This window comes from Trifolium pratense, linkage group LG4 (genome assembly GCF_020283565.1).
Source record: "Trifolium pratense cultivar HEN17-A07 linkage group LG4, ARS_RC_1.1, whole genome shotgun sequence".
Lineage (NCBI taxonomy): Eukaryota > Viridiplantae > Streptophyta > Magnoliopsida > Fabales > Fabaceae > Trifolium > Trifolium pratense.
Genome location: NC_060062.1, coordinates 44,893,549 through 44,954,496, shown reverse-complemented (window position 1 = coordinate 44,954,496; position 60,948 = coordinate 44,893,549). Strand labels below are relative to the sequence as shown.

At 32.6% G+C, this 60,948-nt stretch overlaps 7 protein-coding genes across 9 annotated transcripts; 1 reads left to right on the top strand and 6 right to left on the bottom strand.

Annotated features, from left to right (window-relative positions):
- Positions 1–4,622: 4,622 nt before the first annotated feature.
- LOC123923937 (2-oxoglutarate dehydrogenase, mitochondrial-like) lies at positions 4,623–10,959 on the top strand. 2 transcript variants are annotated; one of them, XM_045976680.1, is made up of 9 exons: positions 4,623–4,843; positions 5,032–6,686; positions 6,782–7,008; positions 7,095–7,427; positions 8,311–8,557; positions 9,116–9,244; positions 9,330–9,545; positions 9,731–9,854; positions 10,396–10,959. In XM_045976680.1, the coding sequence occupies exons 2-9, from the start codon at positions 5,121–5,123 to the stop codon at positions 10,632–10,634; spliced, it is 3,081 nt and encodes a 1,026-aa protein (XP_045832636.1). In that variant the 5' UTR covers positions 4,623–4,843; positions 5,032–5,120; the 3' UTR covers positions 10,635–10,959. The 2 variants fall into 2 exon arrangements, with proteins under 2 accessions (XP_045832636.1, XP_045832635.1); XM_045976679.1 differs by having other exon boundaries at positions 4,623–4,848.
- Positions 10,960–12,375: 1,416 nt separating this feature from the next.
- Positions 12,376–13,603, bottom strand: LOC123923936 (60S ribosomal protein L37a). The gene is made up of 5 exons (XM_045976678.1): positions 13,448–13,603; positions 13,312–13,351; positions 12,875–12,963; positions 12,678–12,760; positions 12,376–12,592 (listed from the first exon to the last, which is right to left on the bottom strand). Exons 1-5 carry the CDS (start codon positions 13,448–13,450, stop codon positions 12,529–12,531), a joined length of 279 nt encoding a protein of 92 aa, XP_045832634.1. The 5' UTR covers positions 13,451–13,603; the 3' UTR covers positions 12,376–12,528.
- Positions 13,604–15,658: 2,055 nt separating this feature from the next.
- Positions 15,659–22,286, bottom strand: LOC123923934 (ras-related protein RABH1b-like). The gene is made up of 6 exons (XM_045976676.1): positions 21,968–22,286; positions 19,715–19,785; positions 18,614–18,702; positions 17,823–17,934; positions 16,480–16,570; positions 15,659–16,129 (listed from the first exon to the last, which is right to left on the bottom strand). Exons 1-6 carry the CDS (start codon positions 22,082–22,084, stop codon positions 15,989–15,991), a joined length of 621 nt encoding a protein of 206 aa, XP_045832632.1. The 5' UTR covers positions 22,085–22,286; the 3' UTR covers positions 15,659–15,988.
- LOC123923935 (pectinesterase inhibitor 12-like) lies at positions 20,972–21,709 on the bottom strand. Its single transcript, XM_045976677.1, has one exon. It carries the CDS (start codon positions 21,633–21,635, stop codon positions 21,057–21,059), a length of 579 nt encoding a protein of 192 aa, XP_045832633.1. The 5' UTR covers positions 21,636–21,709; the 3' UTR covers positions 20,972–21,056.
- Positions 22,287–27,051: 4,765 nt separating the features above from the next.
- On the bottom strand, positions 27,052–28,206 carry LOC123923933 (putative invertase inhibitor). The gene has a single exon (XM_045976675.1). The coding sequence runs from the start codon at positions 28,127–28,129 to the stop codon at positions 27,551–27,553; it is 579 nt and encodes a 192-aa protein (XP_045832631.1). The 5' UTR covers positions 28,130–28,206; the 3' UTR covers positions 27,052–27,550.
- Positions 28,207–29,669: 1,463 nt separating this feature from the next.
- LOC123923932 (lon protease homolog 2, peroxisomal-like) lies at positions 29,670–42,698 on the bottom strand. Of its 2 annotated transcripts, none has more exons than XM_045976672.1 (17): positions 42,325–42,698; positions 41,320–41,432; positions 40,350–40,452; positions 39,790–39,959; positions 39,105–39,196; positions 38,589–38,768; positions 38,413–38,496; positions 37,675–37,802; positions 37,304–37,505; positions 37,009–37,215; positions 34,678–34,808; positions 33,986–34,199; positions 33,290–33,592; positions 32,791–32,985; positions 31,736–31,981; positions 30,486–30,587; positions 29,670–30,290 (listed from the first exon to the last, which is right to left on the bottom strand). In XM_045976672.1, the coding sequence occupies exons 1-17, from the start codon at positions 42,429–42,431 to the stop codon at positions 30,207–30,209; spliced, it is 2,661 nt and encodes an 886-aa protein (XP_045832628.1). In that variant the 5' UTR covers positions 42,432–42,698; the 3' UTR covers positions 29,670–30,206. The 2 variants fall into 2 exon arrangements, with proteins under 2 accessions (XP_045832628.1, XP_045832629.1); XM_045976673.1 differs by having other exon boundaries at positions 41,338–41,432.
- Positions 42,699–51,028: 8,330 nt separating this feature from the next.
- Positions 51,029–52,076, bottom strand: LOC123923931 (FCS-Like Zinc finger 3-like). The gene is made up of 2 exons (XM_045976671.1): positions 51,688–52,076; positions 51,029–51,565 (listed from the first exon to the last, which is right to left on the bottom strand). Exons 1-2 carry the CDS (start codon positions 51,981–51,983, stop codon positions 51,379–51,381), a joined length of 483 nt encoding a protein of 160 aa, XP_045832627.1. The 5' UTR covers positions 51,984–52,076; the 3' UTR covers positions 51,029–51,378.
- Between the last annotated feature and the right edge of the window lie 8,872 nt (positions 52,077–60,948).

Here is a 60,948-nt window from a genome sequence, read left to right as displayed (position 1 = left end):
GATCAAAGAATAATTGTAGATCTTGGATCTGTAACCTTTAAGTGATTCTAGTGGATAAACTCACAGGTTGTGGGGACTGGACATAACCCAAAGATTAGGGGTGAACCAGGATAACTCTTTGTGTTTATCTTCTTTCCCTTAACTTTTATTTTCTGCTACTTATTTACACTGCACAGATCATTCTTAGAACGATCTCGCTGTGCACAGATTTATTTTAATTACTAACATTTTATATTATGACTTAAGGTTAAATTTTAAAAGAGTCACAATTCAAACCCCCTTTCTTGTGAAAAACTTTGCTACTTCAATAACTTATGGCTTATACAGCAGCTTATAAACTCTTAGGCTTTAATGCACTTTGATCCCCCCTATTTTAAAAAACCTGAACTTTTGATCCCCTATTTTAAAAGCCAACTTTTTTATCCCCTATTTTGAAAAACCTGAACTTTTGATCCCCCTATTTTAAAAGCCAACTTTTTGATCCCCTATTTTAGATTTTTCTGAATTTTAGTCCTCAACTCAATTTCGTTCATTGACTTTGTTCTCAATCGTTAATTATTTTTGGCTAATTTATTGATTTTTAATTATATATATTTTTTGGTAAGGATTTTTAATTATATATATATATATATATATATATATATATATATAGAGAGAGAGAGAGAGAGAGAGAGAGAGAGAGAGAGAGAGGGGTTAATTTTACTTTTTTTTAATTATTATTAATTAATTATTAATTTTTTGTTTGTTTAATACTTTTAAAATATTTGATGTAAAAAAAATTAAAGACATGGGAAACGTTTTGTCAACATATATGAACACTGACACGTCATTAATAAGCTTGACACATCAGCAAAAATTTTGACATATTGAGTTTGGGAACTAAAATTCATAAAAATATAAAATAGGGGATCAAAAGTTCAGGTTTTTTAAAATAGGGGATCAAAAAGTTGGCTTTTAAAATAGGGGGATCAAAAGTTCAGGCTTTTCAAAATAGGGGATCAAAAAGTTGGCTTTTAAAATAAGGGATCAAAAGTGCAATTAAGCCAAACTCTTATAATAAAAAAAAAAAAAAAAAAAACTCATTTGCAAATATATTTTTTACGTGCCAATTCTAGGGGGATCAAAAGTTCAGACTTTTCAAAATAGGGGATCAAAAAGTTGGCTTTTAAAATAGAGGGATCAAAAGTTCAGGTTTTTTAAAATAGGGGGATCAAAAGTGCTTTTAAGCCAAACTTTTATAATAAAAAAACTCATTTGCAAATATATTTTTTACGTGCCAATTCTAACATGAACTAGTGACTAATGTTGTGCATGGTGCATAAGTTTCCAATAACAATATAACGAATACGAATTTTACAAAATTCACCGTTGGATTGAAAGATTATATGATATAGATCATCCATAATTTTTTTTTAGAGAAATTGAAAATCATTTGATATGTTATTGAGATCCATCAAAATTAACGGTATTCAATAAAAACTCATAAACAGTTAATTTTGATGGGTCTCGATATCATATCAAATTATTTTCAATTTCTCTAAAAAAATTATGGATGATCTATATAATATAACCTTTCAATCCAACGGTGAATTTTGTAAAATCCGTATTCGTTATAGTGTTATCGTAAACTTGTGCACCATGCACAACATTAGTCACTAGTTCATGTTAGCCAAAACCTTTTTTACGAGCTTATAGCTTAATTTGATTACCTTATAATTTATATTTATTTTTCTCCCATTTACCTCTTACCTTACTTGAAAATAATAAAATATTAATTAAATATATTTGTTTATGTCATTTCATATTTATAAGTTAGTTCAACCGTTAATTTTACTAAACACTATAAATTAAATTAGCTAACTTATTGACCATGAGCTACATTTTAATCTATTCATTATGAACTAATTTATCAACTATCCACTACTCCAAAAAATAGAGAAATCAAAATATAATCTAATTGGAACAAATAAATAAAAAATATTAAAAAGAGAGCTTAGTTGGAGCGATTAGTTTTTTTTTTTTTATAAAGTGGCATGTTTTTTTTTTCTTTGCTTATTTGTAGAGATTTGATTTTAATTACTATTTTATTAATTGCTTGTAATTGTTTCTTAAATTAATTATTTGTAATTATTTGATTGTGTAATTTGTGTCTAATTATTAATGGTTAGTAGGCATGACAAAAAAACTCATACCCGCGAGTACCGCCCAAACCCTACCCGCTTTGACGGGAAAAACCCTAGTTGACTGGGTTTGAGTTCAGATTTGGCCGATTTCAAAAGACGGGGTTGGGGCGGATAATAGGGACATTGATATCACCCCGAACCCGTCTCCGAACCCGCCCCGCTTATATTAAAATTATATTTTACCTCTTAAAATTAGAAACCCTTAATTAATCTCTTAAATTACATTCATATGTTTATTTTTTATTTTTAATTTGTGTAATAAACAAACATTTTTATCTATTTCTTTTCTTTATTTAAAAAAATATTGTTGAAACAAAATAATTTTGGGTTTTTAACTTTTTTTTTTAATAAAAAATACTAAAATATAATCAAAATTCAAGTGGAAAGAGGCGTAATGGGGATACCCGAACCCCATCGGGGATTCTCGATCCCCGTTGGATATGGATTTGGGGAAACCCGAACTTTATGAGTTTGAGTTTGGGGAGGGCAAAAACTGTCCCCACCCCGTTGCCATGTCTAATGGTTAGGTGTAGACTCACTCAACAATTTCTCTTCCTATATATAGTAACCTAATTATTTCTCCTCCTTCTCTTTGTCGTTGCAGCACCACTTGGTTGCCTTCTTTGTTAATTTTTTTTCTTTGTTTATCAATTAGAGACGGGTGGTTTATCATCAATCTTGATTCGGAATCACCTCTCTTGATTGTTTTTTATTTCTTTTTATTTAAACAAGCGATATCCACATATTTTGCAGGTTTTATTCGAGTTTTCTCTTTCGTGATTTTTTCATTTGGTGTTGTTTTAATGCCGTCTTAGTGCGGAGTTTTTGTTTTGATTTCCCGTCTTAGTACGCCCGTCTTCGTACGGTATTTGTTTTTGTTCAGATTTGCATGTTTGTTTTGATCTAAATTCAGCGCAGAATCAATGACTTTAACATCATCAACGTTGCAGATATCTGAATACATGATTATTCCGGACATTTGAATTTTGTCATATCATCTGTAGGCTTTGTCTTAGACATTAGGCCGTTTTATGCTATTAACTCGGATGCTGTGAGCCTGTTTGCAAATTCATCCTTATTAGTTTTTAGCGAAATTGAATATGTAATGATTTCGATTGATGTATTTTCTATGAATTTGAATGAATGAATATTGAGCATTAGTAGTAAAAGAGTGACTAGGAGCCGCATGAGTAATGTTTAGCCAACATCTGCAAACAAACTTTCAAGGTTGCAAAGTTTATGGTTGGCTTTAGATTCACCACAAGTTGGGAGGTCTTCTCAACTTGGTGGTGTATTGTAGAGTCAAATATGAGATTAGGAACCCATGATGTAGTCCATAGTGATTGTCGCTTTGATGAACTCAAAGCACACCGAAACAACAGCTGAAAGGAAAGGACACAAAGGCGCAAAATGGTGGTAGAGAAAACGAACCGGCGGAAAGGAAGGACACGAAGGTGAAACCCTATCTAGGGCGAGTAGTAGCCAAGAGGACTTGGAGAGATAGCCAGGATAAACCTGGAGTAAGCCAGGAGAACATGAGACCAAATCTCCATCAAACCCTAACCGTAATAAAGGTTGAGAGAGGGTATGAGAGAAGTCACAACTTCTCTCTCTAAAAAACATATTTTTTTTACTCGTACCTTAAACGTTTTCTTGAGTTCTTAGGATTTATAAGAGGGAGGAAGAAGAAAGAACACCATTTGAAGTGTTAATTTGAGATTTTTTTACAGTTGTCAAAGGATTTTGTTGAGTTTATTTACATATTTTTCAAGAGATACAAACAAAAATAATAATTGTAGTATTGATTTTGGTTGATTTTTTTTTTAAGAGAATGATGAATTTTCTTGGTTTGTTGTAAGGAAATCTGTTTTAAAGATATGATTTTTGTTTTGGTTGATTTTGTTATGGTGTTGAATTCATTTCTCTTTTTGTTTTAGTCCTCTAAAAAAAACAAAATAGGAGTTTAAAAAAAAACACAATCACATGTCTTATATACATGACAATTACCAGTTACCACGTCGGCAAATTATGAGTACAAATTATGAGTACATGAACGTTTTTGAATGACACGTTCAAACAAAAATATTAAAATAAAAGAAATTTAATATTACAAGGACTAAAATTTAATTCATTTTAGTCCTCGAATGTATAATTCAATGTCACATTAGTTTTTTGGTGTAGTACTTAAATTGCAAACCGTTTCACAAATACTTTTTTATTTGTCATTGTAGTCTTTAAATATATTTTTAAATAGTTAATTTAGTTTGTTTGTTAATTTAGTCCCAAAATTACTATCAAATTAGATATTAGAAATTTATTTTTTTAACTTTTTTATATTAGAAATGTATTTATAATTTCAATATAACAATAAATTATTTTTTTTTTTGACCAAAATAGTGGTTTACCAAAACAAAAAAAAATTAGGAGCTAAAATAATTCACACCCATCATATTACAGGGAGGAAAAATACATTTGTCCGGTAAGAAAGAGCACGTTTTTTTGTGCGAAACAGAATAACAGTGAAAATCAATTATCAGAATCATAAGTTGAATTTTCCATTGTTCACATCTCTCTCTCTCTCTCTCTCTCTCTCTCTGCTGCGTTCTCTTCCTCATCCAGTCACGCACGCGGCCTCCTCCGTCACGAATCTGTTGCCCAGTGTAATGTCAGTGCTTCATTCTTACGTTGCCTTGATTCTGTTTTTCTCTTCTTCACTTCCATATTGTTTTTATTTATTATAGCGTAGAAATAATCATCTTCTGATTTTGCTCCTGTTTTTATTCTAGGGTTTGTTTTTACTATCGTGCCTCTAAAATTATTGTGTTTGCTTTTATTTTGATTATTATAGATGCTAAACAACATTGTGGATCTTTGAAATTTTGGTTTGGATTGTTGAATTGAAACTGTCTGTGAGAGATATATTGATTGGTGGTAGTGATGGCATGGTTTAGAGCTGGTGCTAGTTTAGCAAAACATGCTATTAAGAGGACACTTTCTCAACGTGGTGTTGGTGGTTCCTCATATCTTGTTTCTAGGGCTAGATTGCTTCCTTCAACACATGGTAGAAGAAACTTTCATACCACTGTTTTTAAGAACCAGGCTGCACCTGTGCCTCGTGCCGTTCCGCTTTCCAAGTTGACTGATAGTTTCTTAGATGGAACAAGTAGTGTCTATTTGGAGGAGCTTCAGAGGGCTTGGGAGGCTGATCCCAATAGTGTTGATGAGTCATGGGATAATTTCTTTAGGAATTTTGTTGGTCAGGCTTCCACTTCTCCTGGGATTTCGGGTCAAACTATTCAGGAGAGTATGAGGTTGTTGTTGATGGTTAGGGCGTATCAGGTTAATGGTCATATGAAGTCTAATTTGGATCCGTTGAATTTGGAAGCAAGGCAGATACCGGATGATTTGGATCCTGCATTTTATGGCTTTTCTGAGGCTGATCTTGATAGGGAATTCTTTTTGGGTGTTTGGAGGATGGCTGGTTTTTTGTCTGAGAATCGTCCTGTTCAAACACTTAGATCCATATTGACGCGGCTTGAGCAGGCTTATTGTGGGAGTATTGGATATGAGTATATGCACATTTCGGATCGTGAGAAGTGTAATTGGCTTAGGGACAAAATTGAAACTCCTACGCCAGTGCAATTTACCAGGGAGCGTCGTGAGGCTATATTTGATAGGCTTGCTTGGAGTTCGCTGTTTGAGAACTTCTTGGCCACCAAGTGGACTTCGGCTAAGAGGTTTGGTCTTGAAGGGGGGGAGACTCTTATTCCTGGCATGAAAGAAATGTTTGATAGAGCATCTGATCTTGGGGTTGAGAGCATTGTTATTGGAATGGCACATAGGGGAAGATTGAATGTTTTGGGTAATGTAGTCCGGAAGCCGCTACGTCAGATCTTTTGTGAGTTCAGTGGTGGTCTCTCGCCTGAGGATGAAGTTGGGCTTTACACCGGAACTGGTGATGTTAAGTATCACTTGGGAACATCTTATGATCGTCCTACTAGGGGTGGCAAGAGGATACATTTGTCTTTGGTGGCAAACCCTAGTCACTTGGAAGCTGTCGACCCTGTTGTTGTTGGGAAAACTCGAGCTAAGCAGTATTACTCAAATGACACGGACAGGACGAAAAACATGGGTGTTTTGCTTCACGGAGATGGTAGTTTTGCTGGACAGGGTGTGGTCTATGAAACCCTTCATTTAAGTGCTCTTCCAAATTACACTACGGGTGGGACTATTCACATTGTGTTAAACAATCAAGTTGCATTTACAACTGATCCAACGTGTGGCAGGTCCTCACAGTATTGCACAGATGTTGCTAAAGCTTTAGATGCTCCCATCTTTCATGTTAATGGTGATGATGTGGAAGCAGTTGTTCATGCCTGTGAACTTGCTGCTGAGTGGCGCCAAACTTTCCATTCAGATGTGGTTGTGGACTTGGTGTGTTATCGTCGATTTGGCCACAATGAGATTGACGAACCATCTTTCACACAGCCCAAAATGTACAAGGTTAGCCCTTTTGTGTATTATGCTTTTCTTCTTTCTGTATGCATTTTGCTTTTGGGCAAGTCAATTAACTTTGCAACTTTGTTGGCTTAATATAGGTCATCAGAAGTCATCCTTCAACTCTTGAAATCTATCAGAAGAAACTTTTGGAAACAGGGGAGCTGACAAAGGACGACATTGATAAGATACACACGAAGGTCACATCAATTCTAAATGAAGAATTTCAAGCTAGCAAAGATTACATTCCAAAAAGAAGAGATTGGCTTTCGGCATACTGGCTTGGTTTCAAGTCACCTGAACAGCTTTCCCGTGTCCGAAACACTGGGTATGGTAAATTTAATATTCGTTTTTGCTCGACTCTTCATTATTATTTGTACCACATTTCTGAAATACTTGAACTTCCCCATTCAGTGTGAAACCAGAGATCTTGAAAACTGTTGGGAAAGCAATCACAACTATCCCTGAAAATTTCACACCTCATAAAGCAGTGAAGAGGATTTATGAACAGCGTGCGCAAATGATTGAAACTGGGGAAGATATTGATTGGGGATTTGGAGAGGCACTTGCTTTTGCTACCTTGCTTGTTGAAGGTAACCACGTCCGATTGAGTGGTCAGGATGTTGAAAGAGGAACTTTTAGTCACCGTCACTCTGTAGTTCATGATCAGACAACTGGGGAGAAATATTGCCCCCTTGACAATGTTATAATGAACCAAGATGAAGAGATGTTTACTGTTAGCAACAGGTAAACTTTCTTCTATGCATACATATCTATCTTGTCTATTTCAGCTTTCTTACCATTCTATTAACTGCTATCATACAAACTGTTTGTATCATGTTTTTGCTTGTCTTTGGGTCTGACTTCGTCAAGCTACAAACATACATCACAAATATGCAACTATATTGTTTGTTGCACCAAGCAGTTATTATGCATTCCCTTATCTTCTTTTTTTTTTTTAAAAAAAGAATCATGGTTATTTGGTTATAGTTGTTTCATAGTTGAAATCTCTGTTTTGCCATATTTTTATTTTTATTCGGGACATATTTTGTGAATTATATTTTGTTTGTAATTCTTTGCTAAAACTGTATTTGTGATTTAAAATATTTTAGTGAAATTTTAAGTGTAGAAAAATATTGGGTTACATTTAATAATATTAGTTGGAAAATTGGAAGAATATGGGAACAGTAACACACTTGGACTGTGTTTGCAGGAATTAGTATGTTTTCAACTTGGGATGGGTCATTTTGTTCATTGCACTTAATTGAAAATGTGAGGTCATTTTGTCTAAAGATTTAGTAATGGTAAAAATTAATAGGAATGCAACTGCAACTATATTTTGGCCTTTTCTTGCCTTTCTCTGTTGAGCCTTTTTGTATACTATCAACAATTGTTGTTGCGTATGCGTTTATTTATCAAGATAATTCATATTCTAAGCTTCCAGCGTGTTACAAGGTCTTGTTATGTCATGTACCTTCTACATAGCAAGATTAATCTTGAATATTATAAGATTTGAAGAGTAATCTACTTGATACTACACTTACGGCAAAAAAAAATCTTGATACTTGTATTAAACAAATGATGTTTCTATTTAGTCTCTTCTCTAATAAGTTTTTGAAATAATATGCAGCTCACTTTCCGAGTTTGCTGTTCTTGGATTTGAATTGGGTTACTCAATGGAAAACCCCAACTCCTTGATAATATGGGAAGCACAATTTGGAGATTTTGCTAATGGAGCTCATGTGATATTTGACAATTTCTTGGCTTCTGGTGAATCTAAGTGGCTCCGTCAGACTGGGCTAGTTGTGTTGCTTCCTCATGGTTATGATGGCCAGGGTCCTGAGCATTCAAGTGCAAGATTGGAACGTTTTCTTCAGGTTCTCTTGTGAATTTATGTTATAATTTCTTGAAATTACTTTTTAGCTTTTATTTACCTTCCGGTCGAATCAACTTTCCGAATTTAGCAATTGTTTGTCGACCTCATTTTTATTTGTGTTGAATTTGTTGATTGATGATATTGAGGACAACCATATTGGTGGTAACTGGTCCTAGTGAATTCTAAATGGCGCTATCATAGAAAAAAGGCCTTGGTGATCAAGTATTTCGTCTGTTTTGTCTTACGATAGATATATTCTTCGTTATATTACAAGTTGACGCAGTGAACACTGATTTATGCATAATCACAATAGTTAACAATAGTTTGGGTCCATTGAGATACTAAGTGTAATAATGTAGATGGAACAACACTGAAACTTAAACCAGACTAATTAGAGTTTGCTAACCTTAAATGTAGAATTGGGCAATAATACAAAGGGGAAAACAAAAAAGAGAGAAAAGAGACAACCTGTCTGAAATTTGTTTAAATAATAAATGTTAAATTTAATTTTTTGCATTTAGTTGGTGGTCAAATAACATTCTCTCTAACTTCATGGCAGATGGCTGATGACAATCCTTATATTATCCCTGAGATGGATCCAACTCTTCGGAAACAGATTCAGGAGTGTAATTTGCAGATTGTGAATGTCACAACTCCTGCCAACTTTTTCCATGTTCTAAGGAGGCAGGTGGGTACAATTAATGGGTTTGATGTTGGTTTTTAAATTAATGTTCCTCATTTTTTATCTTATCCTCTTGTTGTTGTTCTTGCAGATACATAGAGAATTCCGAAAACCTCTCATTGTAATGTCCCCTAAGAACCTGCTTCGCAGCAAGGCTTGCAGATCAAATCTATCAGAGTTTGATGATGTCAAAGGTCACCCAGGTTTTGACAAACAGGGAACCAGATTTAAGCGCCTCATAAAAGATCGAAATGCCCACTCCGATGTTGAGGAGGGGATTAGACGTTTAGTATTATGCTCTGGAAAGGTGTGTGGTGTCCATATTAGAACCAGCTGTCTTCATATTAATTAGTTTTTATGTTATTTCATCTTGTGGATTTTATAACAATGTTTTTGAACTATATATCTAGTCCCTCAGTTTAATATACCGCAAGAGTTTCAATATTTTCCAAGTATGCTGTTTTAACTATAAAAATTAACTTTCCCCTGCAGGTTTACTATGAACTTGATGATCACCGATCTAAGGTTGATGCATCAGATGTTGCAATATGTAGGGTGGAACAGCTTTGCCCTTTCCCATATGATCTTGTTCAACGAGAGCTTAAACGATATCCAAGTATGTATTTATAGTTTTTGAAGATAACTATGTGTAATTTTAGAGGTTGTCAAAGTATTTATATCCAAGATGTCCAATGATACCTTCTCTTTCTGTTTCTGTTAGGCAGTAAGATTTAAATTTTGTCCCTTTCCTGTTGCATCTTTTACTATGTGATAATAACAGCAAATATTTCTGCCAATAGGGAGATAGTTGTTCACTTTTTGCGGTTAAGTAGGACTGACTAGGAAGATTATTGTCTAAAGTTATTTGCTAAGAGTTTGTGTTATTCGAATAGAGACACCGCATATGACACCATTAGCTCTAACTCTCGATCTATATCTTCTACAACTTACATATTTCGAAAATACACAAAAACCAAAGATGTTAAGATTTTGATGTGGAAATATCATTTTTCTATTTGCAAATCTGTTTTTCGTTCCATTTCTTATTTTCAATTAATTGTTTTAACTTTCAAGCATTGAAGATATTAAGATTTTATTTTAATATTTTTAACTGTATTGCTATTTATCTTACATTTTGTTTTTGTTGTTTCTTATAGATGCAGAGGTTGTTTGGTGTCAGGAAGAGCCAATGAACATGGGTGGATACACTTACATTTTACCCCGACTTGTATCTTCCATGAAAGCTGTAGGTAGGGGTGGTTTTGATGATGTCAAATATGTCGGCCGTGCTCCATCTGCTGCAACAGCCACTGGTTTCCTCAAGGTTCACCAGAAAGAGCAAGCTGAGATTGCCGAGAAAGCCCTTCAACGTGAGCCAGTCAACTACCCATTCTGAAAGGCTTTACAAATACATCCTTTTTAAGGATTATATAGTTCACTTGATTTGTTTACATTTACATAAGGAAATAATAGCCGGAAGGTACTGTCAAAAAAAAAAATAGCCGGAAGGTGGCTTAAATATATTTGCTTTTGAGTTTTGACATTTCTCATGCAAATCTGAGATGTTCATACATACACTCTTGCTGAGATAGTTTTGTTTTGTTGCTAAGAAGTAACATGGAAAGGCATGTGAACCGGTGATGCTTTCACTTTTTTGTTTTCATTATACTATGTAATTTTGAAATGCTTAGTGTTTATTCAGTAAATCATTTTTATCTCAAGATTGAATTATTCTGTTACCACTTTCAATAAGATCTGTTTTTTTTTTTTCACAAGGAAATAGAATTATTCTGTTACCACTTTGAAAGAGTCTTCAACATTAACTTTAACAACCAATAGGAGACCAAGTTGCAGGAATACATTGACTACATACAAGATTGTGTTGGATTGAGCCAACCAAAAGATACATTTGGTAATTATGTTGAAGCGAAGATCATTTCTTAAGACAGGGTTATTGTTCCTGGCTTTTTAAATTTCATTAACAGAAACTCCAAAGAAGACTAACTACCAATTATCACGGTTGCTATCAATGTTGGTAGTAATATCACCTATAGCAGCAAGTCTTGTTTCAAGTGCAATATTAGTTATAGTAGCGAGTCTTGTTTCACAGACGGCTCCTATCATCATTTTGATCTTATAGGTGTTCATAATCGTAAACACTTGTTCTCAAGTGCAATATCAGTGGGTCTTGTTTCACGGATGGCTGCTATCATCATTTCGATCTTATTTCTTACATGTTGTAAAGTGTGGTATTAGTTATAGCATCAAATTCATGTAAAGTGTGGTATTATTATCTTGATCTTATTTCTTACATTTTGATCTTATATCATGATTTTGACTTACCTTGTATCAAAACACGTAAAAAGTGAAAAATGTATAGAAAGCATCAAATTCATGCAGAACAAATCGCTGATGCAAATAGAAACAGGTTCAACAACTCCAGTTTGTAGTAAGCCATTGATGGGGGATGCTGAAATGTAACATTGTTGTGAAGGTGTATTCGAGAAGATTTGAAGGCAAGCCAGATATTAGAGAAGCTGAAGCTACAACAGTACCAGAAGGCTTGAAATGGTTACAAAGAATGAATTCGAGCAGTATGCAATTAGAAACAGATTCTCTAATGTCTGGCTTGAAATGATTAACCATCTAGTGCATCATCATAGGCTTCAAATGATTAACAATCTAGTGCATCATCTTTGCAACACGCTGAAGGATAATACATAATTTGGTATTATTATAGATGTTTCGTACATTGTTAATGTTGCATGAAACTGTAAAGCCAGTTTACTAAGTTTGCTCTTGTTAATGATTGGAAAACAATACTGTTTTTTTTCTGGAAAGCAATACTGATAAATATAAACTTGTTTGAAAACAAAAAGGTTGACTTGTAAAACTAATTGGTTATTTGGTTACTTAAAAGTAAAAATGAATAATCGTTTATATTCTATTATAATGTACCCATCTCTTTAGACCTTAACTGGTTATGCAGAGTTTCATTTGTATAATCAAAAGATCACACAAATGCATCACACAAGAAAACCATTGGGGAAACTAGTCTGGAAGAAAAAAAATCAAGAAACTATAACCGCGTTGCAGATAATGAAAGGAAACAAAAAAACTATAGAGGCAATTGCAGATAATGAAAGGAAACAACATATGTATTTGCTCTAACAGATAGTTGCAAACAAAATTTAAGTTTTCTCGGATAAGAACTCGAAACAGAAGTTTAATTGGAGTACAATAAATGTAGATCTCAGAAATTCAACTAGACTCGAGCAAAAGCTAAAAGCTTAACTTTCAGTCTGTTCCCTCAACCTCCTGATGGTGCTACGAACAGTCACGGCACTTGCAGTGCTGTGAAAATAATGAGAACAAAGTCATGCGGCCGCCTTTCAAAACAGACAAATAAAACATTGAAAAAAGGAATAAGAAAAATTACTTCAAAGTGTAAGCTCCTCCTGCTTTCACTTTACCGCAATCCTTGCATCCCCATATTCCTACAGCTTTTCTCTTCACGGCATACTGCAACAACGAGTAATCGATCATCAGAACTCAATATTTCAAAAGCATTACATTATACCTACTAAAATAAATGGTATGGTTGGTAGTTGACAGATGATATATGCACTATACTACCTTTCCACAAAATTCACAGAAAAATTTGCTGTGCTGACTAACTTCCATCTTCTTAATCTGCTTACGCAAACTAGCACCATAACGGGTACCTAACATAATATAATAAATCAAACAAATTAGCTACTCAGAAATTAACAAAAATGTCTATAAATACATATAAATCCAAACATGCTTATGTAAATTTTTTAATAGTGATCTGCAAATACATTTGATGAATTCTCAAGGCCAGAAACATTAATTTCCCCCCAAATTGTTAAACAACTTTATGCAATTAATCATTCTAAATCTTAACTAGAGTGCATAGATCAGTAATTATTCTATAATTAAGTCAATTAACTTAGTAACATATACTACATCAGAAACAAAGCATGCAAAAACATAGAAGAACGTAATAACAGATTAAAGTAAGTAAAATTAAGGCGAGAAAAATAGAGTACCATATTTGCCAACAATGCCAGCCTTCTTGGTTCTCTTAGTCTGCAAAAACGGTAAAGAGAAGTTTAGAATTGGATGATGATGATGATTATTATTATTATTATCGGAAATGAGAGAGAGAAAGAAAAGAGTACCAACCATTTTTAGCGAGATAGAGATCGGAGGAGGAGGCGCTGTAAGCAAAAGTGTAGAAGAACAGCGATGGAATGGAAGAAGCGGCAGTAAAGAGAAAACCTAATTTTCAGTTTTATAGAGATCCGCTTTCGATGGGTTGTTGATGGGTCGGGTCCAGACTGCTGGGATATGGATCCTCAACAGCGTAAATGTCTACTGTTATCCCTACACCCGACATCTCATCCCTTAAATCAATCCAATGGTTGATATATATATATATATATATTTTTTATTTTACAAACAATCCAATGGTTGGTGTTTTATAAAGGAAAAAAAAAAAAAAAACAGATCCGTACTTTTTTTTTCTCCAAACATATCCATAAGTTCTACTCTATGATTACGCGAAGTTGCTTGTAGGGTTGGGTAGGGTTGGGGGTTGGGGATAGGTTAAAGAAAGAGTCTGGCTTAACTTGAGTCTGTGTAGGCTAGATTTTAGGTTCTTGTAGGCTGACCTGATCTATTCTCACCCCTAATTATGAGCAATAAGCATATGTAATTATTAAGAATTACTACTTATATGGAGAAAGTCTCGGGTGGTCACAAGGATTTAAACCCTCTGTTTGGACACACACATGAGTGTCTAGTGACCTTACCTTCTATTTTGAGCCTCGAGTTAAGGACACTCAATTTAAATCCTCTATTTGGACACACACATGAGTCTCGGGTGGTCACAAGGATTTAAACCCTCTATTTTGAGCCTCAGGTTATGTTCGTTCTAACTTGGCATGTGCATGAGAGATATTAAATCTAAGTATGACCCAATAGTTGATGATAACTCTTCGACGAGTTCTACTTTGACACATCTTGGCGATAATAGCTCAAATACCGCTAATAGCTGACTAAGCGGATAAACACTTGGAAAGATATGACATGAAGAATAGGAAGGAGTTTAGGGAACGTGGGGAGTGGAGCATCTCCATTATTTCTCCACTACTCCCATGACACTCTTATATATAAGTGATCATATTCTATCTTTTATTGGTTGTATTTGTGCTTCCAGGCTTGCAAGATAATATTTGTCACCAATTGTAGAACCTTAATTGGGATAGATAGTTGTTTTTAAAAGGAAGGTATGGAGGCCAATTATTACCTATTGTTGGCAAAGATGCTATTAAGGATGACAATGGATGCCCATGGGTGCGGGTTTGATACTACCCAAACCCGCACTTGAAATCACCACCTAAACCCAACCCAAATGTTGTTCGGATGGAAAAACAAAACACACGCCCACACCCGTTGGGTTCGGGTTTTTCCACCTAAACCCGAAACCCGCACGGATAATTTAACACATTAGCATATTCTTGGGCAACTCTAGAAGTTCCTATTCATATATATCACATGTAGAATAACAAAGAATAATTAGTTAACAATATGTAAAGATTATTTGACATACATTACGATATTTAATTAATATTTTATAATTTTACCATCATTCTCGGCAGCCCATAGCCAATTCCTAGCACACATCAAAGCCTCTAATTTTACACTTGTATGTAGGGGTAATTAGGTAATTTAATATATATTCGGATGGGTGATCGAGTTTTGGGTGTGTGTTTAATACTACCCAAATCCACACCCATATATTCGGGTGTCACCCGAAGCCAAACCCGGTCAATTCAGGTTTTGCCTGTTAAATTAGGTTTGGGTTCGAGTGGATCTATCGGGTTTGAGTTTTTCTGTCATGCTATAACACTAAAAATTGTGTCCAATTGATTTTGCTATTGTTGAAGCTGAGATAACAGATTCATGGCCGTTATTTGTACAATTACTAAGACCTCAACAACATTCAATATAGAAAGATGGCCGTTAATATAAATGATCTAGCACAATTCTTCGCCATTTTTTCAATTCAAAGTTGGAACTAGTAACAATGAAGAAGAGGAGAATTATGGTTCAAAAATCAATAGATAATATGAAATTAGATGAATAACTAATGGAGGAATTTTAATATGAAATGTGGAGGAAATCACAAGTTATAGGAGGATAATAGTATTGGTGCTTTCTCTGGGTTTTTTTTTTTTTTTAAGTTGTCACTTCAACTCTTTGGTCAATTGGTCAAAATTGGACTGGGGGTTTAGTAAATAAGAAAAAGAGTAAACGTGAAATGCTAAAATCACACAATTGAAACTATGAGGGTCAAAATCCAATAATTGAAAAACATGAGGGCCAAAAATGTATTTAAACCTATATATTATATAAAGCATGCTGTTATTTAGACTCCAAATATTCTTCTGTAAATTGCAACAAATTCCTCTCAAGCTTTTCACAGTTCTAATGAAGAAAGTAAATATGTCCAATCCCATGTTTACCTTTCAAAAAAACTAAACAATAAATCAGTTACTGCTACGTCTCCATTTGTTTTCTATAATTTATCTCACCCAATGCAATGCTGTTGAAGTCTAGAAAACTAAAGAACCTTTACACATCTGAAGCAACCCACAACCCAAAATAAATAGCATAAATCAGAAAAGATACAAAACTTTTCAAGATAACAACAAGGCTCATTCAGCAAGCACATCCACCAGACTGAGGTTGAGAGTCATGGCCGGCAGAAGACCTCAGGTTCACATCCACCATGTCTTCTTGTTTTGTGGATGATAGTGTTTCCATTCCAGGTAATGCAGCAGCAATTTTTCGAAAGAGGGCCTAAGTTAATAGGTTTGAAAAATCAGTACAAATAAAATGTCTCAAAAAAGTACATATGCAATAATGCTAGCAAATATATATTATGTCTTGGTCTTGCGTACAATACAAGAAACTAATTTTTGGAAAATTTTATTAAGTTGACTAGTATAAACAACCAACTTTTGTCTTCACTCTGCAAGACACGTCTCATTAGAAAATGAATACAATGCAGGCGATCTACTATCCCACATTAAGTTTTAACCATTTGAAATATCTCACCCAAGACAATGCAATAGGCAACTTAGCTTTTTGTCTTGAAATTTTCGAACTGATATTTGTTAAATGTGTGACAAAAGGAAGGGAAGGTTTACCTTTATATTAAAGCCGGCTTTGGCACTAGCTTCAATAAACATAACGTTGAGCTCCCTAGACTTCGCTTCTCCTTCCTCTGTGGAGACTTGCCTGCAGAATCATGTAAAGAATATAAGTATAAAGAAAATTTAGCGTTAGAAAGAAGTTATCTAGGTACCCAATTTTTTTCCAGGATTAGGTATCCAAATGAATTGTCTATAGCATATCATTGGCAACTTACAAATGTATATAGTAGGTTTATAAATTTTTTATTATAAAATCATTAGTCAATAAAACCTTGCAAAGTCACCTTGGGTACCAAACCCATAAATAACAAGGACATAAGCAACTGAGAGTAAACATAAAACAGTTTATAAAAGACAAATTTAACAAGGATGTGAAATACACACGAAGCATCTCAAGGGGCAATCCATTCACACTAATAAACCCTGGGAGAATTATAGGTCTCCCTCTCATATTACTATCATAGGATATGAGACCACAAATTCCTTGCACTTGTCTTAGGAAAATGTAGCATTGTCCAAATTCCTCAGGTCAGCATAATATTCCTTTTAAAAGAGGTCTACATCAAGGTGAAAACGTGTTTTACCATTATTTCCGGGCAATGTTGCAACAACACGGAAAGGGCAGAAAGCCATACTAGATAATATTTTTACTGACCTTGCTCCCTTTTCCCCAGAGCTAATCCCTCTAATACGAACACAAATCTGATTATATATATTGCAGAAAAGAAATGACTGAATAAAGCCCAAAAAGTGTCGGGGAAATGCCCTTCAGCAAAACCAGATTCTTTCATAGTTTTCTTTAATGCAGTGTAAACTAAAAGGGGTTACGCTTATGCAAGTGTCTGATGTATTGCTTGAGATGATTTTCATTTTACCTTAAAAGTAATACGTCAATAGATTCAACCATTCTAAAGAAATTCTAGATACAATTCAAGGCTTTGAACAGTGGCACAGTAACTATCACCTATTTAGTTCATAACAACAGATCTTAATCAATGGATAAGTATAACTCGTTTCACTATTAAACACTAATTATCATCCTTCATATGCTTGATTCTGTTTCAATTATCTATGATCTACTACACACGGTATTATTTTCCCATATCCCAGTCTTGCCTTTGAAAAATGAAATGATAATTTGTGTAGTACTGAAAAATCACAATTTGTTCATAACTAACCCATAAACTTCCTCTAATTATTGATTAGACAATAATTAGTAATTAGAAGGGTAAAACAAAACAAAATGAGGACACTAGATAATGGAGAACAAAACAGCTATGCCATGAAACAGGTATAAGCTATCTGTTGGAGTCAATCCACAATTGAATATTCATTACCTCTTATCCACAAGGTCAGTTTTGTTCCCAACAAGAACAACAATAACATCACTTCCTCTCTCACTGCGCACCTCTTCAATCCACCTTGATGTGTTTAGGAAAGTCTGACGACCTACATCATAGAAATACTGAATAATCAGAAAGCATCCATCAAAGTGCAAGCGAACAAAATATTCAAGTCATCCAGAGAAATTAAATAAGTTGGCTATGGATAATAGGAAGCAGCTGTGGGAGAAAGCAACTTCTTGAGAATTTCTGGTTTTTGATTTGTCACTATCACCTAGTTGGCAGAGAGGTGCCTCAAGCGCACTGAGGAAGGCCATATGTCCTTTCCATATTAACTCGCTCTTTTACATTAAAAATATTCACACTTTAATGTAGTCAACTATAGAAAAAAGGGAAAAAACTGAGAAAGAGAAAGAAGGGGGGGGGAAGGTTTTGCTCCTGAAAATGTGAAAAATGAACATTTTACCCGAATCCAAAAGAAAGAAAAGGGAATAACTCAAATACATTGAAATTTTGTTATTTATTTGATATGCCGCATACATATTTCTCATGAGAATAACTCTTCCTTAGTAGGTTTTTGAAGAAACAAATAATGAATTACAAACTCAAAACTCTTCCAATTCAATGTTTTAATCAACCATCCTGTGGCTAACTAATTGACGAGCATCCAGAAAATTAAAAACTCAAGGTGACTGTTGATATTTTATTATAATGCAGAATCTGCATGAAAATATAAATTGTCAATAAAGGAATAGGTGAAAAAAAAGCATATTTAAATGACATACTTGCAACATCATAAACAATGACCGCAACAGATGAGTCCCTAATGTAGCTTGGAATAAGACTTCTAAATCTCTCCTGTCCAGCCGTATCCCTATCACAGACATGGAACACAAATTTAAGATTTTGAGAGGAAAAAATAAAAAATAAAATCAATAACATAGCATTCAAGTAATGCTTATACATGTAATGCTTGTCAATATGCATCAATTTTTTAACATTTGAAGTAAGACATAAAACCATACAAAGTAGGAATAAAAATTTAAAACTATAAACACCAAATGTTGCAGATTCCGAGATGACTTGTAGCATCACATTCATAATTAAATAATCAAATTTAAAACCCGTTTTTATGCTATAAAGTAAAATAAATACCTTTAGGTAGGATACTTAAAAGCAACAGCAAATGGTTATTACAGTGAGATTCAAAGTTATGTCTGAGATAAAGACAAAAGACTTTAGAACATTGATGAATTTTCCAAAACATCAATGAAAGAACATTGATGTTAGAATTCAAAATATATCACATCTTCACAAATTCATAACTTTGTATACCAAATAGATCATTGAAAACAAAAATAAAACAGAACTTACAGAAGAAACAGGATAAGCATTAAATTATAATGCTTGTACAGTTCAATAATTTGCATAATTAAGGAGTGGATTAGAGTAAAAAGAAAGGAAGGATTGTTCATCCCTCACTTGAAAGCAAAATTATAATGTCCGTATATCTTTAATTTGCTCAGAACAAGCAAAATTAGAGAGAACAATCAAAACTCAAAAGTTCAAGATAAGACTAAAATAACTTCAGTAAGGGTTTTGTTATTTTTTCAATTGTTTTGTTAATGTATATTGAGTTTCTTATGGGCTGTGTCTAATAGGGATCTGCTCATGCTAGAATTGCTAAAAATTAAATTGTTAAAAATATGGTATTAGCCAACACTATACTATGTTGCTATACTGTAATAAACACTCGCATTCAGCTCTTCATTTTTAGACCAAACAATGTGACCTTTGCTCCCCCCCCCCCCCCCCCCCCCCATTTTCTTGCCTAATGCCATTCCTCACCTTTCTTCCTAAAAGAATTTTCAAAAGCCACATCTTACCATAACTGCAGCCGAACAGTTCGATCTTCGAGATACATAGTTTTTGATAGAAAATCAATGCCGATTGTAGCCTGTTAGGAAAAAGGAAAAATAAGTTGAGTAGAAGTTAGAGATATAAATGAATCTAGAGAAATGGAAATGCACAATTGCCCATAGTGAAATGTTTTTCTTAAAATTGGGAACCAATGTGGGACTTCTTTACAATTTTCATACGACAGCCCGGTAGCATGACAAACTTAATATGCATTTATAAACATTAGAAGGAAGACAAACAATGTACATATTTTAACACATTACACTGAAAACAATAAATATAAATAAGATAATTCTATGGTCAGAGTTGTAGGAGGCAATGGAATTGAAGACACATGAAAACATATATCAAAGTTAAAAAATTAGCTTGCATGAGTACAACAGTGAGTAAAAAGAAAACTAAAATTAGAGGATACATTTTCCATGTGGATCTGATACATGCTAGTTAAAATTCCAATTTAAATTGTAAAATCCAATGGTACGATTTTACGATTATGCTTGCCCTTAGCGATCATGAGTATATAGAGGGTGAGCTACTCATGGGCTTGGGAGGAAGGCCATGGCCCGCCCAAAGTCCCAAATTTTTCATTTTTTATAGGATACATATTTTAGTTAAATGTTATACAGTATTATATATGTTATCCTTTGAATTTATATTACAATTATGGGATGTGGTCTGTTGGTAAAGAAGCGTTGCTGCATTTTTAAAGATGCGAGTTTGATCCCTGTGTCTACCATTTTAGCCTTTAACTTCTATTTTTAACAAAAAAAAAAAACTATAATATTATTGCAATATGCCAGATTCAAACCCTAGTTTGTAAGCAAATTTAAAATGAACAAACCACTACACCGTCAATAATACATGTTACACATTACGGTGGGAAAATATATGTATATTAAAAACATGGGTCCCCCATAAAAATAGTTCTAGGTCCGCCACACATATTGGTTTTTACTACTTTGATTGATGCAAGTATCTTTATGACAAGAAGTAGTGAAGAATTCTCTTTATTACAATATAGATTGCAGAACTACAAGAGTCAGCACCTCCCAATACTCAAGGGCCCTTATTCCCTCAAATATCAATTTACCTCTCCTTCCCATCCTCCTTCTAATATATAGGCAAGTAGGCAACATGTCTTATTTCTCTAGTCATACTCCTAGTCCCCAGCAAGTCAGTTAATGAAAAAACATTCTTACAATCGTAGTTTACAAATAAAAACATAAAGTTAAAACGTGGATCTCTACATAATCAGCTCAAGTAAAACAGAAAGGTACTGCATTTGCAGTTGAACTTGGTGTGAATTGATTAAAAAGGTATTGCATTTGCAGTCACAGGGGTAGACAAGTGGATGATGCAAAGCGCAATACCACATAACTGGAAGAGATTATAATTCTCCTCGGTCAAAGGAGAAACTTCACCCTTCTCTTCAAAACCTTGTTGGCATGTCGACGCTGCTTCCATAACCGAACTCATCCAAATCCTACTTACTTCATAATTCCCCGATAAGAAAACATCTACGGAATCCACTATCCTCCATACCGCATCACTATATAGTTCCAAACAATCCGTTAAGCAACCCATCACATATTTATCCAAACTCTCATCACCCAATAACTTCTCTACAGTTGCAAGCGTATTAGTCACATTCTCCAAAGCTAACTCCATTGCAATTATAGCCAACCCTTCAAGATTTGTCGAATGACTCACCGGAACCACCGGAAGAGCTGTCGAGCATAAACTATAGCTCAAAATTACAGATTGGTTTGCACATTTTTCGCAGGTTTGGTCGATTAAGTCGTGACTAGAACATATTGTTCCATGAGAGATTGTAACAAGAAACAAGAAAAAAAGGTATAGAGAAACACACAAAGAATACCTATGCATAATTTATTTCTTATGATAATGAATTGAAATCGGTTTATGTGAATGATAATGCAGAACTATAGAAGAAAAAAAAGCAATGTATGGTTAATTTATACAGAAAGATTGTACTTTATAAAGGAAATTTCCTAAGCAATTTCATATTTGTTGGTTAATCAATAAAAAGACAATAAGTTAAACTCAATAAGAAGCATTTAAATATGATTGTACAATATAATAGCATAGAATTATGAAATTGAGTATGGTTTTGTGGAAATTTCGTATGAATTTCGAATGAAACTTGATCTGTGTAAAACGACGAAAATGATGAATGGATCTGAAAAGAAGAAAGAAACCTGATAGGTATTGTCGAATTTGTCGTACATGAAGCGAGTGATGATGCTGGTTTTACCGACGGATTGATCGCCCAAGAAAACAAGCTTGTACTTAGCGAGAGCTGAAACCGGCGCCATTAAGATTAACAACGGTTCGTTGTGATTCCGATTCCGATTCCGATCTCGATTCCGTCACCACCTCAGATTTGCTTCCTGCTTCACTGTATGTAATTTGATTTGATGGATCAATCGATTACAATTATTCAACTGTCTTTGTTTTGCTTTCTCTTTTTTATTATTCTATTAGTGTATGCTTAGGTGGATTTACTATGAATATTATGAATGAATAATCCAAAGTTTGCTTAGAGAAATACTATTTTACTAATTTTTTACCTTTTTGTTAAGTATCACGCAGGTTAGATTGTCACACATTTAAATGTGGAGAAATATGAAATTTGGGTTCAAATTTCGGTCTTTTTAATAATATTTCGGATAGTTGCCATTTGAGCTATACTTACGGGACATATTTTACTAATTTTTTATTATTTAATGAACTCACATCTTTAACTCCAATAAAATTAGTCATATTATATTATGTAATGTTCCTACCAACTGAACTATGCATCGTACCCGAAATGCTTTAATATCTCTTTTGTAAATGCATCTTTAATATCTCTTTTGTTACCAATATTATTATTATTATGGACTAAATTGATCAACAAAAAATATATTTAAGGACTAAAATGACAATTTAAAAACATATGTGTCCAGTCAACGTTAAAGGTCACAGTAGAACAAGGTAATTAGAATGGTGACAATGCAACAAGTTTTTCTAACGAATGATAGTTTCAAGGGTAACGGTCCAACAAGTCAGAAACTTTAAGAATATTTTTGTTACCTAAAAAACTTATAAGACTTAACTATTACAAATGCGAAATTTAAAGGACTCATGAATGCATTTGGCCTTATTTTTATACTGACAGTGATGGTGCGAACTAAGTTCGCAACTTGAGTAGCGTACTGTATTTTTCTAGAATTTAATTTTTTATAAGGTTTGCTAGTTAAATTACAACGAAGTGGCTGTGACATAGTATCGACCACTCACAGACATACGATGTTTCGGTCAAAATGTTTTTATAGGGTGAGGAAAGGGTTCACATTTAAGTTCACACTTTAAATAGTAAATCAGGTTTTTTGAAATTATGTTTTTTACAACCCTCGCTACTTAAGATGCGAGGGAGGAGGGGGTAAAAATAGTAACGCAAGATACACACGAGAAGGGTGGGGGAGCGAAAAAAAAAATCCTCTTTTACATATCTCTATGTGTAAACCCGAACCGATCCAATTCGGTGGTGAGGGGATTGGGTCAATGGGTCATTACATATAGTTTTTTTAATGAATTCTCAAAGATGATATTTTTCATGAAATTTTTAAAAATTTAGACAAATTTTACCATTAAAAATTTAAACACTTGAAATTACATGAAATAATTTAAATATAGTATCAAAATTTAAGATTTTAAAACATACAATTTCCTTTCTTAAAAAAAACATAAAATTTCTTCACAAAAAAAAAATATAGTTCGTCAAAAAAAATAAAATAATAAATGTAACAATTTTTTTAAAATGGATTGGGTTCACGAATTCCTGAGTTTAGAATCATGAACCCATTACCCGAACCAAACCACTTCGAATTTGAACGGATTGGTACAGATTGGACTCACACTTGAATGAATTTGGGTAAAACGTGAGTCGGGTTAATTAGATCACCGGGTTGAACGAGTTACCTGTACTCGTGAATATCCCTATGTGCAAGTGATAAAAAAACTATTCGAAATTTCATCGTCATTTGAAGGTTGTTACATCTTTGTGCTGATAACGTACACTCATTAATATATGTGGGAGTCGGGGTTTGAAATTTTTTTCTAAATTACCTCTTCATAATTTGGGGAAATTTATCCATCAACTAATGAGAACAAAGCCACATAAATAAATTTGCATGTGAAATAAAAATTGGTTGCAGGGCAAGGACGGAACTAGGATGTTTTTTTTTGTGTGGCCAAAATTTATTAGCATTAAAAATTTTAAATGACAATTTTGAATTTAAGTATGAAAAATATACTTTATTTGTCTTAAATCTTTAGTCATTTTAAAATTTCGCACATAGAATAAGAAATAATAAATATTGAAATGTTATGTTATTTTTACTCTTACTTTTTATTTTATTTTTTAAAAAAAATAAAAATTCAATTAATAGATGTTTATAGTTTTTACAAGGGAACAAAGGGAAAAATATCATTAACTGTGCTTTAGTTTTTTAAAAAAACTAAAATTTTGAGACAAAAGTAAAAAATTAGAGACAAAAGAAATGTTAAAAGTTTAGTATTCTCTTAACTATATTTAACATTAAACTTATGCAAGTGGAAATTTACAACACTAAATAATTGTACTTCTCTTTTATTTATCATTTTTTGACATGATATGTATTTAAATATGACTTTTTAAAGTAAAAGTAATGAAAATTATGATCTAGAAATCAAATATTTTGTGTTATTTTTTTCTAGATGAACTTTTTTTTTAAACATACCTACGAAATAACCATTCAAAAATACAAGTTTTCTTAACAGTAGATATCAAAATTGACAACATGATAATTTTTTAGGGATTAAAAATTTAATAAAAATTAAGTAAAGACTAAATTTAAAATGTTACTATTTTATAGAGACCAAAAACATATTTATCTCTTCTTATTTTTTCTTTTTCAGTAGCCTAGTAGTTAGAAATTTCACCTTAAAAATGAATAAGTGGAGTGTCCGGAGTTCGAACTCCGACTCATAAATAATATATGCGATGTCTCAACCAACTAAGTTAAGCTCACGGGGACCAAACATATTTAACTACACATATATATGTATAAACAAAATTTGGTGTGGCCATGGCCACACTTGGCCTTAACATAGGTCCGTCCATGTTGCAGGGTACCACATACAAATCTACTTATGTGGCTTGTTTTCATTGACCGATGGGTAAATACCTCTAAATTGTGAAGGGGTAGAGTAGGTATCACCGGAATTAAATTTCAAATGCTCTATTTATTTATTTATCTTTAAGGTAAGATTTATAGTCACTAAATTAGTTAACGCAGAAAAACCTACACTCGCTAATGGAGGTTTTAGATACTAAGAAATTTGAAAGGCTATAAAGAAACCATATATCCACACAAATACTTTTTTTTTTTTGGGTAGATATCCACACAAATACATTTTATTCATAACCCAATATGAATGAAAATAAAACGTGAACTTTGTCACGTTGAAAGAAAATTTAAATCAATATCAATTAGTTAGATATTGTAAAACAAATAATCAAGTAGTTAGGTTGAATAATGTGTAATAAGCCATCCACACAAGAATTTTGTCACTTTGAAAGCAAATTTGAACCAATAAAAATTGAAGAATTTTGAATCAATATCAAGTAGTAAGCTATGTGTCAAAAAAAATAAAAATCAAGTAGTAAACTAGAGTGCTAGACTGAATAACGTATAATAAGCAAATTCAACACAAGAAGGGTACTGTAACAAGTTTCATGATTTTTTTTGACAAACTACATTGAAAAGATAACAAAATATTTGGGTAGAAAGTTGAATAAGTGTAGGTCAACTAATTTTTTTTTGCAAAATTTAATACATAAAATTCTTTTAAAATCTATATATATTTCAATACTAGAGCTATTCTTACCTACGCACAAGCCTAAATTAATTTTTATTAAGCACACATACATAAGTTAAAAAAATTAAAAGATAAAAGAATGAATTAATATAAGATGATGTGACTAATTTATTTATCTTTAAATTTTTTTCAATGATGTGTGTGCGCCTAAATAAAATTGATTTGGAGTTGTGCCCAAGTTAGCATTTCTCTTCAATACTAAGAGACATTTTATAGATATAAAAAAATATTAATTATTTTAATTAAATACCACAATTTTTTGTTTGTGAAGTAATTCAGTGACTAGAGTTGTTAGGAGTTCTGGTTCTGTTCACAATCACAAGGAACCACATTTGGTTTCTTGGAAACCTCCGTAAGGTGCCGCGGTTAAATTAATTGTTGACGTTAGCTCTCTTGATAATTTAGGACGTCTGGTTTTGGAAGTTTAATTTGGGACACTAACAACAACTGGTTATTGGGTTTCTTAGGCAGCTGTGGTATTACTGCCAATATTAACGAGAGCTACAATCTATCTTCTACGGTATTGAGAAGGCTTGGAGCCATGATTACCGGTATGTTATCATTGTCTATGGTTAAGAATGGAATGTCATCATTGCAAATATGCAACGATTTCCACAAACGGCAAACAAGAGAAAAAACAAATCCTTAATTAGGACTACTTTTTTTTTATATTATTTTTTGGGTTATCATAATATTAATACGAAATTTCATATGAGATATCATCCTCTCTTTCAATTGTTTTTATAATTATAAAAATAAATACTAAATACTAATGATCACACATCATAGTAAATTTTGACTTGGTCTCATTCCAACAACATGCATTAATTTTGTATGATGATAATGTTAGTACAAACAAAAAGAATTTATTTATTTTATTTTCACCAAAACTAGTAAAGCACAAGATGGAATATGCATGAAGTTAGCACTGTCCAACCCAAAGTTCTAAGTGGACCTATAAAAAGTGACTTATATGTCACAATCACTTTCTACTTTTGTCCAATCAAACCGAATTGGTAACTAGCTTCTCACCTGTTAGCCATACCATACCCATCCAATAATAACAACAATAACAATAATAACAAGAAGCTAAGGAAGAAAATCTTGGTTGCTATCAACTTATCATCACGCAACATAAAAAACACACAACAAAAAAAAATACTATAATAACAAACTTATCTTTGGTACCACATACTCGGGTGTCGGTGAATATGTCAGAATTACGGTAGTTCACTATAATATTATAAAAATTATAAAGTGTAATTTTTAAAAAAATTACGGTAGCTCGATATAATTTAGATATACTCATCATGATATTAAAAATAGACTAAACTTTGTTGTTAAAAGAAAATCATAGACTAAACTTTAGAAGGAAACAAAACAAAGAAAAAAAAAAGCAATTCCTTCATATGAAAATCATCACACTCTTTCAAATAAAAAGAAAAAAGAAAAAAGAAAATCACACTTACAATTTCAACCTCAATACAATTCTGAGTTCGATCTCTGTCTTAGTCCTAGGCATACAACAACGTTAAACCTCTTAAGGAGAGTTTGCCGTCCATTTAAATCCTACAAAGCTCGAGGGATTACCCGGTTTACACCCAAAAAATATACAGAATAACATATAATATCAATATTATTTTTTTGACAGAAATAATATCAATATATATATATATATATATATATTTAAAAAGACAAGTAATAACCAACAAAAATTAGATATGAATAAATACAATCCATCTCTAGATTAATTTTATTTTTTTCATCTCTAATTTTCATCCACAATTCAACTTTTTTCACATATGAAACTAGTAAAATTAATTTCACATGACTCACAGAACACTACATGTACATGCTTCTTCTCAAGAGCTAGCTAGCTAGTTATGTTGATGAATCATTTGAATAAAAGATAGAGATATGACGTTGAGTTGAAAGTAAACACGATTCTCTTTTGTTAAAGGAGAAGTTTCATTTTTCTCTTTCCTTTCTTTGAATTGATCTTCACATGTAACCGAATCATCTAAGGCGGCGCTAACGTTTATACCGGCCGTGTCCAAATCCTTTGATTTATTGAAAGCAACCAAAGCATCATCTAAAGATGAAAGTGAATCATTGTAAAGATCAAAACAATCTTGTAAACATGATTTGACATATTCATCTTGAGTTTGGTTTTGCAACTGCTTTGAAATTATGGAAATGATTTTGGTTCCATTGGACTTGGTTAGCTGAATTGATATGTTCACAAGATCTTCAAGTTTGGTAGGTTGTGATTTGTTCTTGCAAGCTTCATTGAGGGATGTAACACAAAAATCATAGCTCAAATTTGGGTCATTATTAGAGGCATCCCTACAAGATTGAAGGATAAGATTGGAGCCATAACCATTTGAGTGTTGAGAAAGAAAAAGAAGAGAAAAAACTATGTATATGAGGAACTTCATGCTTCTAAGTTTTTCCATATAGTTCTCTTTTTTTGGTTGAGTGTGTGATTGTGAGAAATGGAATATGTTTTTAGGCCTTATAATGTGATGGGGTGGGGGCAATATTGTATTAATATATTGTTTTTATATACAAGAAATATGATTAGTTTGGTGGAATCTGATACTGCACGTTGATTGGATAAGGAAAACTTACTCTGGCAAAAGCCAAATAGAAGCTAAAATTCTGTTTTCTTCTGCTTGCTTTTCTGTTTTGATTTGGTTACATTTGGTAACATTTTATAGATATATGTCATATTAGCTTGAAACCATTAGAAATTTGTCGCGTAACGCATGGATACATTGGATTTTTTACATAAAATAAAGAGTACGTGTATCTATCTATAGTGTATAGTAACAATAAAGAGAATTGAAAAGAGAATTGGGAAGTATATCACATTCTCAAATGTTTAAAAAGCTTTATTGTGCTATTCTCTAAAGAAGAAAAAAGCTTTAGTGTGTTTGTATTGTAAAACATGTGACTTGTTACCAGTAGTGTGTCTAGTTGAAGCTTTGCAGTGGGGTTTCACCATGGAAACAAGAGTTTAAAAACATAGCTAAGTTGAAGTTAAGTTAATTGAGAATATCGAGTTCAATTTTTGACTGGTCATATTTTATTTATTTTCCGATTGAACTTTGGATAGTTAAAAAAAAAATTCCTTAAAAATCATATGGTTAAAAAAGAAGAAAATATATCAGACGTCATCTATAATTTTGTTTCTTTAATCTATTGCTCTACGATACATGAAACCTACTATTATTTGTTTGTTTTCGCGACACAAAGGGAGCAAACTTGCTTTAAATAGAACTAGAAACCACACGCAAACTAATCAATGGCGTAATTTGCCTTGCAGTCAGTGATCATAAACTTTACAAGTTGTCACCACACATTAGACTGGCATAAAAAAGGAAATATTGTCCGACGAAATTAACAAAAAAAAAAAGAACATGAGTGCGCTAATTAACCATCACAATTCGCAAAACATCACGATGAATAGAAGGCGCACAACTTTTCTGCACTTTCAGATATCTTTAACATTACTAAAGCTAGGATGGAAAGTTGAGAATCGTGAAATTAACTCTCCACAACCTCGCATCTTTCTTCGTAAAAGTAATCTCTGCAACTCTCATGTGAATTTTGTTTCGACGCTTTCAATTATGCTTTCATTTAAATTTCAATTCGCTTTGGTCCATGAGAGGTTAGTATAGTGATAAAAGTATAACTTTAAATTTAAACTCATCAGAAACAATTGTAAAATGATCATCAACCTCACTTACACTTAATTTAAAAGAAAATAATTCTCTTTCACAGTTACATTTGAAATCCAAAATGTAGAATCTTGCACTTAACCATTGAATTTTACAAAGATTTGAACACACTAACATTTAAACCTTAACCTTTTCTCTTTTAGTAAGTACTTCAATTTTTACAACCAAAATCAAATATAAGCAAATGTGAAGAAAGTATCATTAAAATAATTTTCATCATTTAAACTATTTTTATACTTAACATATATAAAACTTGGTTTCATAACATGATTCAACCTGTTTATTAGTAAGCCACGTATTGTAAACAAAATGAAGGGCTAGTAGAGTCGGCGGTAAAAAAGTAACAAAACAAAAACTACATTTTAAAGAGAGAGCTCCCTTCATGTTTAGAGAAATCAATGTTTTATTATTTTATCTTATGCACAGTCTACTTTAGAAGAAAAAGGGGGCAGAACATACAAACACAATTTACAACACAGTGAGGTCGAGAAGATGATGTTAAATGAAGAGCATGTTGCTCACCTCTCACAAGTTGTGATCACAAGAACAACTTCAATTGTCGAGGCTGGAGTGGGTCCTAATGATATACACTGACATGCCAGCTCCCATCCAAATTGTCGTTTTCCTGTTCTTTGGTCGATTAGGACAGTCCAGTTGAATATACTTGGTCCCCAATATCACAACAACATTCAGATTTCACAGTGTTTGAATCGATGTACAAGCCATTAATGATTGAAACACAAGAGGTGTACTAATACGTGTTGTTGTAACTTGTAAGTCAAGAATACTGCTATAACTTAGAGTGTTGTCTCCATGGGCACCCTCCATCAAAAGCATGCTCTAACACATCTTCCATTCGTTTAGCAAGCAGTATCTGTTAACAAAATCCAAAAAGGAAATAATGATTTTGTGTTACATTTCAGCAATGATAAGGTATTATTAGAGCACCATAAGAATGTAGAAAACCAAATACAGGGTGTACAGTATATTTGAAAATATATAAATGAGAATTTGTAGGAACCATGCTCAGCTCAAAACTGTCTGAGCACCATTCTGCAAGCAGAATTACCTCCAAATTGGCCAGCACTGATGATGGTACTTCAACCAAGTCTTTAAGGTTCCTTTCAGGCAAGATAACTCTCTTGATACCATAACGATGGGCAGCTAATATCTGTGTGGGAGATAAACAAAAATCAAATTATGCCACTCTGTACATCTTTAACCTTTTTAACCTGTCATTGTCAGTCTGTCTGTCAATGGTTATATTCAGATGGTGTGGCAAACTAACCCCACGAATACATTGTTTTATGTAGCATGTTACCATTTACGGTAGACAGTGTGGCGGCATAAAAAAGACAGGCATTTTAGGAAAAACTTAATTAAAACTTGCATAAGTGAGCAAGGCTGAATAATTTTATTGGCAAATTCTAAGGGTGTGCAACGTGAAAAGACCACTTTATTGACAATATAATACTGTTTCCAAGTTCTGTATTTTTATTTAAAAAAAATCAAAAACCCTAACCACATCCAACCGGTTTCTGGGATCTTCAGCAGCACCTTCATATACCGCTACAATGACATTGATACACAATCCCTTTATCGGTAGACGGTAGTTAGTTAATGGGTGTGTTCGATAGATAGTTAGGCCAAATAACGCATGCTTGCTATAAATAGAGGAGTGATTGGAGGGGATCATTTTCTTAATTGAAATTCATTTAAATACTCGCCCAAGCATCCCATGCTACTCGATGTGGAGTTTGAGCAACCAATTTTCTAGTGTAAAATAACTAAATGTCAAGGTTTTTTTGTCCAAAGTGAAAATGTGCACCTTGCTAACTTAGACCTTCATATTTTTAGGTGGGTCTAAGTTAGCAAACCCCTATATATATATATATATATATATATATATATATATATATATATATATATATATATATATATATATATATATATATATATATATATATATATATATATATATATATATATATATATATATATATATATAAACAATAAGCCTTCTCAGCACAAGACGTGCCAATAAGCATTCATAGGTTAGTTAATTGAGAGCATAGTTAAGAGGCTTAGTTAGTTAGCAATAATAAAAGAAGAGATTTAGAGAGGGGGTATTTTGTAAATTGTATAGACTTGATGGCCATTTTGGCATTACGAGAGTCTAGACTAGAGTCTCCGGAATACTCTTGGGGTTCCATCCTGTAACGGGGGATTTTCCTTATTTTCTTTGATAATACTATCATAATGCCCATAGTCCCCCCTCAGAAAGTTAACTGTCAGGTCATGAAGACATGAGAATTTTACCTTATCCTTAACACCTCCGACTGGTAGAACTAGTCCCCTCAATGTCATCTCTCCAGTCATAGCTGTATCTGATCTCACACTTTTCTGAGTGAAAAGCGATACCAATGACGTGACTAAAGTTACACCTGCCGAGGGCCCATCTTTAGGAACAGCACCCGCAGGAAAATGAATATGTACATCACGGCCCTCCAAAAGATTAAATCCCTTTGCAGCATCCAGCCTAAGATCAGTTGCCCTTGCCCTTACCTATAAAATATGAATTAATCCTTTAAAGTCAAAAGGCAAATAATGATTCTCAATCCAAATCCATGCATGTGTTGAGCACATATAACAGTGGGATGACAAATGTTCAATGCAAACAAACATGGCAGGCAATGAGCGAATATCATTTCTGTTCACGGAGACATATTTCAAGAACTTTTTCATTTTGTAACACAAAGTGACACCTCTAGATGATCTTAGATAACTAGATGTAGTAGAATTTATAACCACAGCTGTTAGCCCGTTACACCCCCTTATGCCAATGGTCCCGATAAAACATACAGAGATGCAAATAAGAGTGAACCAATGAAGATGAAATATCATATTTCTACCTGAATTCCTAATTACTTACCAAAATTATTTTGACAACATAAATTATTATTTGATATAATATAATCATTCACCATTATAAATTATATATGTAATAGAAAACTGAAGTAATTTTTTAAAATTCTAAAATTCCAAATAAATATAGTATTTTACACAAGACACAATAAGGCTCAGCCTTGGGGTGGGACCGAATGGAATAACGCTACAGCAGGCTAACGGTGGCAAGGGAGCTAGATTACTATTACTATTATATAAATATAAAATAAGATATTTATTTAATATATATATATATATATATATATATATATATATATAATACTATTATATATATATAACCACACACTAAACCATCGTGCACAAGAAGATATATATAGATTATATGAATTCAATGGCTTAATTGTAAGTTAAAGACATAAAACTGTAAGGGCGATAGGGAACGTAAGTCCACTGATATGATTGTTTACCCATGTTAGTGCAATCTGAGCTGATTCTTTGATTACATCACCAAGTTGTCCAGTGAGATGCAGTTCGCCCTTCCCTACCATTTCTGTAGCCTCCACAAACTGAACTTCTCCGCCAAAAGCAGTCCAAACCAGCCCAACAGAGACCCCAGGGGAAGCCACACGCTCTGCCGCTTCACTATCATCAAATCTTGGAGGCTGCAGTTGATAACAAATGGGCATTAGTCTGGTTGAGCATCTGATCAACTAAACTATGCTTCATGATAATATCATAACGAATGAAAAATTCATATTTGTAAAAAATGCATTATAAACAAGGTTCGGAAAAATTCCGGATCCCCGATCTGTGGCCGCGACATCATGTTTTTGTTGTCATCGCAACTACGATTGTGGCCACATCAAGCGCATTTATTTGCGATTCTCCACGTTATCAAGGATCGCAAATGACCGCAATTTAACATCTTGATTATATAACGTAGTCATAGTAGTGCATATCAATTACCCCGAGAACTTTTTCAAGCATGGTTTCATCAACAACCAACAGAGAGGCAATCCTGAATGTGTTTGAGATGTTCTGGCTATTTACACTCATTGGCATCAGATCCACTTCAACTCCAGTTCCATCAGCGAGTCTATTTTCCAGAAGTGGAGTAGAAATTCCTTGCATCCCTTTGTTTAATGGAACAACTTGTTCTTGCTCTACAACTCTTACTGCAGCAGCACGAGCCAGGGCAGCAAGATTCCTCTCCAAATTCCGTACACCAGCTTCCCTAGTATATCTTTGAATGATAAGTTTCACCATCGCCTGTGTCAAAATAGTTCCAAATTAGAATTCTATATAACAAAGTTGCTTTCCAAGAGTACAAACAGAACAGAATGGATGACCTTATGTTTAAAACAAAAGAAAAAAATGTCTGACCATGTCTAAAACATAGAAACCAATAAATTTCCAAGATTTGTGCAGACAGAGAATATTGATCTGTTGGATTGAATAATTATAACACTGAATTGCTAACTCGTACAATCATCTAAACGTGTAAAACTAAATACATCAACTGTCTCTGTTTTCCCTCTTCTTTGAAATATGGATCGATTTGTTTGTTTTATTTTAATCGAGATGGTGCCCAAAATATTAACACTTCCACTGAATAAGCAGAAACTTTGAATGTTTCTGGATCAATTTTAAAAAATTCAATACCTCTGGAATCTCAATAAACACAGAACTCAAACCATGTTGGAGCAAAACTCTTGGAATCAAATGCTTCATGGCTATTTGGAGCTTTTCCTCAGGTGTATATCCAGGAAGCTCAATCACTTCCATCCTATCTAGAAGCGGTGGAGGAATAGGCTGCATCCTATTTGCTGTAGCCACAAAAATTACCTTGGACAGATCAAATGGAACATTCAAATAGCTAGATAAATTTAAGGAATAACTTCAGAATGAATCTTTTTATCTTTTTATAATAGAAGAAACATCATTAGTGAGTGGAAAGATATGAAGCCAGTCATAAGGAGGATATCTTATCCTCCTTAGCAGTGAACGTTTTAAAAACAACAAAAATGAACATGTTTTGGTAACATTAACACAATGTCATCAATTTTTGTTAAAGAAATAGAAGTTAGAAATAACTCATCCTCATCAATCATCGAAGAGGGAAAAGTGAAGTCTACACAAAAATATATTACATGAGACAACCAGATAGTAAAAATGCAAAAGAAAAAGTGTACCAATTAGAAAAGGCTTGTGTGTGTTTGGGTGTATGAAAAGGAAAAACAAGACACATAAATAATTCTACATGAGAAAGGATATATACACAAATTCTCAAATCCAAAAGAATGTAGGATTGGGGAACCAAATTGAGAGAAGACATTTTGAATTTTGTAGGATACTGATCATTGAATGTTTTATTTTGTTCTGGATCAAGAACCTCTAGCAATGCTGAAGCTGGATCTCCACGAACATCAGAACCCGTCTTGTCAACTTCATCAAGCAACATAACAGGATTGCAAACAGCTACTTTCTATAGGTCAAATGTGAGAAGCATCAATCAGTATATGTAAAGAGAGAGAGAGACATAAATAATTTTTTATTAATTATATTATTTGGTTCAGTCACATGCTTTCCCTTCTAGACATTAAGTATATATTACAATGAGCAGAGAGGGAAAAAGCAGCATAACAGCCTTGTTTTCTGCTTTCCAGTATAACAAATGCTTATAATGAAGCACTGCATTAACATTCAAGATAATTGTTCTCCAAATGTATCTATGCATCCGTTATATTATATAATTTACATATAAACACGCAATATTGGCAAATATGAATTTAAACCTTACACCATAAGATTGTAAACAGACATAACCCTGCTACATTAATTCACTAATCAAAACTATTAGTTAACCTCCATTTTCTCTCTGGATTGTTCCAAATCAGTGAAATTACACAAAAAACTAAACTTATTATCATGCGATCATCAAAGAACAAAGAAGACGAAGACGGTTGGAAATAGAAGTATTTATAGACTTAGATTCAAGGAATTGTATATTTATGTACAATGAGTGTCTTTATAACATTCTGATATGGACTCAACCATAACACATTCGTGTACTCAGTAAGTTGCACTTACATTAATTTTTCTTGTAAACATAAGGTTTAATCATTACAGGTGTATACTAATCAGTAATCACTCAGAATTTCACAGATCTGTTTGGCTAAATTCTTAGTATCTCAACTTGGACCTTCTTCTGTTCTGGCTGCCAAGGTTTCTGTCAGCTGGTCCAGCAGAATCCTCTATTCTTGTGCCCCCTCTTCTGTTCTTTTTTAGAGAAAAAAAATCACCGCTACCAGCCAGCTCATTTCCCATTATCGGAAACCATCTTAGAAGTCACAATCCAGCCATTCCACCAAGCATCATCATAGGAAAACACTCTATGTACCACCATTCGCAGCCACCTTCTCGGCATGTGTAACTCATGCAGTGCCCAGCAATTGCCTTCACTCCACACTGACCACCTAAATCCGGTCGCCAGCCTCGCCCCAATCCATTTTGGTCGTGCTCCTTGGTCCTTTGCTGTTTGCCTAGATTTCCGATGTGACTCATTTGTTTTGCAAGAAAAAAATGATATCAGAAAACCCTTGGTCAAGTCAGAAAACTTTAAATGATGTCCCTTCTTGCTCTGTTTCTGAAACCCTAACTATCACCTTGGAAAAGGTTGATGGGAAAATCACTTATAGAGTGGTTTGCATATGTAGAACTTTGGTTTCTTGGTCCTGGTCAAGAATACCAAACCAATTTTTCAACAAATGTTCTCCGTCAATGTCTAAATCACCTAAGAGGGAACTCTATCATCTTTTCTAGAATGAAAGTTACCCCAATTTCCTCTTAATGAATAATGATTGCACTCTTAATCCTATCTTGTCTTGAGCAACTGCTCATCTATCATTGCTTCCTCATCTCATTGAATTTATGTTCTTGTTTCTTTGAAGCCCAATATGTAGTTTTATACAGCATTGCAGGTCTTAATAAGACGGTCATATAGCTATGTAGTGAAACTTTCTTTGCATTTGAGTGTAACTTTACTGTGCATATCACATCCAAAGTATTCTTCCATTTTATCAACTTTGTTTGGATCCTATGGTTGACATCTTCCTCTATCTCCTCATCATGTTGTACAGTATCTAAATGAGTAAGGATTTGTGTTTAATTTTCATCTTTAAGTAAGGAGTTGTGTATCTCTTGCTATACTTACATTCCATGTACTATGTGATTGCATGTCTAACACTTATTTATTTTAATCGAGGATAAACAAATGTTATTTCAATCGAGAATTCATTGAAAGAAATATATGGTTGACTACCCCCGGTCATATGTGCACCAAATCTACATAGTTGCATTTTTTTTCTAAACAACCCACACCTAATGTCCCAATCTTAAAATTAATGAACATTCTTCTAGGTAGTGTTTAATTGAATCAGCACTCTCCATATACAGTTGTACAAACATTTGAAATCTAGATTTAGTCTCCAATGTTCCCAATATTGACTAGCTCTAGTTTGATTCACTAGAACAAAACCAAACGGAAAAAAGAAAACAAGAAAATGCAAGCATTCCATGTATTAAAATAATCTAAAGCCATTATAACTTATCACATGTATTTGCGAATGTCGCATATATCAGACACTATTAGTGCAATTATAAAAATTTATAAAGTGCAATTTAACCTTTAATCCATCTATAAGCCGTCCAGGCATGCTTCCAACATATGTTCTCCTATGTCCTCTAATATCGGCCTCATCCTTGACTCCACCAAGGGATATGCGGATAAACTTTCTTCCCAAAGCTGCAGCAATAGAAGATGCCAATGATGTTTTCCCGACACCTGGTGGCCCAACAAAGCACAGCACTGGACCTCTTGCATCTGGTTTAAGCTGTGATGCATACACACTAAAATTAGAAACACATTAAATTTTACAATCCAGTAGATACTGACAGGCATAGTAACAGAGTTTTAGCAACCTTGCGAACTGCCAGGTATTCAATAATTCTTTGCTTGACCTTCACTAAACCATAGTGATCACTGTCCAGTCGCTTTTGTGCAGCTCTTAAGTCCATTTCAATCTCTTCGCTGGCCTTCTGCCAGGGCAGATCAGCAAGAAGATCAAGGTAAACCCGCGAACTGTTATACCCAGGTTGCTGAGGCTGCATTTTTTTAAGCCTCCTGAGAGAACAATTATAGTAAAATGAACTGATTGTCTCTACAAGGTTGTAGAATCACTTTGATAATGACAATATCTGATTTTTCATCAATTTACTTAACATATAGAGCAAGTAATTCCTGACAAAGATCAATCATCACCATATTTCATTATGATTCTATCAAAAAGTACCTCAACTCTCTGTGTGCATGTTTCCATACATTTGGTGGCATTCCTGCCTTCTGCATCTTCCTTTCAAGAGCAACCAGGTCATCCTCATCATCCTCATTATCACCAAGTTCTTCTTTTATAGCCCTCATCTAAAATAATATTTTATGAAAAAAAGGAAACAAGAACATCTCAATTAGATAAAAACCTTAACTAGATAAGAAAGCAGTAAAATGCTACCCTGAAGCAAAGCTGACCAAGCCTTTTTAAATCATCTGGTATAACTATTTTATCAGTGTATTACTGCTGTGAAGGAAATCAGAAAATCCATGCAACTGTCAGTTAATCACCTAATAGCTAAATGTAGTATATATCACAGAATCATCTAAGTCCAACTACAAGTGACGGCTTTAAGACTAAGAATATTACCAACACAATATTATGATTCTCTTTCCCTTCCATTTTTGCCCTTGAATACAAACTTTGGAACGCGTTTTCCAGTTTTTTTTGCCGTTAAAAATAATATTTGAACTAGGAAAAATTCGGAAAACGCGTTCCGTTGTTGCATTGAAAAGTAAAACGACACTTATTTTGGAACAAATTTTTTTGCTAAAGCGACAGTTATTTTGGAATGGATGGAGTAGTCAACAAAAACCTTGCCTACAAACATAATTGAATTTTGTAAATCTTTTTATCAATATATCCACCACACACCTGTACTAACATTTGACAAATATATCAAAAAGATAGTTGGAAGCTCACCTGCTGCCGCAGAAGAAATTCTTTTTGAGATTTTGACAATTGTCCTTCAACCTTCTGTGTAATTTTCTCAGCTACACGTATTGACTGTTGAAAATAGACGAACACAAGTAGAAAGAATTAGAGACAGAAGATATAACACCAACCCCATGACAAGCATCATTAACTCCATTACTAACCTGTAAATGTCTATCAACTAACTCAGTTGCTTTTGAAAGCCTCAATTTAGGGCCAACTGAATCCAACATAGATAGTTGTTCTTCAAAACTTATTTCAAAACTTGCAACAAATATATCAGCCAACTTGTGAACTGGAACGTTGTCCAAAAGGACTTTGGTTCTTCCACCGGTTTTTTGTTTCTGTAACAAGCAATTAAATATAAGTTACTAATACAAATGCAATACACAAAACATGACATATCCAAAAACTTATAATTAACAGTGTATTCCTATAACAAAGTCCATATCAATTATTATTAGACTATGCAGACAGTATCCAGATGTAAATACAGAAACCCCAATAGGGATTTTAAAGTCCATATTGAAAATATTTCATACAAACATGGACTATAATGATATTATTCAACCAATTATCCCAGAACGCTAGGGATTTAAAGCTCAATGCTTGAATTGAATTTCAATGTTTTTCAGATAATGTTATTACTTAGTAGAAGTGTTGAAGTTACAAGGTTTTACCAGCTCCAAAAGAGAAATAAGCTCCATTGCTGTTGCTTTGAATTGGCGAGACAACATTAAGTAATCTGGGTCTTGCTCTATTTGTTCCATCTCTAGATTAGGAAAATAGAAGCAAATCAGCATTTCAAAGATATAGCGAAAAAATCTTATTAGTGCTGAAATCATCATGGAAATGCCCAAAAATTAATATACTATTTCAAGACCTGGTAAACTAGCATACCCCTTCCCACTTAGAAAGGTAATGAATGTTGTCGTTATTTGAACTTTTTCATTTTTTCAATTGGTAATTGACTGTCTTACTAAACTTAAAACATATCTCAGAGCCTCATATCAAACTAACTACGTTCTCTGACAAAATCACATATCTGGGATACTATCCTAATTACTAGCAGTGCCTATGCCGTATGCTTTAATGATCTGTGCATTCGTATCAAGAAAACAAAATGTGATAGATGATATTTACATCAAATGGGAGGCAAGGCACAGATCTCCAACCAGTAAGGCAAATTTTTACAGCAAAACAATCAAGCCTTGGGAGAAACATATTTCTATCAGGTATTCAACTGTCAAATGCCATTACTCTCACTTCAGTTGTTTTAATTCGTTACAAAGAAAACTGAAATGGTATAAAAATAACACATTTCCTATACGATTCTAATGCCCGAGAAAAAGATGAATGCCTTACCAGTTTTAGTCATCTCAAGGGAAGATATCCTTGCAGTATGGTATATTCCTCTTGTGCTTAGTTCCAGGACACTAAATCTGCACAAGCCTTCAAGAACAACTGTGTATGTGACCCTCCCACTTGGTTTCTCCACTCCCCTTGATAAATGTAATGGTCGAGCAGCAACCCCCCTGGAATTGAAGGTATATTAAAATCAATCTCAATTTGCAGGTTTTACTTTCCAAAATCCACAAGATAAACGTGATTCACTCTACAACATTAAAGGTATTATTTGGCCTTTGAAATTATGAACTGAAAGTGGAAATATAAAGGAGAAACTGTCAGTTAGACTTAGAACCCCACCCCACTCACGCAAATAAAAAAAAAGAGGACAACAAACTAAAGAACATATCAGGAAAAGGAAGGAAAAAAAACTTAACAGATACATAAAAACTTCACCCATATTTGAGATTGACTGACGAACTGGTAGCATTTACAATTTTATTACATTTATAATTGTATCATCAAGAAACTTGGTTTATTCTTAAAGTGACATGAAAAGGTATTCACTTGATCTATACCTGTTGTGCCAATGAACAATGTCATTCTGCTTTTTGGTATCAGACTTGAGAGAATCTGATGAACCGTCTTGAAGTTTTGAGCTTTGGTCTAGAATATCGGTTCCTGCACTTGCAAAGAGACAGAGTAAACATGCATATTAGAAAATCAGTTTTTTACATAGTGTTTCGGGTTCAGAGAAAATAGAGTGGATTATACAAATTTTTATGAACTTCTTTTATCTGGTCCAAAACATAAGAGGAAGGCGAGGGAAATGAAGAGGGCCAAAATTCATCCTTCCTTAATTTTGACTTATTCAAATAATGGGGGTTTGCAGCAGAGAGAAATAGGTTTCGAACATTTTAAATATACTAAAACAACCTAACTTATGTTCAGAAATCGAAAAACATCCTCCACCTCACCTACACCACCACAACAAAACACCCTCCACCACCATCATTGGGCGCCTGTCATTGCCACCGTAAACTATCACCAACCTACTACATCCTCCACCATAGCCACACCCTCTTAGCACCGCACTTGACACCATACACCTTCACTTGCTGCTTGACATTTCCATTGCCGAGTCACTTAGCACCCTCCACCACCACTTGCCACCACTGGGTAGCCCCAGCATCGCCACTACCACTTGACACCCTCCACTACTACAGCTTGAGACCCACCATCGTCACTATCACCATTTGACATCTTCATATTTGCCACCACTGCACTACACCTTCATTGGCATCGGCACCCTCCACCGTTGCTGCAGAGATACCTTGCTCCTTCTACCACCACACCACTGTCATTTGACACCCATTCGTAGCACGAGCACAAGAAAACATTTATTACAACAATTGTGTGATGGTAAATTAGATAGATATCCCCTCCCCTTATATACCAAACTAAAAGAAGGTTATTTGTCCTCTTTTATTTAAATCAAACACTTGTTGAGCTGAAAACAGGAAAGAAAAAAAAAAACTAATTTATCACCTTGAGATGCTGTAGTACCTGCTGACTTAATTTCAAGAGCATCACGCACAGGCAGGATGCCGATCAACCCCTTCTCTTCTTTCTGCCAGAGTTCTTGTTCCACCAACTTCACACTTCATTAACAAAGGAAACAGTCACGCATAGTGGTTGAAGACAAATGCAGAAATCAAACAACATTTTTTCACATATCATGCCGATACATTAACTTTTGAGCTAAGAAGTACAGATAAATGAAATCACAATATATAGTTATCATGCAGACAAATTTTACGGTGGAATGGTGGATCACTTTGATAGGTGGTCCACCGTGGATTGATACTTGAAAAACGTTTGAAACTCCAACAACGTCCCCTTCCGGAAATAGGTCACATGACTCACATCCTCTCCGTCTTCTGAGTTGAGACGGTGTCTTGATTGGTGTCAATCCGGGTCTTTCAACAAAAACATGGGAAAACAATATGTGTTTCAAAACTCAACTCATATTTGTTTTTCCTTGTTTTTGTCAACCTGACACCGATAGGTTACTCGGTCTTAAGCACAAGGAGGACCATGAACTTCTACTTGTTATCATCGTTAGAATTTTAAAATGATTTTTACATACTGGTCCACAAAGAACCAACTTTTTTTTTGAACAGCCACAAAGAACCAACTTAGAAGTTAGAATCAGCCTATCATGCGGTGAATAAAATTAATACTACACCACAAATATTAGATTAAAAGAGAAAATTGCTAATAATATTCTAAAAGTGAAAAAAAATAAAAAATCACCGTAAACATAACTAAAACACAACTAGTACCATTTATCAAACTATTATGGAATTACTAAGTGTAGAAATTAAAAAAAAAAAAAACGTAAAGTGGTTCCAATTTTTGAGTCAACTACGATAACACATAACACAAAATCAAAATAATGAAATAACTAAAAATGAATTAAGTATAAGAAATTGCAACCAAATAAACAAAATTGTGGGCAATAAATTAAAAAAGAAAAGGAAAAAATAGTACCTGCTAGGGGAAGTGCAACGGATTCTGATGATAGCACCAGGTAAAAGAACCTTGTTACGGAAGGGAAGGATCGCTAAGCGAGTCGGAAGTTCCACCGATTCGGCCATGTTGTTGTGAAGTCGGTGGGTGGTGTGTGATCAGAATAGAAGAATCGTTTGTTCGTTCGTTCGTTCGTCAGGAAGAAGTATTGAGAAGAGAATCGAATTGGAAAGAGACAAATTGAGCGGAGGAACTAACTGTCATCGGTTTCTTCTCACCTTTGATTTCTTTCCTTCATATACTCCTCCTACAACTGGTTATTTATATATATATGATTCAAAAACAGGTTTTTTTTTCTTTCAAAAAGTAAAACAGTTTATTTATTTTTTTATGTTAATTAATGTCTTCGAAACACGGGTTATTTATTAATTAAAGAAATTAAAAAAAAAATTAAAAAGAGTATTCTTTATATTTTAAAAAGTAAATTATACAAGGTTCAATAATTTTTTTGAAAAATAATAATTATCGTTTACAACTTTACATAATTTAGTTAGTTTCTTAGCTAGTATCCCATAAACATTAGTTAGCATTTTTCTTTAGTTAATATGTTTAAATTCTTTATCATTTACATTAATTTATTTTGATAATTTACTTAGAGACCGTATAGAATAATTTAAGGTCAAATGTATTTAGATGTTCTTTAAGTTTCATGTTTGTAATAGTTAGATTATTTAAGTTTTTTAGGTATCAAACAAGTTTTCTGAGTTTTTTAGCTAATAAATCGGTCATTTAAGTTTCTAATGTGTTGCATCATTACCCTTTTTCCAGTTATCCTTCATTCCAGTTGCGCCTCAACTTTTTGAGTCTCATGGCTCACGTCAGGTTGAGCCTCAAATTCATCACGATTATCATTAGAATTAACGGTTATGTCAGTATTTTTGTAAATTTAGGATAATTGGAAAGGTATAACACTGCAACAAATTAGCAACTTAAATGACTTATTTGTTACCTAAAAAACTCAAAGGGCTTAACTGTTACAAACATGAAACTTAAAATCCTTCTCAATTCGTTAGATCATAATTTAATTAATATAATAAAAATGGGCACATAAAAAAAAAGATAATTTTATAGTTGCTGCGGATAACATCTCCCAATAGAGAGCTTCTTTTGCACCTCCTAATTTTCTTAAACACCATGTTAAATTATCAAAATACAGAGGAAAAAAAACTCGAGTTCGATTCCTCCTGGTGCCAATTTCGGTGAGCTAAGTCCATACAGAGCAAAACAAACTCTGGCTTTAAATGGGCTCCGCAAGTGAGCGGTGGGATTGGTCCCCTTGGATTAGTCTGTCATAAGGTCGGATACCAAATTTTCAAAAAAACAAAAATTACCAAAATATTCATGTCTGTCATTTAAGCAACACACCGATTCCGCTGCATAAGTAGCATATGTATAAATATTAAAATAATATTCAAATTAAACATTTTAACATTTCACGCCTCCCGAAGACTCCTTTGAAAACATTTGAATTTTTATTTCATTCACTATTTAAGTAGCAGATAATTCAAATGTTTATAAAGGAACCCACTCCATTTGCCCTCATTCTATCAACTTTCAAAAGCATAGATTTTTCAAAAGAGACGGAGAGGTGAATGAGAGAAGAGAGGGGAAGGGGTGGTGTTAGCAAATATCATGTCATGGGCGTACAAGTGACCAATTAAAAATTAACAAGACGCGCAAAAAATACAAGAGCGCAAAAAAAAAAATTCCTCCCAATATTCATTTTTATATAAAGACCACCAGTCCAGCTATTTTAAAGCAGCCCTATGTGGTCCTCACATTGGTTTTGACCCTATGTGCTGCATACCTATTTTTTGTCATAAAATTTCACATATTTTCTCCTCTGTACACGTTTTGAATGTTTGATGAATGCATTATTTTTTATTATAAGATAAATGATGTCTAAACAAACCACTTAGAGTAACTATTTATAATAATGTTTTATATAACTTGATTGGTAGAGATATTTACTTATAATTTATATTGCATTATTTATATTTTTATTTATTCATTTTCAGAGATAAATTTGTAACTATTAAATTATTTGATAAAAAAAAACAGTAATGATAGAATATTAGAATTTGAGAGGTTTATACTCAACCACAAAAGCTAGCTTGAGAGTTGAGGTTTGCACTACACTTATAAAGGCTATCTTTGCCATATCTCTAGCCAATGTGGGACTTCTAACACACCCCCTCACGTCCAGAACTGAACAAGCTGGAACGTGGGATCAACAAGGGGTGGCCCAAATATGGGAGGTCTCCACAACAAACAACAAATGGATCTAGGATAGGCTCTGATACCATATTAGAATTTGAGAGGCCTATACTCAACCACAAAAGCTAGCTTGAGAGTTGAGGTTTGCACTACACTTATAAAGGCTATCTTTGCCATATCTCTAGCCAATGTGGGACTTCTAACATAGAATAGAAAACATTTTGAACATTTGAGTTTTGCTTTCTCAATGTGCCCTTTCCAAGAGATTGAACAATTGACTATAAACTCTTATGGTGTGTTTGATTCAATAGAAGAAAATGGAAAAAGAAGGAAAATTTTAAAACAGATGAATGAACTTGTACTAAAGTTTAGTGTGAATCTTTTATCACTTAAATCAACTAATTTTTTTTTTTGAATGGCAACTAGATGTTAATTGTAACAAGATTGTAATCCAAATCTAAACTCATCTTGGTTTAAAATTCGCTATCACTAATTAATTTTCTATCTTTTATTTTTTTATATTTTTAGTTAGGTAATTTAATTGTTAGAAATTTCACTCTTAAAATGAATACGTGGAGTGTTCAAAATTCAAAATCTGACTCCTACGTATAAAATGTGATGTCTCTTAACGAAGCTCATGGGACATTAATTTTCCATCTCTATCTTTTTTTTTTGACAATATGTCTTCTTTTACAATAAACATTCTTTAAAATATGTCATGTGACTAGCTACCCCATAGAGAGCTTACATCACCTCTATGTGGTCATTCCTCCTAAGGAGTCTTGCGTCATGCATTCAATAAATTAGTTTTGTAAAAAAAATGTTTTATACCAAAATAGTCTTTTATTTAAATTTAAAATTTTAAACGTGTATGTTATAGATTTTTCGTGTCAAATTAGTCAAAACTATAGGGAATGGATCCTCTCCCGTGCAGTTTTCACCGCAGGAGGTCCAGTCTCAAATCCAATCATTTATTTTTGAAATCAAAAAATTAAAATTGCAGTGATAATATAATGTAGGATTGAGATTTTACTGAACAAAATAATATATCGGAGGGGATCCTCTCCCAAACTATAGTATTGTGATTCATATTGTTGTCTTGTTATCATCATGATTCCTAAAAAAAGTTATACTAGGTGATAAAAGGTGTCGTTAGATACATTGGACCTATTTAACAATTGGTGAAAGATTGAGCTAATATAGAGCTCATCGAAGAGGAAACAGAACAACAAGTGTCAACAACAGATAAGCTTGAACCATGACATCATGACAAACAACAAGGACGACCCTCAGCATTAGGGGTGATCGCGGTACGGTTTGGTTCGGTTTTGAGCATAAAAGTCATCCTAACCGCGAGATAAAAATGCATGCGGTTCGGTTTGGTTCGGTTGATTTTTAAAAAGTCATGCAAACCAAACCAAACCAAACCAATGCGGTTTGGATCGGTTCGGTTGGTGCGGTTTAAAACATAACGATTGTACCGAACAATTTTAAGCATAAAAAAAAAATAAAAAATTGAAGTTCCAAAATAACATTGTAGTACCAACAAAAATTATTTATCCAAAATAACATTATAGTAACTTACAATTTTAAATATATAAAAAAATTGAATTTTCAAAATAACATCACGGTACCGATAAAATTTGTTTATTTAAAATAACATTACAACACCAAAATAAAATTTCAGTACAAAAAATAAAAACAACTTGAAGTTCGATTAATTTGGTCGACTGACTTGGTAATTGGGCATGTATATTGGAATATAAATATATTTTCTTTTACGATATTAGAATATAAATATATAATAGTAACTTAATGCGGTTATCCGCGGTTTTTGCGGTTTGCGGTTTTGCGGTTTGCGGTTCAGTAAGAAAGCCATCCAAATACATCCAAACCAAATGCGGTTTTTGCGGTTTTCGGTTTGGTTTGGTTCGATTTGCGGTTTTACTTTTGGATTGGTTCGGATACGATCACCCCTACTCAGCATGACAATGCTAAAATAAAAGAGTTATGTATTTGTCTAGTAACAATAAACATAGCGAATGGGGTGGGATGAGTAGCTCAACCGGTTAAGTTAGTTGAGCTAAGAGTTAAGAAGCAAGATGTACAGGATTCAAGTCCTCCAAAGGAGAAAAAACTAACATAATATTGTAATATTAACAACTAACATTGCTTATAAAAAAAATAGCCAATTAAGTTGTTAGGATCCATTTAAAATAGGAATGCAATTTTATCTTAGTTTGTTATGCTAATGTAATAATAATAGGGAATTAGTTTCACATTTTGTTTATAAACAAATCTCTAGAGACTTTGAAAGGTATCAAGTAATATTTGAGTGAAATGAACTTTGAGTTTGCCACTAAATTGAAGTGTTCTCTTTATCTTTCTGTATCAACTGGTGTTCTCGTCGAATTCACCTATAATCACCTATATACATTAACTAAAAAAATATTAATATAGTCTCCAAAAAAAATTAATATAAACATTATACAGTATTACAGTTGATTAAATAAGAGAGAGAAAGCAAAAGTAGGTTTAGGTTCGAGTAGGATATTTTGTTGAACAAAAATGTAACTGAATATGAGAGTTGTTATTTATGCATTTTAAAGAAATAATTCGTAATCTACATTTCAAAGTAGTCCGGATGGAAAACATAGGGTAAAGAAAAAAAAAACCTTTTGAATTATGAAGATTTTACTCCATACACCCACAATTATACCGACACACCTGCATTTTTTTCATATTAAATGCTCTAAGAAAATAATCATATCAACTTACAATAATAATCTTTTAGGGTGCGTTTGATCTGCTAAAAAATAAGGAACTGGACATGACAACTTCTGTTGTACTGTGTTTGATTTTAAAACTGTTATTGGTACTGGACAAACTGAGGTCAAGGGACAAGACAAAACTTGAAATTTTTGTCCCCACAGAACCATGAGACAACTTTTGGTCCTCAACACAAGTTGTCTAAAATACAAAAATAACGGACTTGGATTACCTGCAGTTGTGTTAAACTGCAAGGTCACATAGTTGAACAAATCAACCACAATTATTATTTAAATAATATAAATAAATTACAAATTAAAAAAGATAAAGTGGATTGTAGTGGCTTTTGCTCTATATCAGGATCCTGCGGTAAAAATTCAACTGCAGGCTATCCAAATCCAAAAATAACCTTTTATCCACCAAACATCGTACAACACAAAGTTTGTTCAATACCTTAAACGTTTGTCATGTGTTGTTCTGTCTTGTACTGTTATGTACTGTTCTATCCAGTATTTATATTTTGCGGATCAAACAGACCCTTAGATACCAACTAAATTACTCCCTGCACACACAATTATACCCATTGATCTATTACTTCTTTTTTTAATTTAATAGTTTAATGACTAGATTTAAGCACTATAAGTATGGAGAAGTGAAATGGGAGTAGTGGAATAGTTATTGTGGTGTTGTTGCTTCATGTTTAATCATATTATAAGGCCTGGCAATCTCAGTGGGCCTGTGTATTGTGGACTTGTGTATGGGTATTGTATCTGGTGTAGGTGAACTTATTTTTTTTTCCCCCATTTTTCTTGGCATAACTTATACCTCAAGATCAATAAAAGAAAATTATGTTGCAAAAATGTGTCAAATTACTTAATTAAAAAAATTAAGATGAAATAAGTCTTTAAATAGATTTTCAAATTATGAACTCGTTTGAATTGACTTATTTTTAAGCTTATACGAAACAATTTATGCAAATAAATAAGTTTTTATATATTATTATAAGATTTTCAAGGTAGTTTATAATAAAATAGCTTATAAAGATACAATTTTTATTGATGAAAACTTATGAATTAATACCAAAATTTATTTGCATAAGTTATTTTCACAAGTTTAAAAATAAACCAAATCCAAACAGACTCTATATCAAACTTTCAAAAAGTCAAATTTATGCTTGAAAATAAATATATCATAGATAATAGGTCAGACTTGAACCTTTAATATTTTTTTTTTTTTGGTACAGAACCTTTAATATTTGTATTAAGTCACACTTAAACCTTATAAAATATAGCTCGGTCTAATATACTTTTGCTCGTACATATTTCTTTGAGCAATTTTTTTTCGGGTAAAGTATAGCTCATTTAATTTTCTTTGAGACCATTTATAAAAATGTATTTCATAAAGAAAAAAATATGAAAATGTTTAACCTGAAGTACAAAATCAAATATAAGAAGAATTAGTTGAAAAAAATTATCCATATTTATTTAAGTGAATTATTTTTGACCAAATATTTTTAACCAAATAAGCCTTTTAAAATTATTTCTGGTTTCTGATCGGACTTAAAGTAGACTTGGTTGTAGCCACTTGTCCAACATATTTCTACCCCAATCACAAGCACTTTTTCTTGTTTTCATACCCGGTATCTGGTCACTGAATCGTCTAATCTGATTTGGGGTTAGTTTTTGCATCAAATGGTTTCAACCTCTTCTCGATCACAGTTATAGGGATCAAACCGTAATTTTTCACGGCGTCAACCATCACTGAAGCAACAAATGATCGGTCCAACACTTGAAAAATTTAATGATTATAATTAATTTAAAGAAAAACTTATTTCCCTTTCAATTTTTTGTCTGCAGGAATCTTTTCTTTTTGTTCAACATAGGTTTCTTATCTTTCTGTTGCCTTTGAAACATCAAACTTGCCATTTGGGAGAAGCTCCAATGTCTTAATTGATCAAGAATTTTTGTCCGTTGAATCTCATAAAAAGATGTAATGTTCATACTTTTATACAGTCAATTATATGTCTCTTTTATTACTTCAAGCTCAAATGTTCCTTTAGAAGTTAACTAGTCAGGAAATGAATAGACATGGAGGACGACAATTTGAATGAATGGTGTTTTTTTGGGACTGAAACAATAACATTCAATTTTCAATAAAAATGGCAATACAACGTCCATAAGTCATAGTTCAACTGACAATAAGTCGATATTGTCATGTTTGACGTCTCCATCCAGATTTGATCCCATAATATCAATTTATCTATCGAAAAAAAAAATATTTATGTGGCAATACAAAGGTAAGAAAATTGCTACATGTTCTATATCTTTTTTATACTTACGGGAGGTTTGTTTTTTAGAAAACTATAGGGAGTGTAGTTGACATTTTAGTACAATTTCATGTACATAGTCAAAGCATTACACATAAGTCAATTTGGATTGAATTAATCCTCTAAACTTTGTGTAATTGTGTTCTTCTCCTTTTGCAACCCTACATTTATGTATGCAATGTGTATTTTTTGAAATTTTTTTGTGAATCCTACATAGCAACACATCCTCCCCCTGATTAGCCTATCGAAGGGTATGAATCCCTTCCGCACTTTGCATCAACCTGTCGACTTCCATCCAATAAGACCAGCATGGATGGTACACACAACTAGTTAACAAAATACTCAATGCTTCCGTTGAGTCGGTTTCAACCACAATTTTGAAAAAACCTCTTTCAACCATCATCTTCAAGGCACTGAAAACTGCAAAAAATTCTGCTTGGTGTAGTATATTTGAAATTTAGGTTTAGCGTTTCTACATTATCCCATTTTTCTATCAATTTGCAAAATTGGTTTATAGGTGTGTATGTGTTGATGCCCCCCTCAAGAGATTAATTGTCAATTCAGCACAAAGTATCTCATCAATAAAAAAGAGCAATACTAAATGCTACGAAACCAAACAAGAATGCTTAGTTGTCCCTTTATTAAATATCGATAAAATAGTTCAGACATTTTTTTAAAATAAAATAAAAACTTTAAAGTATGGGTGAAAATATTACCATTCACATAACTTTTGGATACTTTGGTGCTATATTTTTCCATAAAGTGCATTCCTCATTAAGTAATTATTAAGTAATTGTCCTTTATGTAAGTATATAAATTCTCTATTCCAAAATATAAACAAAAATAATAGAAGAAAATTGATGTATTTTGAGCAAAATTTGGACGGAATACTTCTTTAATTAATTTTTGCTTATGTTTAGAGATGTAAGGGAGTACCAATATTAGGCTTTGTCAATTGTAATGTAAACAAAAATGGGGCAGCTTCAATTAAGAAAGTTTGCACCATTCTCCTTATCCAAATTCTATACGGTTAAGAAATTCTGCACTCATAGTCCATTCGAGTCCATTTGATTGAAATCGAACAATTCAACATGACAAATTAAAACAAAATGTTACAATCCATTAATCGAAATCAAATGGCTGAAATTCTTCTGCAGTCACTATTAGATTGTCACGAAATACATTTCTATAGCTAGATTGGTAGAAATTGATGTACATTTACCATTGTATTTAGTTTCATCTTTGAAAAACCAAAACCATGGGCACAACATAAACCACCATCACATAACTACAAGAGAAGAGAATCTAAAAAAGGAGCAAAACCATAAACCTCTATCTAAAAAGAAAAAAGCAAACCCAAAAAACAGAATCATTTCATTGAGGGAATCTTCCAAAACAAGCAAACACACTTTTCCAAACTCAAACCATTTACATCTACTTTCTCTGTACTGATCCCTTCTCTCTATTGATTCTTGTTCATTCAAAGAAAAAGTTAAAAATTTTAAACTTTTCTTCGTGTATGTTTGGTATCATGGTGACTGTCAGAATTACGATGATCCACCGTAGCTTCTTCAAAATCATAGTAGATCATTGTAATTCTGAGATAGTCACCATGATACCAACCATAGGCTTTGTTACTTTTCTTCTCTCCATTCTTTTTTTCTTGTCACAATTTTTTTTCTTTTTTCCCTTCAACCAAGACCCTATGCTGCAATAACAGTCCCAGTACGAAAGGAATAATCTTGGCCTTGAACCTTGTTTGTTGAATTTCTTTGTTCCTTAATCCTCAAAACCTTCATAGATGAAGAAAGATTCATATTCTTCTCTTTCAATTCATCTATCTCTATTTGTTCTTGTCTACACTCTTCACTACAAAAAGGTGTGTCACCCCTGCACAAATTAAAATCAAATATCAAAATCATAACCCATAAAAAAAAATTGAAAATTTTCAAAAGGGTATTTAAGGAATACTAAATATTAAATAAAATAAAAAAAAAAAACATGGACTTTACCTATACATGAAGATATCTTTATTGTCACCAAGTGATTTGTTACAAAGAGAACAAGCTTCAAGAAAGTGGGGTTGATGATCTTCAAATCTAGTATCATAGAATCTTCTAGCACCAGATCTAGGTGAAGACAAAATAGAAAGATTCTTGAAGCTAGTTCTATTGGAATAACCCATGGTTATCATAGATTTTGTAACAAAATTATTGGCACGGTGACCAACAAGATCTATGTCTTTTAAGGAAGCTAAACCGTTGTCTTGTTCTATGTAACAAGGTTGTTTTACTGTTGATGAATACATGAATGAATGAAAGGGTTTTTGGTTTGAAGAGAGGTGAGTGAGGAAAGTGGTGGAGTAAGAGAAAATGGTAAGAGAGATTGGTTTATTTATAAAGAGATGGGGTTTTTGGAAACAACGAAAATTGTTGAAATAGAAAAGAAGGAAAATGACATGTGTAAACAGCGGCATGTTAGAAGGAATCCATTGGCCAAAACTACTTGAATCAACACCGTTGAAAATAATCATGTATTATTTTTTTAATAAATCTAAAAAGTAAGAAATGAAGATTGATTTTTATCCCTCACAAATATTTTACATAATAATTTAGTCTTTAACAAAAATAAAACTCAAATTAGTCCATAACATTTTTACATTAAGATGAATTAGTCTCTCTGTTATAACAAATCAGAGACTAATTTAAATTTTATTTTTGTCAAGAACTAAATTGACCTGTTGAAAATTTGTAAGAGATCAAAATAAAACTTCACTCAAAAATTAATTTTTATTTATTTACGAGACAAAAAAGAGTAGATTGATACTCTTTTTTTGACAGCTAGTAGATTGATACTCATTTGTTATACATATATATGGTTAATCAAGTTTAAAAATAAAATTAATTTAGTTAGTTGAGTATTTTTATTTTTTAATGAAAGTAGTCTTATTTGATTATAGCTCAATTCACAATTAAAATTAGAAAAATGTTAAACAGTATCCTCGAGCATTAGTTCCCTCGAGGCACTTGTTAAATATATTAATATAGAAATTTTATCTTGTAAATTGTGCATTTAACGTTAAGGGAATATCATCCCTTAACATTAATTTTATTATTTGTTTTTTTTAGCATGCTTAACTAATAACTAGTGTTCCGGAGCACTGTTTAACATGATTCTTAAAATCATTACGGTATGATCAATTCAACTATGTGCATTTGCATTAATTCAACTATTTGCATTAATTCATCTATTTAATTGAAGGGTCATGCTAACTAGTGCCCCCGGGGCACTAGTTAAGGAACTAAAAAGGGAAAGAAAAGAAAAAAATTACATTGAAAAAACAAAAATTTAAACTTTTAAGATGTTGACTTCACAAGTTTCAAGATAATATTACTATCTTTAGTTACCTTAACCAGTGCCCCGGGGGCACCGGTTAGCATTTTCCTTAATTGAATTAGAGCTATATATTTTTTTCATGCCATTATCCTTTATCGGAATGTTGTGGACGAATGAAAATGCGGGTGTACCATCATACTCTATGATCTTTTATATTAAAGTTTTTTTTTTTTTTTACATTTTAGTCAATGAAGTTTAAATCTAAACTTCAAGAAAACTAACTAAATATTTTATTGATTAAAAAAAAAACTAAATATTTTATCAATTGACTTTATATAAGATATATTCTCTCTTCTCCTAATTATAAGGAAAAAAATTATTTTTTAGATACATTCAAAGTTTGATGTATCTAGACTATAGACTAGATATATTAAACTTTCAATGTATCTAAAAAGTGAATCTTCTCTTATAATTAAGACAGGAGGGGGTAAGATACACTCTCTGTCCCAAAATAAATGACATGTTTGACCATCATTACATTTGTCGATGTACAACTTTGATCGTTAATATATTTAATTATTTGTTATTAAAAATTATAAAAATTGTATATTTTGAAAATACTAATCGAGACAAATCAAACATCTCATATACTAATATTTACATGTATATATTAGTAAAAAAATAATGTCAAATTAGATTATAGGCTTTAATGCACTTTTGATCCCCCTATTTTGAAAAATCTGAACTTTTGATCCCCCTATTTTAAAAGCTAACTTTTTGATCCCCTATTTTGAAAAATCTGAACTTTTGATCCCCCTATTTTAAAAGTAAACTTTTTGATCCCCCTATTTTGAAAAACCCAAAGTTTTGATCCCCTATTTTAGATTTTTTGAATTTTAGTCCTCAAACTCAATTTGGTCAAATTTTTGCTGATGTGTCAAACTTATTATTGGCGTGGCAGTGCCATGATGACAAAATGTTTCCATGTCTTTAATATTTTTACATCAAATATTTTAAAAATATTAAACAATGAATTAATTAATAATAATTTTAAAAATCGGTAAAATTAACCTCTATACAATATACATATATATAATAAAAAAATCAGTAAATTAACCAAAAAAAGTTAACGATTGAGAACAAAGTCAATGACCGATTGAGAGGGAGCGAACAAAGATGAAAAATGTTAACACGAGCGTGATAATTTGTGTTTCTGATTTCCTTGGGTGTCATGATTGGGAACCAGCGTTTGCTTTTCTGACTTCTTTGACTAATTTACTGAATTTTAGTTATATAATAATGTAAAGAGTTTTAATTTAGTTTTTTTTTAATCAATAAATTTAGTTATTATTATATAATGTAAATAGGTTTATTTTATTGTTTTATATTTATCATTAATTATTTTATTATTTTAATACTTTTAAATATTTGATTTAAAAAAATATTAATGACATGGAAATGTTTTGTCAACATGAAAACTGTCACGTCATTAATGAGCTTGACACATCAGCAAAAGTCTTACCAAATTGAGTTGGAGACTAAAATTTAGAAAAATCTAAAATAGAGGGGTTAAAACTTCAGGTTTTTCAAAATATGAGATCAAAAAGTTGACTTTTAAAATAGGGGATCAAAAGTTCAGATTTTTCAAAATAGGGAGATTAAAAAGTTGACTTTTAAAATCAGGGATCAAAAATTCAGATTTTTCAAAAAAAAGATTAAAATTGCATTAAAGCTCATGAATAATACAATAAATCAAAAATATATCATTTATTTTAGAACATAAAAGTAAAATACGATATGTAATTGGGGTCTTGGCATTTTTGTTAGACCATATACAATGGTGTTGAAAGTGGGTGTTTAATGGCACTCTCAACTGTTGAATCCATTGCAAGAGGGATGTTGAATGTGAGGTGGATGAGAGAGGTGATGAATCAATTCAACACCCATTGAATGCTGCCACGAGGACACGCGACACTGATTTATTGGTCCGCAGCAGGCGCGTGTAAGACACGCGGGGACAGGGCGCGTTACGCGCAAGGAGAGAAGGAGAGAGAAGCTGACCGGGACAGGTGGCATGTTCTGGTTGGTTGGCTGGATTTTTACCACATTATTATCTTTGAACTCAATTATTTCATTGCAAATTAATTTTTTATTTTTTTACCAAAATTCGTGATTTTTTTCTCTCTATAAATAGAAATTTGGTTCGTTTCATTTGGACACAGAAAAAAAACCAAGTTATTCACTATCTTAATCTATTATTATATTTCTAATTAGTCTTTCTTTTAAAGTTTTAATCTTTTTTTAGTGAAATGGATCCCAATAATTGTTCTAATTATCCCAACAATTATCAAAACTCCAACATTTGTTTCGTACTATACGTTATTTGTGTGTTGTTTCATATTTTAAGTTAATTTGCATCGTATTAATTACGTTATTTGTGTGATGTATTACATTTTAAATTAAGAAAATAAAAAAAATTATTTAAATAAATTTTGTTAAGTGTATTATTTTAATTTAATTTTAATCGATAATTATAATTTTATTTAATCATAAAAACAAAAATTTAAATTTAAATAAGAATATGAAATAGAAAGTGGTGGGGTAGAGAAAGTGGTGAGATAGGGTGTTGAATGAAAAACCATTGAAGAGAGTAAAAGTTGAATGAGTGTTGAATGATTAGGTGGAAGAAAGAGAAAATGATGTGAAGTGAAAAAATGGATGTTAAATAGAAAAACCATCGTAGATGGTCTTAGTGGATATTTAGAAAGGTGGGACCACTAGGGCCCAAAGTGGAAGAGTGGTCCAGAAAGATGGAAACGACAAAAGAATGAAGGTAGGGTGGGAATTTAATGACGTCAATTAATTTGAGGAGTGAGAAACAAGGTTTCGGTTTTGGGGAAAATGTGAAACCGTGGGTAAGGGAGGGAAAATAATCATCGTACCACTAAATTAATGTTTATCCATCTTTCGACGGTCTACAATAATTAAACTCTTTTAATATTATTTTTTACAAAATTCTCATCTTTAATATCGACAAACCACTATTTTAGTCTTTAAAAATAACTCGATTTCATATTGATTCTTGAATATATTGATATTGATATTACAAATATTTTCTCCGTCTCAAAATATAAAAGTTAGTTTGACTAATGCATTTATGCATGTATGCCAACGCATAATTTTGATCGCTAATATTTTTAATTTTTTATTAGTAAAAATTATAAAAATTTGATATTTTGAAAATACTCATCAAAACGAATCAACCAAGATCTTATATGCTAATATTTATATCTATATATTATTGTAAAAAATATGGTCAAAGCAATATAAATGAATAATGTCATTTAGTCAAATTAGTTCTTATAAAATGAGACGGAGGGAGTATATTATTAGTATCTCGTTTAATAGTAATTTTTCTACTAAATTGATCAACAATGATTATTAAAATGATTAAATAATAAATTAATATTTTCTTGAAATCGATAAAAATATAATGTAGAAATTAAATACTAGAATATTTTTTATTTAATACAAAAATATTATGAAATGATGTTAAATGAATTTATAATTGTCAAATACACCACCATATAGGAGAATGCCTAGGAGGCAAATTTTTTTGAAAAAAAGACAAAGACAAATAGTTTTTGCTTATACAGTACATGTTAATGGATTTGTTAGTATACTTTGATTTTCAACCCTTCGATTTTTGCGAGAAGAGGTCTTTGTATCCGAAGTTCGACTAGAAAATAAGAAAAGTCTAATAAAAATTATTCAACCGAAAAATTGAACTTGGATATTCTTCCGAACAATTTGTTATTTGGTGGAACTCAATAGCTACTAGAGTTCGACCATTTGATTAAATGTTGATTTTTAGAAGAAGTTATAAGTTATAAATAAAAAATAATTAAATAGAGTTTGAGGTGTGATAACTAAAAAGTATTTCATCCGTCCCAAAATATAAGCAAAAGTGGGTCAAAAAACTTGATGTATTTAGTTAAAGATTTAGACCAAATACATCCACTTTTATTGAGCAAATTTTGCTTATATTTTAGGATGAAGGGAATAGTTAATACACCATATATATATGGTATATGTTACTAATGTATACCTTCATCGAAAAGAATTGATGTAAAGTGTGCATTAACATTCTCCCATATCATGGTCGTCCCAAGGTTAAGGCAACCAAAACAATGCTTTTAGGCCTCCAAAAAATAACAAAATTATGAAGAAAAAAAAACGCCCATCTATCGCAAAACTATAGTCCACAATAGAAAAAACCGGAAAAACATAGAAGATTATGAGAAAAAAAATTATAAAAATAAAATAACAACTTTGCAACTCATAAAAAAATCAAACAACTATATTTCATCGTAAATTCTAATATGGACCACTTAATCAAGTGGTCCATGGTGGACCAGTCACGAATAACATTATAACGAATACAAATTTTACAAAATTCATCGTTGAATTGAAAGTTTAGATCATATAGATCATTCATAGAAAAATTTAGAAAAATTAAAAATCATTTGATGTGTTATTGAGACACATCAAGATTAACGATTTATTAAATAACGTAAATTTTGATGGGTCTCAATAACACATCAAATGATTTTTAAAAATATTTAAAAAATTTGTGAATGATCTATAAGATATAAACTTTCAATCCAACAGTAAATTTTATAAAATTCATATTTGATAAATCACTTGTCCATGGTATTCATCCGATCTTACCTTTTCCATGGCAAAACCAAATTCCACAATTTTACCCTTTTCCAGTCCACTCCGACTCGTTGGCCAATGCTTATATGATATGATACAATGGTTTGTCTGGTTCTAGGATTTCGTGATCTTTCAAGAATTCTCCAATTTTAAATTAGTCCACTAATTGGAAACAGTGCTTAGGACAAATTAGAAAAGTGCTCTTTTTTCCTTAAAATAAAGGGTCCTCACTCCTATGTATGAGTGCAGACTTGCAGGGTAGGATAAACAGACCAGTGTACAAGTGCCAACTGTGAAGTGTCCCTAGTACCTACTGTTTCAGCGCCCTACACGTGTGCTTATCATACATTCATTGTACTCGTACGTGCTCTACATTGTTGACACGTTCTACCACCCATGTGCCTCCAAAATCTCAAGATTTTTTTTACTTTTCTTAAAATAAAATAAAATGTCAAGATGTGTCCTAAAAATACACAGGATTAGAGGGCTTTTGGTAATATGATGAAGTGCGTCATGATATCATTATAATCGATACGAATTTTATAAAATTTATCGTTGGATTGATAGTTTATATCATATAGATTATTTATGTCAAATTTTAAAGAAATTGAAAATAATATGGCAGATCATTGAGATCCATCAAAATTAACGGTATTTAATAAAAACACACAAACCGTCAATTTTGATGGGTCTCAGTGACATATCATATGATCTTCAATTTCATTAAAATTTGACATGGATGATCTATATGATATAAACTAACAATCTAACAGTGAATTTTGTAAAATTCGTATTCGTTATAATGATATCATGCACAAGTTCACCATGAAAGATATGATGTACTTGTGCATGTTAGAATTGGTCAGGAGTGTTTTGGCTAATATGAACAAGTGCATCATGTTTTTCATGGTGCACAAATTCATGATATTATTATAACCGATAGGAGTATTAAATAGTCAAATCTTAAAGAGTTTGAAGACTACGCACAGTCGGTGTAAATTTTATACTGACAACTAATAAGAATGAATTATTTTTCCACATCATATTAAGAAAGTATGGTTAGTGGGATGATGTGACAGAAAACATAGTTGATATTAGTTGGTAGTGTAAAATTATCTTACACTGTTATTCCATATTCTTTTTTATCAATATAAAAATAATTTGTTAATATTTGTTTTAATATTAAATTTTTTATATTAAACATGACACTTTAAAAAAAAATAGGGACTTACACAAATGCCCTAAAATTATTTCTTAACGAACCAAAGAAATAAAAAAGAAATCTGGTTAGAAAAACAAAATTTAAACTTCTAAGTTGTTTATAAACCATTTTTAATTTAGTTTTTTTTTAGAACCTACAGAAATTATATTAAAAGCATAAAATGTGTTTAAAAAGTCAAATACAAATACCACAATGGAGAAAGTCTCCCAAAGCAGTCACAAAAACCTTACAAATTCATTTTGAATAAAATCCATAGTATACACAACAATTTACGTGACATAATTAATGAAACCAGTTTTTTTTTATCATAACAATCTTAATAATAAAACTTCAATACAAGATAATACAAGATGGTATGTAATTAACTTTCACATAACTTTAATACATGATGTTATGTAATTAAATTTTGACTAGCAAATGACAATGCTTAGCTAATGAATGAGCCACGTTGTTAACTTGTTGTTAACTTGTCTCATAATAAAATTTATCCTAAAGTTTGATAAAGCAAATAATGAAGCTTTACATGCATATAATAGAGTGTCAAATTCAGTACGAAAATTAAGTTTACCAGTGATGCCATCAACTACTAGTTTGCAATCTAGTTCTACGACAACACTAGAATAGCCTAAGTTCCTTAACCAAAAAATAGCCGCTTTTAGTCCCCATGCTTCTCCTTCATGTGGAAGTGGATTACCATAGCTCCACAATGTTTGTGCTCGAATGAAATTACCTTTGTCATCTCTTAAACACACCGCACTGTGCTACTCTAGCTAGTGAATGAGCCACATTGTTAACTTGTCTCGTAATAAAACTCATCCTAAAGTTTGATAAAGCAAATAATGAAGCTTTACATGCATATAATAGAATGTCAAATTCAGTACAAAAAATAAGTTTACTAGTGATGCCATCAACTACTAGCTTGCAATCTAGTTCTATGACAATACTAGAATAACCTAAGTTCCTTAACCAAAAAATAACCGCTTTTAGTCCCCATGCTTCTGCTGTTGGGGTTGATTGCAATGTAAGTCCCACATTGCTAATGAAGGGAAAAAAAAGATCAAAGAAATTATATTGAAGAAGTCCCACATCGCTTAGAATGGTGAAGCAATGGGGGAATCAAGGCTATATAATGGACCTAAGTTCTTTGTTTATAATTGCACCAAGCAGTAACACTTGTAAACACTTTAAGTTTATATTTGTGTCTTTTTTGATTTTCTCTTATGCTCTTGTTTAAGAGTATTTGAGATGTAGTTCAAATATTTACTTTGGAGAGTGTGGTGTATTGGGGCATGGGGTGATTGAGAGTGAAGTCTATGTGTTGTAACAATTTTCACATAGTGTTTATTCTCTGGTTGTCGGTTTTGACAACGACCGTGGTTTTTTCTCCGGTTTTGGAGTTTCCACGTTATATTCTTGTGTTGTTGATTGCGTTCATTCATTTTCTCTATGCCGGTTTTTCCCAACAACTGGTATCAGAGCTCTTGGTTTGATTCAGGAGGAGGGAGTTCCGCTGTGAAGTTTAGGCTAGAGAAAATTGATGTTTGGCTTATAGAAAATCAAGTCAAGGATGTGTTGATGCAATCAGGGTTACACAAGGTCAGCTTGGAGAGGCGGTGGTAATAATACTCGACATCAGTCTGGAGAGGCGGTGCTAAGAATACTCGGGTTACGTCTAAAACAACAACTTATTATGAGGATGCGAAGGTGCTAGTGGAAGTTGAGAATCCGTGGAGTGTTGAGTCATGGACTTTGGAAGCTCCTATCACATGTGTTTGAAGAAGAAATATTTTTGAATCCGTAGAGCTAGTTAAAGGTGGAGTTGTTCATCTTGGTGACGGAAAGCTTGTAAGGTTCAAGGTATGGGTGAGTTTCTTTTAACACAATGCGAGGTATTTTCTTGAACTTTGATGCATAGATAGTAGGTAGATACTTGTTAGATAGTTCTACTATTATTGGTTATGCATCTGTTACTAGTGTTGATTCTCATGTTTTGGTT

Excerpts from the sequence above, each read along its gene's own strand:
- LOC123923937 (XM_045976680.1), top strand. The coding sequence starts at position 5,121 with ATGGCATGGTTTAGAGCTGGTGCTAGTTTAGCAAAACATGCTATTAAG. Across the intron at positions 9,245-9,329 it reads TCCATGTTCTAAGGAGGCAG|ATACATAGAGAATTCCGAAA; the intron begins GTGGGTACAATT and ends TTGTTCTTGCAG. Across the intron at positions 9,546-9,730 it reads TAGTATTATGCTCTGGAAAG|GTTTACTATGAACTTGATGA; the intron begins GTGTGTGGTGTC and ends TTTCCCCTGCAG.
- LOC123923936 (XM_045976678.1), bottom strand. Across the intron at positions 12,964-13,311 it reads TGGCATTGTTGGCAAATATG|GTACCCGTTATGGTGCTAGT; the intron begins GTACTCTATTTT and ends ATATTATGTTAG. Across the intron at positions 12,761-12,874 it reads TCTGTGAATTTTGTGGAAAG|TATGCCGTGAAGAGAAAAGC; the intron begins GTAGTATAGTGC and ends TCGTTGTTGCAG.
- LOC123923935 (XM_045976677.1), bottom strand. The coding sequence starts at position 21,635 with ATGCATAGGTATTCTTTGTGTGTTTCTCTATACCTTTTTTTCTTGTTT.
- LOC123923934 (XM_045976676.1), bottom strand. The coding sequence starts at position 22,084 with ATGGCGCCGGTTTCAGCTCTCGCTAAGTACAAGCTTGTTTTCTTGGGC. Across the intron at positions 19,786-21,967 it reads AATTCGACAATACCTATCAG|GCTACAATCGGCATTGATTT; the intron begins GTTTCTTTCTTC and ends TTTTCCTAACAG. Across the intron at positions 16,130-16,479 it reads AAGCCGGCTTTAATATAAAG|GCCCTCTTTCGAAAAATTGC; the intron begins GTAAACCTTCCC and ends CTATTAACTTAG.
- LOC123923933 (XM_045976675.1), bottom strand. The coding sequence starts at position 28,129 with ATGGAAAAACTTAGAAGCATGAAGTTCCTCATATACATAGTTTTTTCT.
- LOC123923932 (XM_045976672.1), bottom strand. The coding sequence starts at position 42,431 with ATGGCCGAATCGGTGGAACTTCCGACTCGCTTAGCGATCCTTCCCTTC. Across the intron at positions 32,986-33,289 it reads TGCTTGAAAAAGTTCTCGGG|CCTCCAAGATTTGATGATAG; the intron begins GTAATTGATATG and ends TATCAACTGCAG. Across the intron at positions 30,588-31,735 it reads TCGGAGGTGTTAAGGATAAG|ATATTAGCTGCCCATCGTTA; the intron begins GTAAAATTCTCA and ends TCTCCCACACAG.
- LOC123923931 (XM_045976671.1), bottom strand. The coding sequence starts at position 51,983 with ATGTATTCATCAACAGTAAAACAACCTTGTTACATAGAACAAGACAAC. Across the intron at positions 51,566-51,687 it reads AAAGATATCTTCATGTATAG|GGGTGACACACCTTTTTGTA; the intron begins GTAAAGTCCATG and ends TAATTTGTGCAG.